The sequence below is a fragment of the Lutra lutra genome, chromosome 7, assembly GCF_902655055.1.
Source record: "Lutra lutra chromosome 7, mLutLut1.2, whole genome shotgun sequence".
NCBI lineage: Eukaryota > Metazoa > Chordata > Mammalia > Carnivora > Mustelidae > Lutra > Lutra lutra.
Window position 1 is genome coordinate 1,153,213 of NC_062284.1, and position 65,659 is coordinate 1,218,871.

At 54.7% G+C, this 65,659-nt stretch overlaps 1 protein-coding gene across 4 annotated transcripts; it reads right to left on the reverse strand.

The window, feature by feature from the left end:
* Positions 1 to 21,008: 21,008 nt before the first annotated feature.
* On the reverse strand, positions 21,009 to 56,178 carry MTHFS (methenyltetrahydrofolate synthetase). Of its 4 annotated transcripts, none has more exons than XM_047739313.1 (4): positions 55,954 to 56,178; positions 50,904 to 51,165; positions 21,141 to 21,403; positions 21,009 to 21,103 (listed from the first exon to the last, which is right to left on the reverse strand). In XM_047739313.1, exons 1-3 carry the CDS (start codon positions 56,071 to 56,073, stop codon positions 21,168 to 21,170), a joined length of 618 nt encoding a protein of 205 aa, XP_047595269.1. In that variant the 5' UTR covers positions 56,074 to 56,178; the 3' UTR covers positions 21,009 to 21,103; positions 21,141 to 21,167. The 4 variants fall into 4 exon arrangements, with proteins under 4 accessions (XP_047595269.1, XP_047595268.1, XP_047595271.1 ...); XM_047739315.1 differs by lacking the exons at positions 21,009 to 21,103; positions 21,141 to 21,403; positions 55,954 to 56,178 and adding exons at positions 47,146 to 47,830; positions 51,681 to 51,885; positions 55,636 to 55,720; XM_047739312.1 differs by having other exon boundaries at positions 21,009 to 21,403; positions 55,954 to 56,177.
* Positions 56,179 to 65,659: the final 9,481 nt, after the last annotated feature.

The following is a 65,659-nucleotide window of genomic DNA, read 5'->3' on the forward strand; positions in this document are numbered from 1 at the left end:
GCGACAGCAGAAGGCAGATGGCAGAAGGCAGAGGCAGCCGTGGGATGGACAAACGGACTGCGGCCGCACATCTGGTGGGACACGGCCGAGCCCTAAGAAGGAAGGCCAGGCTGGCACCTGCCACCTCACGGGAGAACCTGAAGACGCTGTCACGTCCAGTGAACCTCGGCAGTCACGGCGAAGACAGCAGCGTGGGGTTCCTGCACAGGAGCCGCCAAGTTCAAGGGGGCAGAAAGCGGGACGGCGACGCCAGAGCCCGGGGCTGAGGGTGTCACGGGACTGAGCTCAGTTCAGCAGGAGGAACAGAGTGTGGGAGCTGGCGGGAGGCGGGGGGTGCACAGCCACGGGCCCATCTTCATGCCGCCACACGGTGCGCTGAGCCACAGGGAAGGCGGTCGGTTTGTGTTACGTGTGTATTGTTTTTTAGAAGTTTTTTTAAAAGACTCTATTTATTCATTTGACACAGAGAGAGAGAGAACAAGCAGAGGGAGCAGCAGAGGGAGAAGCAGGCTCCCCGGAGAGCAGGGAGCCTGATGCGGGGCTCGATCCCAGGACCTGGAGACCATGACCTGAGCCGAAGGCAGACACTTCGCCAACTGAGCCCCCGGATGCCCCATCACATGACATTGTGAAAACTGAAGAGGCAGAATGAGAAGCTGGAGACGGGGTAACAGAGGCCTAGATCTGGAGCAGGGGAGGGTGTGCAGGGTCCTCCGGGAAGAAATGACATCGTGGCTCTCACAGTGGAGGAGGGACAACAGGCTTGGCCCAGAGAGGCACGTCCCAGAAGGCAAGGGGTGGGAGAGGCTGTGTTCAGGTGGGAAGGAGCTGGTATTTTGGGGGGCTGAGAGGTCACAGAGCTCAAGGCAGAAAGCAGCTGGCAGGGTGGGGGGTCAGAGGGTACCCCCCACCCCGACAGGAGGCTGCCATGGGCTCCCTAGGGCTGGCATGCCCCCAGCGTGACACAACAAAGAGAACCCCGGTGGACACCAGGCTCAGCACCCGCACCTGCTGGGGCACCTTCCCAGGGTGGGCTCTCATTTAATAGACATGCCCCCCCTGCTGCCCGGAGCATAGGGCAGCCTTCATCCACTCTCTTGGTGGTAAAATCTCCATCCCTTTGCACCCAAATAGGACCTTAGTCCCAAGAGGCTGCTCTAGGATCTCCCTGGGGAAACCCAGCAAATCCTCAGGGCAGCGGGGTTCCAGGAGCCTTTGTGCACAGAGGGAAAGCTCCCCACCCACCCCCCGGCCGGGCACTCAGCCTGCCCACTTACCAGTACCAGGCGCGCTCCGTGTCACAACGGGGTCCTCATCACTCGGTCCTCCACTCCCTCTCCCTCCACCCGTTCTTGGAGTCCTGGCCCCTGAGCCCGCAGCTACTGCGTTCCAGAAATCAGGGGCCACGCGGCAGCCTCAAGTCCCCCAGCTTCTTCAAATCTATGTCTTCTCTCTCTCTCTCTCTCTGCTTTGCGTCTTCTGGGTAATTAAATCAAAAGAGCCTAGAAAAACCCCTTCTAATCAATAATTCAAAGTGTTGGTCTCCTGTGACTTTTTTTTTTTTTTTCATTACAATTCTCTGGGTCAGGCATTCATGAATTCTACAAGATGGAACTCCCTGCCGGGACACAAAAGTAGAATTAATGTTGTCTTTAGGTAATTATGTATTTTAAAATTATCCTTTTTTTTCCCTCTAAGCAGCCAGAAAGACTTGTTTATGAATAAAGGGAAATGCTACGGTCTCATGAGTTGAGCACTTGTAAAGAAAGAGACACTGGAGTATTTGCTGAGGCAAGAAAGAGGTGAAAATAGCTCAAGCCCCGTTTAAAAAATTCTGACGTGACATTTCGGCTTTGTAACAAGCACCACTGGGTGTCCTTTCCCCTCTGCTCACCCCACCCACCACCTCTCTCTTCCCGGCTGTGGGGACCATGCCAACACTCGTTCTCTCCTTCCTTCAATGTTCTATTTCACTAATGGGAGGCTGATTTTGTGCAGCGTGGCAAGGTGTACAATTTAAAATACCTCCCAACTCTACCACAGCTAGACGTGACCAGGTGAATGTGTCTGGCCAGCAAGACACAAACCGGAGTCTACTGTGTGAGATCTCGGGGAAGACGAAGCCAACTCGGCTGGCATAGGCCCATGCCTTGCCTTTCCTCCTGCCTGGAATGTCAAAGTGATGGCTGGAGGAAGAGCAGCCACTTTGTAACCATGAGGATAAAACCCACATGTGAAGAATGGCACAGCAGAGCGCTAAAAAACAAACCCAAACCCTAGCCCCAGCTGCACGGGTCCTGAACAGACTTCTCTGGGAGTCTTGTGATGTATGAGAAAGTAATTCCTGTGTGTTGAAGCCACTGTTAGCTCACTTTTCTGTTGCACAGCCAGTGCAAGCCCCAAATGACACACATTTCTAGATAAGAGGACACGCACAGAGCCAACCAGACCATCACAACTGCAGGAGCTCTCCCCGGCTGGACCTGGGATTTTGCTGACCCTGTGCCCGGAGGAGACGTGGCCATCGTCCGAGGTCATCCTCCACACTCCTGAACGGCTTCGCTGACCCGCAGGCTGGGAATGCAGAACCGAGTAACACAGTCTCTGAGGTCCACTACCTCCGGAGCCACAGTGAGCCCCTGCCACGGGGGTTTGAGCCCCACAACGACCCTGCTGGAGCCCAGGCTCCTCAAGCCCCCCACAGTGGCAAGCTCCCTGGTGCCCCCTGCTGCCACCTGAGGTCACTGGCCTCACAGCCAGTCTGACATGGCACCACCTCCCTCTCCGGCCCGTGGCACCCTCTCCCCTGCCTTGCCTCTTCTGCTCTTTGCTTCCTCCCCGGGGACCACTGTTTCCTCCCCCTCCTTGCTCCCTTGTGTTTGGTGGATTTCCATGAGACCCACCCCGGTCTCCTTCCTCCTCGGACCTTCCCCAGGCCAGGCCATATGATTCCGGGTGCCAGGATTTGACCCCTTCTCTCTTCCGTGCTGCAGCCCCCATGACCTGCCGCACCTGACCGTGCCCCGCGAGGGCTCCGACGACGCTGACGCCTCAGGGTCCACACGTGAGGGCTCATCCACGTAAATCAAAGCCACCAAGAGGAGCACTTCACACCCATGAGGACGATGGTTATTTATTTATTTATTTATTTAGGCAAACTGGGAACAACCCACCTTGGCAAGGGCGTGAAGAAACTGTTGGCAGGAGTGTTAACTGGTGCAGCAGCTGCGGGAAATAGCAGGACGGCCCTTCAGAAATTAAGTACAGAATCTGCGTACCACCCAGCGGCTCTGCTCCTGGGCAGAGCCCAGGGGAAGGGGGAAGGCGGGGTCTCCGACAGGTCCGTGTCCGCCCACGTTCAGGGCAGCAGCGCTCACAGGAGTTGAAACGTGGACGTGACCCAGGAGTCCACGCACAGATGAGGGGGGAGGAGAAGGCAGCCCTGCATGGTGCAGGACTGCTCAGCCCCGAAGAGGAAGGCCAGGCTGTGCCTGCCCACATGGGAGAACCCCGAAGACCTCACAGTACGGGAGGGACGGCAGTCACGGGGAACGGAGTAGACGGCGGGGGCCAGGGTCCGGCGCCGAGCAGGAGGGGCTCATGCTGGATGGGGACCGAGTTCCAGTGCGGGACGATGAGGATGTTCTGGAGACGGATGGTGGGGGCTTCCCGCCCCCGGACGGCACACTCACTCAGGCACCGTGAAGAAAATACATTTTACGTCAAATGTATCTTACTACAATTTGTTCATTGTCTGTTTTACTCTCCGTCTTCCATCAACCTTCCCCGTGTGTGTGCGTTGCTGACGCGCTCACCTCCCCCAACTAGGGAGTCGTCCTTCACCCCCACCCCACTGCCCACAGGCCATCAGCAAGCGCCGTCCACACCTCCTGCGACTACCACCCAGTGTCAACCCGCCGCTCTTCACCGCCGCCACGGCGATCCAGCACGTCCTTGTGTCTATGTGGGCCCGTCTGGGGCCCCGCCTGCCCTCGTGGAGCCTTCCCGCCAGCGCAGGCCACCTCCCTGCCTCGCACCCATCCATAGCTGCGGAACGCACCTGCAACCACGGCCAAGCCGCTCGGCGCACAGCCTCGCCCAATCCGTTCCCGACTCACTCTCCGCCCTCCCCTCCCACACCCCATTCCCCATGGGCACAGCCCTCCAGCTACCCCACCGAGCACACCAGGGCCCTTGCTGCGGTGCTCCCCTGCCCGGGCTGTGCTGAGCATCCTTCGGGTGCCTCCCGGGAAGCCGCCTCCTCAGACAGGCGTCCCCTGACCCCCAACCGAAGGAGCCCCTCTGCTGTTCTCAGTCACAACATCCACTTGCAATTCTGTGTCTGTGGACTTGTTTGACGTGCCTCCATGACCGGACTGGGAGCTCCTAGAGGACATGATGGTCTCTGCCTGTCTGGCACATAGCAGGTGCTCAATAAATGCTTGCTGACTGAATGAAGACGTGGGTACGCGGAGCTCTCCCGATCCGGCCAGGGACCGGCAGCTCCGTCTGGGGCTGTGATTTCCCCAGAGAGAGTGGCTCACCCATTGACCGTAGTCACGCACTGGGACCTGCGTTTTAGTGGCACTCGTTCCAAAGGGAAGAATGCTTCTGCCAGAGGGGACAACCGTGACTTGGCTGACCTAGAAGATGACTCCGTCATCAGCCACACTGGGCTCCTCTTGCCACTGAATCAGCAGGCCCGGGGCTTCCTGTGCTGGCTGGAATGACTGGTACCAACTGTCAAGGTTAAAACGGGTTGGTTCTGTGGCACGAAGGAAGGAGGAGTGCGGTCCAATGCAGGATGTTCTCTGGGGTGCCTCTTGGGTCTCCCAGGTCCTGTGACCAAAGTCAACTGGAAAACAAGACCAACCCAATTCTAACGGGCACAGCCAGTGGTCAGCCAACTACAGCCCACAGGCCAACTGTGGCCCCCCACCTATTTCTGTCAATAAAGTTTTATTGGAACATGGCCGTAGCCACTGGTGTGTGTCGTCTTTGGCTGCTTATGCCGTGTATGGCCCTCAAAGCCCGAATGTTTGCTTATCTGACCCTTTACAAAACAGGTGTGCCAAATCCTGGCCTCGGCGCACCGCCCGGGGAGCCCACCCAAGACAAAGGGAATGTGGAGCCAGTAGTGGATTCAGTGGCAGGTAATGACAGACTGGCCACGACCAGTGGCCACTTGTAGAAATGAGGCCACAGTACTATGGCTGTTCCTTCCCATTTTGATATAAAAGCTTGTATAGACAAACCAAATGTATTTGATTTTCTCCCTCCATCAACCCTCCATCGTCTACATACGATCCACTCGCAGCAGTGAACCTTACATCTCGTGTGTACACAAGTCATACGTATGTCAGAGGGAAGGTTTCAATCAGCCAAGAGAAGACAAAACATTACACCAAGACAAAGAGCGACGTCACGTCCTCCTCTGGGGGTGGCTGGCGTCTGTCTGGAGGCACACGGGTTTGTCCGTCTTGCGTTGTGTGAAGCGTGAGCTTTTACGCCTGCGTGTGGAGACAGAGTGTGTTCTAACGACATGGGGACCGCAGTGAGGACATTTCCTGGAGGCTGGGTCAGGCGGGTGGGGTCGGTGCGGGGGCTGGGGAGCCGGAGGAAGCAGCAGCCGATCTGCTCAGGTGCACAGTCGCTGACCTGCGGGCCCAGCTGGCTGGTGTGACATGGCAGTGGGCCCCAGCCACCCTGTCGTCCCCAAGTCCTTCTTCAGCTTCCCCCGCTCCTGGCCCGGGCGTGTAGAGTCAGCCCCCGACAGAGGGCCCAGCTCTGCAGAGCGCCTGCCCCGTAGGTCGGAGGCCAGGAACAGACCCAGCCCCGGCCCATCCTCACGACTCCAGCTTGTACGGGGGTGTGGGCTGTCCTGTCCTCCCCACGGCCACCCTGTGGGTGCCACCCGGGACCAACACCCACACTCCTAGAACTAGGCCTAGGACAGAAACAGATCCCCGTGTGGGCAGCCTCGCGGGGCGCTGTCTTCCTGAGCAAGCGGGCCTCGGCGGGGAGCGCCTCCACATAGCCTTTTCCTATCCTGTGTAGAAAGGGTTGATGCATTTTGGTGAGACGGAGTACGAAAAGGTCATTCTGCAAATATTCGAAAGCAATTTCATGAAACAGTGAGCTCTCATCCATCTGCTGTACCAGCCTGGCGGGCGCCGTGGAGCCCAGAGCCCGCGCGCCCGGTGACATGATGACTCCCACCGGGGAGGTCGCGTTGTCTCTTCCGGGGCTGAAATGAAAAGGTATACAGTCCACGGTACACGTAGGCCCGCGATGCCGGGGAGACTGCGGGAGCCGGCGCTGCTGTTTACGGAAGATCCGCGATAAATCAAGCCGTATAATTGCAGCCGACGGTTTCATTTGTTCTTTAATGTTCCTCTGATCTTCTGGAAATGAAGGAATTTCACATAAAACAAGGAGTCTGATGAACTTTCTTCTCACCCACAATTGGATCGTAAAGTCGGGTACGTGCAGTAATTAAAAGGACGGAGACAAAGGAGTCGGCGTCGGGCCTCTGCCAGGACCAAGGGGCTTGGCTCAGGGCACGTGGCGCCAGAAAGGCCCCATGCAGGAAGGCTTTGTGGGCATTTGTTTGCTGGACCGAGGGAACTGTGTGCGAGGACCAGAGCCCGCACACAGCAATGGCCTTGAGTGGACGTCACTGATAAAGGTCAGGCTTCGAGCAGGGAGAGGAAGTGCCTGATTTTTACTTGAGTGAGTTCAGGCTTGCGCGCCGTCTGCACGGGGGCACGTCCGGTTCCCTCTCCACTGCTCCTCTGCACCAACGCAGCCTTGCAGCTGGCCCACGAGTCCCCCATGTCCCGTTTCTGGGCTCCCTGCTCATGCCTGCCAGGCCCCTCCCAGCCCCAGCATCTGGCCACCAGGACTCCATGCGGAACCTGTAGTGGCCTGGGGGGCCCCTGAACGCAAGCAGCTCAGTCACGGCCCCTTGGTGGCTTCTCCAGCAGCTGTCCATGCTCCGCCCTGCTCAGGACCACAACTGACCTCTGACCCTCACCTGGTAATGACCCGGTCCCACTGGTGGACCCTCTGTGTCCAGATCCCAGCCAGCTTACCGCAGCTGGTCACGCCAGGTCCCTCCAGCCCCTGCCCTCTGTGGCCCATGGGAAGCTTCTCTGCAGCTCAGCAGGGAAACCGGGATGGGTTCCCGGACACGCGCTGACAACAGAGGAACCAGGATGGGTTCCCGGACACGGGCTGACGACGGAGGAACTGGGACAGGTTCCCAGACGTGAGCTGATGACAGAGTAACCAGGACTGGTTCCCGGACACGGGCTGACGACGGAGCTGCCGACGGCCTCTGGAAGGCTGGTCTCCTTTGAAAAGGGCTGCAGTGTGGTTGTGAGGACAAGAGACAACAACGGACTGAGGAGGGTCCATCCCCAGCAAGGCCCCGAGCGCACCTGACCACACCTGCCTGGGGCAGATCCACATGCTCGGAGGTGGGGACCCTGCTGCTCACCGGACCCTGGGCCGACCTCGGGCTGGGGACACGGGCAGCCCCCTCACGCCAGCAACCAGACCACCTGCGCTTCATCTCGCTTCGAAAATCCGGTCTCTCAGATCTTTGCGCACGATGAAGCAGAGATACGGCCGTGCCAACGGTATCGTTCACATTCTTCCATTAATGGTTTTTACAAAACGCAACTGCCAGGATCTTTTCCCACAAAATGTAATTATATTGTGACATACTGCTTTGTAAACAGTTTTTTTTCTTTTTAATTTCAGAACTTGAACATTCCTCATCTTTCAATATTTGTCAACAATACTTTTAGCCTCCTGGCGTCCACTGGCACAAATGAGCAGCCTGTCACGGCCACAGGGCTGAATTCCACGAGCTCACACCACTCACCCCTGCGAAAGCAGCTCCAGGCTGAACGCCCTTGTACGTGATGCTTAGCAAACAGCTCATATGATTTCAGGGAAAATGAGAATGCAGGGTCAAATATCATGGCAAATTATAAGATTTTTGCTACATTTTGCCAAAATGCCTCCCAGAAAGACTGAAGAGCTCATACCCGCGGAGCAGTACATGAGAGTCCATCTCCCCACACCGCTGCGCCCGTTAGCTTGTACCTCTCACATGGTCTCATCTGTGCTTTTGGTGGTTTTCATGCAATCGAACATTTGTCTCTTCTTTTATGAATTACCTTTGTGTGTCTGTTTCCACCAGGCAGAGCTCACAGTTTTCTTCCCAATCTGGGGAGCACTTGCTGGGCAGCCCGTGGAGTGGGACAAGGAGAGCCCGGAGTCCTGCTGGGTGGGCCAAGGGACCCCCGCCTCCTGGCTGAGCAACAACATGGCTGGGAGGTGGCTGGAGAGAATGTGTGGCTGGTGTGACACAGGGAGGGAAGGGGAGAGGGTACCAGAGGCCCCGTTCCAATTCCAGAACAGGAAGAGGGGAGAAAGGGAGGCGGGGGGAAGGGGAGGGGGAGGGGAAGGGGGGAAGAGCAGGGAGAGAAAAGGTGAGGCGGTCTCAGGAAAGAGAAGTCTCCGCAGGATGGGAGGGAGTCCATGGACTAGAAAGGGCGTCTGCGGAGAGGCTCAGAGCCACACCCCAGTCCTAGGACGGTCGTCTGCAGACTGTTAAGCAGGACAACGGAGCTTACACCAGTGGTGGGAGGATGGGAGGTGGTGAGGGACCCCTATAATTCCTGGACCACCACGTACCCTGGACATGGCCCTGACGCCCAGGATCCGGGCCCTGCTCCTCTGTCACACTATGCTTTTTCACCAAAGCCGCTGGAATCCCTGTAGCTCCGAGGCGCGCATCATCTCCTCTCAGACCGAAATGCTAGTGAAAGGCCAATCATTTTTCATTTCTGATTAAAATGTCACAGATGAAATAATTCATGAAATAATGAAAGGAATAATTCAGCAAAGGAAGCTCCCACTCCTGTTGGTGCGGGAGGCAGACTAGCTTTGGGGCGGGGGGGGGGGCAAGAAGCCACACCCTCCCTCTCCACCCAGCAGCACCGCTGGGCTCCCTCCCCCAACACGGAGGGGTCGCTGCATGCGTGGGCTCCTGGGGGCAACCAGAGCACGACATTCCCGCTCAGGGCTCTCAAGAGCCCCCTGCTCAGCTTTTTCCAAGAATGCTCTGTTCGAGGTGCGTGGGACCACAGGCGCTTCTCCGCGGATTCTGACTCGGCATGCCTGGAGCAGGACCAGGAAAGCAGCATTTTAAAACAAGGGCCTTAGGTGTTTCTTACGATCAAGCAAAGAGCTGATTTTTGTCCAGCACTTCTCACATTACAATTTAAAATTAAAGGGAGATTTATTTTATCTTTTTAAAGACTTTATTTATTTATTTGAGAGAGAGCACAAGCAGGGGGAGCAGCAGAGGGAGAGGGAGAAGCAGGATCCCCTCTGCCTGCTTGTGATCTCTCTCTCTGTCAAATAAACAAATAAAACTCTTTTTAAAAATAAAAATAAAAATATCCTAGAGCAATAAAACACAGGAGGTCTTCAGGCGGCTCAGAGATCTCAGAAGGAAATCACAAAGGGGACCTGATACTCAGCACAGCTATCCGCCTTGAAGCATCTGCTGATTCCTGGGAAAAATCTAAAAGCTGAGAAGCTGTGCTTTGTAGGAGCTGGTCAGTGCCGACGCCGAGGGAAGGAAGGACGAAATAGAACCAGCACCAAGGCGCTGTGAGGCCAAGCACAGCCCTTAGAGTCTGACCCCTGGGAGGGCAAGAATGGGGCTCAGGGTGAGCAGGGGAGGCTGGCATGCACCCCAAGCTTTCAGATGGGATCAAAGCCCAGCAGAAACAGACCGGCTTGCACGAGGACTAAGGCCTGGCTTCCAGTCTGCTCCATCCCAGGCTCGGTTAGGACCTCGGCCCCTCCCTCACTTCCGAAAGTACAAGCACACCCTCTCAGGAAGCAGATGGAGTCACCCAGACCCTCGAGTCACTTCACAGTTTTCACACATCATATCCAACGTCTAGGAGCAAATCACACAATGGGAGAAGCAGAAGGCTCAGAACCAACAGAAGAAACAGACATAGAAATAGACCCAGAGAGACTCAATTTGGGAATTACCAGACAGACACTTTCAAAATAGCTGTGACAAAGATGTCCGAGAAAACGAAGAACCAGATGGAGAATGTTAGCAAAGAAAATTTTAAAAAGTCCCAACACAAGGACGCCTGGGGGCTCAGTCGGCTGACTGCATTTGGCACAGGTCATGATCTCAGGGTCCTGGGATCGAGCCCCACATCAGGCTCCCTGCTCCATGGGGAGTCTGCTTCTCCCTCTGCCTGCTGCTCCTGCTACTTGTAGGCTCTTTCTCTCTCTTTCCCTTTGACAAATAAATAAATAAAATTTTGAAAAAATAAAATGAAAGATCAAACACAAAGTCTAGAAGTGCAGGATCCAATCACCAGGACGGAGAACTCTGTGGGTATGTTTGGTTGCAAATCAGGCACAGCTGGAGAGAGGACCAGTGACTGCGAAGACAGGTGGGAAGCGAATACCGGGTTGGAAGAGCAGAGAGAAGAAACAACAGACGGGAAATCCTGGAGGGAGGCAGAGTGCACAGGACAGGACGGGGCGTGGAGAGGGCCTGGAGAGGAAAGAGCAAACAGGACATGCAGAATCTGCACAGAGATAATGTCAGAATCCCCGAACTGACCGAAGACATCAAACCATGCATGAGGGAAGGGCTACGAATCCCGAACAGGATACATACGAGGAAAACTGCGTCTAGGCACATCGAGCAAAACTGCTAAGAACCAAAAACAAACATAAAGCTCTATTTTTTTAAAAAAGGTTAAAACTTAAATTTTATTAATTTGTTATTTGCTTGTATTATTTATTAACAACCAGAGACCTCAGCGTCTCTGAGAATTGGGCCAGGACACGGGTGGGGGGTGGTGCTTTTTACAAATGCAGGTTCTAGGGCCCCTCCACTGGGAGAGACTGATTTGGTCAACTCGGGGCAAGGCTTGTGAATCAGCATTTCCACACGCCGCAGAGGTGATCTCGCTGCAGAGGGTCATGGAGCAGCTCGCCCTCACCCCTCAAGCCACAGGTCCAGGGCACCCCGTGAGCAGGTGGCGGCCTCGGGCAGTCTGGGAAGCCGCTCTTCAGACCCCGCACCCAGGGGACCCAGGGACGCCACAGGGAAGATGGGCACTCCCGAGTCGTAGAGGAAACCCCAGCCGGCCCGCCCAGCCCTACATGGAAGGAGCCACCCTCACTTGGCCCAGAATGTACCGCAGAGGCCCGTGACCTCTCTCCAGCCTCTCTGGCCAGGGCCTGAGGAAGGGCGCTCTCTCTCCAGCATTTCCACCTTAGCCCGGTGACTGACCGCCCCTTTTGCCCAACTGTGGGCCTGGGCACAGTGCCAAGCTCAAGCAGCCAAGCCCCCATGGAGCCCAGGCTCCAGACCCCAGAAGAACTCGCTGGGAGGGTGGGGGGTGCAGGAAGGGGTCGGGGGGGTGGGGTGCGGGCAGTGAGAGGGACATGGGCTCGCTTCCAGTCTGCAGCCACCAGGTACTTGGAATATGGCCCTGGCCTCGGTTTCCCCGACTATGGAACAGGCGTGTGGCACCTGAGAGCGCTGTGACACAGAATGCCACACCTAATGCTACAGGGAACTATGTGGGAAGCAGCTGTTGGGCTTCGTGAGCTCTGGGAGGAGGACCACTGCCCTCTCCCTGCTCCCGCCGGCCACCTGAGTTTCACACAAGGGACGGAGTGCGTTGGGTTCAGCCTTTCCCAGTTCCTGCCTTTGGGATCTGACTTCCCCACAGAAAAGAGTGCTCCCTGCCCCAGGCTAGGCTCTGGCTACCACCGGGGGTGGGGGGTCAGAGGGGGCTGTGGGCGTCTGGCCAGTAGTACTCATGGTGGCAGGCAGGTGAGGGTGTCCAACGCGGGGACCTAGTGTGGGGTACACCCTCCCACCCATCCCTCCTACCCATGACTTCCCTGGCGGCCACTGCCCCTGGCCTCCCTCTGAGTCCCTGCCTGGCTCTCAGCTCTACCTAAACTCAGAGGAAGAAGAGAGCCCCGGTTGGTGGTCCAGGGACATGGAAGGCACTCCCTGAAAGCCTGCTGCGTCCGCAGCTCCCAGGGGCAGGGCCCTCCCACCCAATCTGGCGGAGCTCCTGGTCGGTGATGCACCTGCTAGGCCTCGGGGAAGACGTCCAGGTTGTAGGTCCCCCTGCCTCCCATCAGGGCTCTGAGCCACAGCACCCTATGCTTAGCCGCAGCTGACACATCCAAGCTCTTCCTCCAAGAAAAACCGGATACTGTGACCCAAAAGGCACCTGCAGGTCCCCGGGGCTGGGACAGGAGCCCAGAATGTGGCAGGGAACACGGTTTTCTGGAGGAGGAGGGGGGATCAGACCCAAAGCAAGGGGGTGAACCAGGCACGGCGCACAGCCCGCCCCCAAGCAAGGGCCGTAACCTTGGGAGAGAGCACTGTTCAGCCAAGGGCAGTTCCAGGGGAGGGTCTCAGCTCGGGGCCAGCAGCTACCGCAGCCCTGCGAGAGGACAGGCAGCGCGTGTCAGCACCCGGCCGCTTCCAACAGAGCTCGTTTCTCAAGTTCACTGTTGGCCTGAAGCAAATCCCCAGCTGTCCTGTTCAGACATGACATGGTCCCAGACAACAGCGTCTAATTTACTTTCTGCTCCTGGAGAACGCTCTCCAACAGCACACAGAACCAGGTTCACCCATCTGCCACACATCACCGCCATCCGGAAACCGGGGGAGCGCGACCCCGTCTCAGGACCCAGCCGCGGGGCTCGGCTTTAGCAGCAGGTCCATACCTGCCTGCTTTCCGTGTGCAGTGACCACGGGAGAGGGCATCGGGCGGGACTTCTTCCAGCTGGAGTTCCTGCAGGTTCCACAGCAGGGACGATGGGTGACAGACAGCCACACACTCTAAGAGAAGGGACAGGACTGTCTGTTTTAGCCTGGGTCCTGGAAACACAGGGCCTGGGACAAGGAGTGCACGTGGAACGTGCCAGGGCACTGGAGGGAGGCCCGAGAACAGGGAAGTAGGGGGGCAGCTCACCCCAGGGGGAGGTGTCAAGCTGATCATGACCACGGCAGAGGTCTGGCTCTGCCTGCCTGGCCACCCCCCGAGGAGCAATGCAGAATGTGCCTCGTAACTGTTTGCCCCGAGGTTGGGAGCGGAGAGACGTTATCCCCTGCCTCCCACCCTGTACTGGTCACCAGCTGCCCCCTGCTGTGTGAATGTCACCATACATCCAGGTTTGTACATGCACCAGAGTGACAGGATTTTGCAAGGAGGAGGAGGAGGAGGGAAGGGAAGAGGAAGAGAATGGGGAGGAGGAAGATGGGGAGGGGGAGGAGGAGCAGGAGGAGGAGAGAAAGGAGGGGTAGCAGAGAAAAGAGGAAAAGAGGGGAAGAAGAGGAGGGAAGGGAGTAGTAGTGGGGGGAGAGGAGGACCAGTAGTGGAGGAGGAGGAGAGAGGAGGATGGGGAGGAGGAGGAGGGGAAGCAGAGGAGGGGAAGGGGAACAAGAAGGGGAGGAGGGAAAGGAGGAGTAGCAGGGGAAGAAGAGGAGGGAGAGGAGGGGAGGAGGAGGGGGAAGAGGAAATAAGGAGGAAAGGGAGGAAGAGGAGGAGGGAAAGGAGCAGCAGGCAGAAGAAGGGGAGCAGGGGAGGGAGATGGGGAGGGAGACGGCGGGGGGCGGGGGACAGGAGGAGGAGAAGACAGCCGTGAAGAAGTCCCGAGTGCACTTGCCAGCTTGAGAGTCGTCCCTGAAGCCGACTGCAGCCCCCAGTTCTGGGCAGATGTGGGCGCCTGGTAGACCAGAAGGCAGAGGGGACCAGAGCGCACCGCACTCCGGGCCCCGCGGCACACCTGACGGCACTTCTGGCTCCAGCGACGGCACGTAGCTCTGGTGTCAGTGGTCAGTCGGCTCCAGCAGGTGACTCCGCCTGCTTTCAGACAACCGCGCCGACTGCCGCGGCTGGCCAGGAGGACGCTCCCATCTCAGCTGAGCCACCTGTCGTCTGTGACAGCTGCCTAGTCCCACGTTCTCTTTATCTCTGGGCCCCAGATATTAGACCCCTGGACTCTCAGCCTGTCTAAGAACCTCCTGCAGAACTCGTCTTACACACTAATCCCAGCGCCCTGCCCCCAGAGCTCTGACTGAGGAGGGCCCTGCTCTAGCAGGTGACGGAGCAGGCAGACCTCGCACTCCCACGGAACGTCCATGGAGGCGGGAGTGTTTAACCCCTGCGCGACTTGGGATGGCAGGCACACGGACTGTCGCTAGGATGTCTAAGGAAGTGATTTTCAAATTTCCTTTAATTTTTTTTTTAAATTTTAGAAGCCATCTGTGACTGGGGCTACCACGGGGACAGCACAGCTCGGACCCTGCCGCTCAGCAGGCGCAGCCCAGCAGCAGCCACGGCACAGCCGGGAAAGGTCAGAAACGCAGAGTTCTGGGTGCACCTGACACCTGCTGAACGTGAGCCTGTACCCAGACCCCCGGGGTGATCTGTCTGTTGACAGACTTTCCGGAACACGCCGGTGCCGGACATGGCCACTGCCCAACCACCCGCTGCTCACTCGCCCCTCCCGTGACTCACCGACTCCAATTCCCGGCTGTGTGACCCAGCTCCCGCCCTTAGCACTGGGGCCTGGCCTAACGAGCACTATGGGTCTGAGAGGAAAAGAGGCACGCGTGTGTGTCTGTGACGGGAGAGAGGAAGAGACATCCAGGCCGAGTCGGAAAGGCTTCTGCGTGCATGCCAAAGGCTCACACCTCCCTCACTGAGCCACAGAAAACCATCTGGCATCGCGAAGCAGGCAAGTGACACAGGTCATGTTTTATGACAATCACGTGGGATGACATGGTGGATGGGGAGGAGCTGAGCACACTGATCTCCACCGTGTGCCTGTTCTTGTGCTCCGTATCACTTCAGAGAGTAACCCTTGCTGTCTTACCGCACTGCTGGACCTGAGTAACAGCAAAAATTCAGGACTTCCAGCAATGAATCTCTTCTACCGTGTATCTCTTCTACGGTGTATCTCTTCTACTCTATCTACTCCTAGAGTCTCCCAACCCAGATCTCCAGAGTAACACAGTACTCGTTGTTGCTAAGCTTGGGAGGAGATAAACCCTTTTGCATTTGAGTCCCAAAGAGATTATTTCTCAGTGATAAACCAAATAAACACTCACCATTTACAGTCAAGCAAACTCTTTGGGGTCTGATTCACCATTGAAACGACGTTTGCTTCAAAAGCACACTTTGTAAATGTACCATGCTTAAGATCAAAAGTATAAACAAGATATTCACAGGATACATTATAGCCCAAACCATGAAACAGGATGGATTTTCCTGCAGACACCTTGTCGATTGGTTTTCACATGGTCTGTTGTCCGAATCAACCACAAATACTAACATTAACCACAAATAATAAATCTTACGATGGAAAACAGCTGCTATGGCAGTGGGAAGAGGGAGGAAATGAAAAGAGAAGTGGGGGACTGAGACGGTGTTTCTAGTCTTTTGTCTCGTCCTAGAAATCCCTCGCTGCCCCCAGAGGGCAGGTACTGGTCAGCGGAGGCATGTGACGGGGAAGAGCCAAGAGAGGGGTCTGCTGCTGCCCAGGTGACAGCGTTCTGGGACACGCTCTGTTTTCAGAGACCTGACCGACGTCGTTCCTTCTATTCAAGTACTGTGAGCAGGAGAACAGCCCCCGGCAGAGCACCTGGACGAAGATGGGGAGACGGGTGCCGGGACACGGGCCAGAGACGCCAAGGTCACAGAGGGGCCGACACCAGCAGGAGACAAGACACAGGCCCTAGGTCAGGAAGGGCCAGGGGAGAGCGGGGGCCATCAAGTCACAAGCCCCCTTTGTGGACTGAGCCGCGAGACCAGCCCTCAAACCCACCCGGCTGTGTGCACGGGCCTCACAGCAATGGTGTCTCCACGTGAGGGACACACCCCAGGAGCCAGCTGGGGTCCACTGGGGTTTGGGAAGAAGAAACTAGAATCTCTCTTTGTACTTACTTTTTTATCTTTGCAAGACAAGAAGTTTTGCTACAAGTTCCAATACAGACTGACATCGGCCCCTTGTCGCACCTGCTGTCGGAAGTCCCAAGTCAGGTTGGTCTGCAAGCTGTGCTGGGGGAACAGGAGGGGAACGTGGGACATGGGTGGGGGGAGGGGGCTCGCTGTCGGCCTAGTGGGGCGTCCTGTGCTGCCCCAGGTACGAGGATGTACCCATGTGGCTCTCACTGAGCAACCCTCTTAAAGTGCGTGAGCGGCTCTAGGAGACTCCGGCAGAGGAACAGCCGGCCAGAGACAGTTCTCCGGAGGCTGCGGGAGCGAGCAGCAGCAGCTGGCGTCTCCGCTCCCGACGAAAGCTACTCGTCAGCCCTACGACAAGGAAAAGCGGTAATGTCTGCCCAGAAGGGAGTCCCCAAAGCTGAAATTTTCACCAGGACCCTCCAGCAGGAATCTGTGCTCATCGCAGCTAACAATGAGCCCCTTCCTATACGACCACGGTCGCCGGAGGTTACAGACCCAGAAGACGAAGACGGACACCCACGATGCTTTTAGTAAGAGCCACTATCTCAGAAAATACTAACTCTAACCCGTCTTCAGCAGTGTTCACTGCAAGGAATCAGAAATGTTTGTAAGCCTTTAAAGAAGAACGCACAGACAGGAGCACGCCATCCACGAAAGACTCGTTCCTCCCGCCACGGAACTATGGGGAAACTCAGGAAACAGTCGAGGGGGACAAACCCTGAAAAGTAACATCTTCTACTAGATGACAGGGGAAAACACGGCGGACCATCCAAAGACGTAAGTTCTGGAATAAATTTTTCAGGGTGGGAGAGGCTGGATAAAAGGACAGAAGCTTCCAGCATGTCCCCGCTTATGGTCTCATCGTGAGAAGAACGAATGAAAAGCTGAGATGTTAAAGACGTCAAAGTCATGAGGAGGACAGGAGCCTAGAATCAGCTGACGTGTTCACCAAGACCGTGTTTTAGGACAAACGACGTAAGCGAGGCCGGGACGGGACGCCTCTGGCTGGCATCTGCCTGTGCTAGGGAGCGTGGTGGACCCCCATGAAGGCTCAGCCGCAGCCTCACCCCATCATTCAGGAACAGGAAGCGCACCACGTGACTGACGGCACCATGATTCTGTGCCACGGAGGATTCTACCGCACAGCAGACAACACTGATGATATTTTAGGCTAGGAGAGACCCAGGAGAAATATTCTGGTTCACCTACATTTCTCTGGCAATCCCAGGATAAAATACTTTTTTTTAAAAAAGATTTTATTTATTTATTTGTCAGAGAGATAGAGAGAGTACAGGCAGGCAGAGTGGTAGGTAGAGGCAGAGGGAGAAGCAGGCTCCCTGCTGAGCAGGGAGCCCAATGTGGGACTCGATCCCAGGACCCTGAGATCATGACCTGAGCCGAAGGCAGAGGCTTAACCAACTGAGCCACCCAGGCATCCCAGGATAAAATACTTTTAAAAAGAGCTGTGAAGCTTCAAGATAAATTTACATGTACCTTTTTTTAAATTTTTATTTATTTGTTTGGCAGAGAGAAAGAGCCAGAGAGCAAAAGTAGAGGCAGCGGCAAAGGCAGAAGGAGAAGCAGCTCTCCCCACTGAGCAGGCAGCCTGGCGTGGGGCTTGATCCCAGGACCCCAGGATCATGATGTGAGCTGAAGGCAGACTCTTAGCTGACTGAGCCCCTCAGGCACCCCTGTGTGGACTTTAAACAGAGGTGAGTGCTCCACATTTTCTGACTTTTCTGTGGTACAAATGGCCACCAGTGGCCCATTCCCTAAGCATACAGTGCCACAGAACATATAGCTGATCTTGTGGGGAGAAGTCACGTTCCACTGAAGAGACAGAAGGGAAGGTCTGTGACACACGGCACGTGCTGGAAATGGTGATTTGGAAAATTCTCACCATTCCATGATCGTGCTGCCACAGACCACGTGTGGCACCTGTAAACACGTCCACGTCTGCACAACCAAAGCACCAGGGAGCAAGGCTGCTCTGACTCGATTCAGAGTCTTTCAAGTTTCATTAAGTTTCAAAGCCACGTGCTGACCGAGGGAAGGTGCCACGTCTTCTGAGTAACACACAGCAACGAGCGCGTCAGGACCATGGGTGTTCACGAGCCCAATCTCAATTTAAAAAGAAAAAAAGAGGGGCGCCTGGGTGGCTCAGTGGGTTAAAGCCTCTGCCTTCGGCTCAGGTCATGATCTCAGGGTCCTGGGATAGAGCCCCGCATCAGGCTCTCTGCGCAGTGGGGAGCCTGCTTCCCCCCACCCCACTGTCTGCCCCTCTGCTACTTGTGATCTCTGTCTGTCACATAAATAAATTTAAAAAAAAAAAAGAAAAGAAAAAAAAAGACCTCCGCAAACTTGGTAGACAGCAGGGCCAGTTTCAGCAAGTGTTGCAGGGCTTGTGTATGGGTACGTGCATCTCTGGAAGGTTTTGTTTTCAGCTATAAAGCCCTTCAAACCCAACACTGAGAGAAATGAAATTAGAACCAGGCATTTCAGTCATTCCAGGGAGATTAAAATAAGGTTTTCAAAAACAGTAAATTTCAAAAAATTTTCCATCACGGCTTTCCCTTTTGGAAATTCAGTGCATCACAGATTACAGATAACCGACGGCTTCTAGGGTCTCGTCTGTTTTATTTGTGCTTGTTTCCTGTTGTGCCTGGTGTTATCTGGAAAGAAATCTGTTGTTCATTTTTAAGCATATAAAACCTGCATTTGGGGAGGGGGTGCCCAGGCAGGAGAGAGCATCCCTACAAGGGAGAGCAGGAGGTCGCGAGGGACGATGACCATGAGAGGTGAATGGGGCCGAGCAGCACAGACCACGGGACACGCACGGACCGGTCCAGAAGGGCCACACAGCCAGCATAACAGAAACTGTTCTAGAAGAATCCAACTGGGAGACGAGGCTGAAGGACGGAATCTGGCAGCAGGTGGAGGCCAACGCGCAAAGCAGCCAGCGCACAACCCAGACCAGGCCGCCGCATGCTGTCCCCTCCTTCCTCGAGAATCTACTCATTATTATTTTGTGCCGGGGACTGGGGTGAGTCCCAGACCCCCATGACCTTGCCCGTGAGGAGGTCAAGGGCTCATGCAGGAGGTAAGTGCGCAAACACATGATGAAAATACTGTGTGACCGGTTGGATTTCAACGATCTCTGAAGGAGAGAAAAGGAGAATGGGGCCCAGGACCCGGGCTTCTGCAGGGAGCCGTCCACACCTAGAGTCTGCACGCATCGCTCCTGGGTTAGTGGGACCTGGTGACTGGACATTCCTAGTTACGTGTGCCGGCGGCTCCCCTCTCCAGTTTACCTTCTTGGTAAGTCACACCCGGGTCTACGCAGGGCAGCATTGAGGACAGACGCTGGAGCTCTGCTACAGCCCCGATGGCCATTCGTCTCCGCCTGGCCCATCCCCTCACCCATGGCCGGATCACGCCGGCTCACTCCCTGGGCTCAAGTTCTTGTGCTCAGCCTCTGCTTATGCCCTAATGGGCACTACCTGTACTGTGGAGGTTTTCCCCTTCCCGATACGCTCTGCATGAAGACTACCACCCAGTCCTGGCCACCAGGGTCACCGCTTCTGGGCAGGAGACCCGCAGCCCCCCCGGCCTTCCAGAATCTCATGAATCTCACAATTTTAAAACATTTTTTACTTCCATGCATAAATCACCAAATCAAATGCTATTATCCAAAGAACACGGATCCGTGGTATAAACACATTCCCTCATTCCCACGCTCTCCAACACCAACTGCGCACGCAGGCATCCACCACGTACGGGAAACGGCCAGCACTGTCCCTTCTCTTCGGAGCTCACGGTCTGGGGAAGAAGCAGATGTGACAGCCAACAGTCAATGCGCAGGACAGTGCGACAAGGAGGACATGACCGGGGCTGTTTACACGGGTGGAGGGACACTAACTCTGCCTGGGGCCACGGAAGAAGATGCCACACAAGATGAGATGCTCGAGCTGAGTCGTGAAGGGTAGATGGGAGCATCCAGGTGAGCAAAAGGAGAGAGGGCATCGCGGCCCACAGGGCAAGCATGCGACCTGCTGCGAAAGGCAAGCGATACCCATGCCACTCGGGGAGGGGCACAGACGCGTGCGTCCGCAGAGGGGGCCTCCTGCAGGAGAAGGCAGCCGGCTGCTCCCTGTTACCTGTAGGCCCTGAACGGCCAGACTCCCAGATTCACGCTTTGTAAGGTCACTTGGACTGGAGTTTGGGAAACAGAGGACGGCGCCAGACTGTGGGCAAAAGAGGCAAGAAGGGGGGTCTCCTGCAAATGCTGTGAGCCTGGACCCCAGGAGCGAGGGGTTGGGGATGGGAGAGGGGAGGGGACAGGTGACAGCGGCACTCCGGAGGTGAACACCACGGGCCCCGGCACAGGCAGGGCGCGGGGATGAGAGCAGCATCTAGGAAGATGCCCGGTTTCCGGTCACAAGCAAACCTCCTGAGCAGAATCCCGGCTCCCACGCTGGGAGGCCATCTGCCAGCCCACAGCCCACGGCGCGTTTCATTTCCAAAGCAGACACCACAAGCAAACAAGGTATTTCTAACCCACAGGACATTAGACCTTAAATCCTAAGTGACCAACACACAGAGACATGGAGATGGCACTAAAGCATTTAAATCCTAAAAGGTCTCGGTCTAGACTGTCAAGAGCTACAAAGTATCAGACATGGAATCGCAGGGGGAGCAAATGAAGTCACGATGAAGTGCTAGAACATTCCGGGGAAACTGCGCACACACGGACAGATCAGTGAACAGTTGCTGAGTCTGCCCAGCCTGCCCAAGAGTGGGCAGGCCCAGGACAGGACACGCTGAGACCGTGTCCCCACGGGGCGAGATCCCCAGCCCTCACCCTCAGTTGGGACCACACCACCTCCCCAAAAGCTGCAGAGACTTCCTGACACGTCGCCAACCAGCAAGACAGGCTGCAGATCACACCGTCATCGCCTGCGTTTTTATTCACGTCCTGCCCGGTTTGGGAAGGTGGTTTAGCATCAGCTGTTGTGCAATTACACTGGAAGGCAGGTGGCCTGCATGCACGCGGCAGCGGACAGGCTCCGCTTTCCCCTGGGACACGGCCCATGGCCACGGGCGTCAGGGTTTAGGGGGACGGCTCTCGTACAGGACTTCGTCCACCTTCACGTCGTTCTCGTCCACGGGGACCTGCAGGCAGATCTGCTCTCGGAAGGCCAAGGCCATGGTGTAGGGCCCCACGTCCTGCTCCCGCAGACAGCGCTTCAGGTACGCGTCATAGTAGCCCCTGCCTCTCCCCAGGCGGTTCCCATGCTTGTCGAAGCCGAGACCTGGCACGAAGATGAGATCGAGGCCCCCTGCGGGAGAGAGGAGCACAGGTGAGAGGGTGAACAGTTTCTGGAAGAGACGGACCCCTCAGGAGTCTGTGTTCCACTGTGGAATGACATCTATCCTCTCCTCAACTGATGAAGAAACACACGACCGCTCTAGAAAATCCAGTGAGCACAGGTCAGAGAATCCGGGTCAGACACTCAGCGGCTCTGGGAGCCCATCCCCATGTCTCCAGACGTTCTCCTGTGTACAGCTCGGATGACATGGGTTTGTACCATGGAAGCCCATGGTGACGTGGATTTGTTTTACAATAGGGGATAGTGCTGTAAATGCACTTCCTCGTCCCTACAATTTTCTTGACAATGTTTGCCTTCCTCTGGCTTAGTGCCTTGCGAGATACAGCACAGCACACAGAGAGTGCGCAAAAGACATGATCGCCAACTGTGTGTGTCAACGGCAAGTCTTCCGGCCAACAGGCCACTACTAGCAGGTATGCTCTGGAGGAGAAGAGAGTCACATGTGGATTTGTGGCCACATGGGGGGTGGCACCCCCAACCCCCGAGTAGTTCAAAGGTCAACCATATGTTAAAAAATGCCAGATTCCCAGACCCCATCCACACCTACAGAGAATTTCCTTGGATAGCGACTAAGAACATTTTTTCTTTCTTTTTTTAAGCATCTCTGCGATCCCACACACCGACCAGGTTGGGGAGCCAGTGTCCCAGCACCGTGACAACTGGAGGGGCGAGAGAGGGTCAGAGAGAAGCTGGAATGGAGGGAGCTGTCCTCCAAGTCAGCGATCAGGCAGATGAGGTCAGCTGTGGGGGGCGCCAAGGCCTGCCCGGCTGTCAGCTTCCCCAGACTCACGGGAGAGCAGGCTTCAGCCCAGACAGGGACATTTTAAAGGTACAAAAGGGGGACCCAACTGTCCTCTGGCTGGAACCCTGACAGGGAACACGGGGACCAGGAGTGGACACACATTATCGAAACAGAACAGGTTGCCGGGGCTCGGGGTGCAAGGCAGGGTCTTGGAGGCAACAAAACGCTGGCGACTATGAGGGGCGTGGGGAGGTCCGTGAAGGAGGCAGGACAGACGATGTGGAGAGCTGCTTGGATTTGGTCAGTCCCGCTGGAGGGCCCTGCTAGCGTCCAGCAGCAAGTATGTGGGACCAGCACAAATCAAGAGCCACCGCACATGCCCAACTCGGGGCTGGGCCCAGCAGCCTCCCCTGCTGGCTGCCTGAAGGCTGTGTGGGAGCCTCTGGCGACCTCGAGCTTGGCACGGACACACTCCCCACGCAGCCCGCTGCCAAGAACGTCCCAGCTTGGAAGCTGTGACTCCTCGGGAACAGGGTGTTCGGGGAGAGGTGCTCAGACTGCCGGCCAGGCTGGCCCCCCGCGGGCCGCAGCTGCTCTAACTACGCGCAGACATGCGGCGTGAGCCCAGCGCACACCTGCCAAGCCGCGCCTGCCAGAAGCCCACGGAGCCCGCCTCCCACAGCCGTCGTGAACTTCCGTGTAAACCGGCTTGTCTTTTCTGGCCAAACCTGCTCGCGGCCCTGGTCTCCGACTTTCCCTTTCCTCCCTAACCCTGGCCTGCTCCTCCTCCTCCCATGGGATGAACGGGGGTGCGTGCACAGAGACCGGGCTCGCTCTGGGTCCTCCCGTGTCACCAGAGCACGCTGGGGCTGAAAGCTCGGCTCTGTCATCTACACACGCACACACACGCATACACACACACGCACACACATGCACACACATCGCTTCCCAGGCTCCTGCCGGAGATGGAGCTCAGCCAGAATAAAACGAGCGAGTGTGTGACCCCCATCCCCGTGGAAGCTCTGCCGACCGCCTGAAAGCAACAGGGACAGGGCACCCCCGAGGCCTCGCCAGAGGGACAGGCCGTCTGCCGGCTGGTTGGGGAAGGACACGTGGGAACCTTGGCGGGACCTGGGTTTTTAAGGATGTGGCAGAACTGGGTTCGGGTACGTTTCAGAAAGTAAGGGGAGATCGCAGGAGCAGAGAGACGGGGGCGAGGGGGCACAGATAGGGCAGAAGGACCCCACTGAAGAGCAGGGGGCACAAGAGAGGAGTTTGCCAGGTTGGGGTACGAAGGTTCAGGAGGGAGAGGCAAAGTGACCCCCTCAGGTCGGCAGAAAAACAACAAACAACCCGACCCCCCCACGGACAGAGGACCTGAGCAGACGGTTCTCCAGAGAAGACCAGAAAGGGCCGACAGACACGTGATTTCCGTACATTAATTTTGTATCTGGGACCTTACTGTAACCCTTTATCAACCCTAGCAGTTTTCGGCTGGAGTCTCTCAGATTTTTATATGTGGTACCATGTCGTCTGCAGATAGTGGAGGCTTTACTTCTTCCACACCCATCTGGATGCCTTTTCTTTCTTTTTCTTGTTGAACTGCTGTGGTTAAAACACTCGGTACTACGTTGAATAACGCTGGTAAGAAGGGACATCCTCATCTTGTCCCTGATCTTGGGGGACAAGTTCTCCGTTCCTCCCCATGGACTGACGTTGGCTGCGGGTTTCTCCTCCACGGCCTTCACTGTGTGGAGGTTTGCGCCCGCAGATCCACTTTGTTTAGAGCCGTCATCAGGAATAGGTGCTGAATTTTGTCGGAGGCTTTTTCTGCAGTTGTCGGGGTGACCACGATTTGTATTCTTCATTTTGCTCATGTGAGGACCGTGTGGGCTGACCGTTGAGTACAGAGCCGTCCTCGATACGCCCCGGGATAAATCCCACTTGATCACTGGGAGTGATGCTGTTACTGTGTCGCTGAATGTGGTTCGCCAGTGTTTTGTTGAGGACTTTGGTGTCTGTGTTCATCAGGGATATCTTCTGTGTCTATAGTGTCTTCATCTGGGTTTGGTAGGAGGGTAATGCTGGCCTCACAGAACGAATCTGGAAGCATTTCTTCCTCTTTTTTGGAATATTCGAGGACAGTAAGTAGTAACTCATCCTTAAATGTTTGGTAGATTTTCTTGTAACTCATCTGTCCCTGGACTCTTGTTTATTGGGAGTTTTTTGTTTTTTCTTTTTGTTTTTGTTTCTGAAGTAGGTTCTATGCCTAGAGTGGAGCCCAACACCGGGCCTGAACTCATGACCTGAACATGACCTGAGCTGAGATCATGAGTCGGACGCTCAACCGACGGGGCCACCCAGGGGCCCCGGGGCAGCTTCTTGTTTACCAACTCAATTTCGTTACTAGTAACTGCGCTGTTGAGACTTCCTGTGTCTCCCTGATTCAGTTTTGGAGCTAAGAGGCACAGAAGGAGACGTTCGACGTCACTCGTCACCAGGGAAAAGCACATCAATACCTCAGTGACACGTCACCGTGCCCTTGTTGGGATGGCCGTTTAAAACGCCGCATATAATGAATGTTGCTGAGGCCCTGGGGAGACCGGAACTCCGTGCATCGTTGCGGGGAGCACAAGAAGGTGCAGCTCCTACGGTCAACAGTGCAAACCTTCCTTACAAAACTAGAAGTGGAACTAGGCATACTAGCCACAGAGCGCCCCTGGAACGCGGGTCTTGAAGAGGGCTTTGGGCACCCCTGTTCAGAGCAGCCTCCCTCACAACAGTCCAGAGGCAGAAACGCCCAAACATCCACTGACAGCTGCGTGGACAAGCACAGGGAGGCTCGCGCACGGGGTGCTACTCAGCCGTGGAAGGAAGGAGCCCGGACCTGCTATGGATGCGGAAGACACCAGGTTAACGAAATAAACCAGGTGCAGAAGGACAAGTACCACACGAGTCCCGCGCAGGGAGTGCCTGGAGCAGCCGAACTCGGACGTGCTGTGGGGTCGCGGGAGCCGGGGAGGAGAAGACACGGGGGGGCTGCCCTGGCTGCCGGCCTCACCAGGGAGGACGAGAAGACACGGCAGATGCCTGCTGTCCCGCACTGTGCCCAGAGCCAACGTGGACGCCACTCTGAAAATTTTGTTAAGAGAGTGGCTCTCGGGGTGCCTGGGTGGCTCAGTGGGTTAAGCCTCTGCCTTCAGCTCAGGTCACAGTCTCAGGGTCCTGGGATGGAGCCCCGCATTAGGCTCTCTGCTCTGCGGGGAGCCTGCTTCCCTTCCTCTCTCTGCCTGCCTCTCTGCCTATCTGATCTCTGTCAAATTAAAAAAAAAAGAGAGAGAGAGAGAATGGCTCTCACATTATGTGTTACTTACCACATTTTTTTAATGCAAAGATACCAAAAGGAAAGCCAGGAGGAAATCAAGATTTCCACCCGTCGATACGTGAGGAAGGGAAGCCAGAATTTCAGAGCACGCACCTCCAGGCCACTAGAAGAAGAGAAGGAAGAAAGGAGGCAGAGAGACAAGAAAATACCTTTCTCAAGTCCCTTGCAGTCCAGGTGGTCTCGCTCCCCCCCGTGTCACAGGCCCCGCGTGCACTATAGCCCTCACGGTGCTCCCCTAGGTCTGGATGGAGGAGGCAACACCTAGAGATGGGAAGACGGCGAGTGTTACCTCGCACGGTCGCTAGAAGCAAGCTCTACAATGAGTAAGCACAGAGAATGGCTCTGGGACTCTCAGGTGACAAGAGGCCGTGAGAGGGCCCTTCTCGGGTAGGAGTCCCAACAATCTGTTTGGGGTATTGCTGCTGGATCCGTGGCCAACAGGATAGGTAGTATGACTCCCTTCAACCATGGGGTCACCTGCGGTCCCGGCTCCAGGTCCTCAGAAGCCCGCTCTGGCCTGCGTCTACATGACGAATCCAAGTGTCTTCCTGAAACGCAGAGTTTCCTTGCTTGACTTCATCTGTCTGCTGTCGCTACAAGTTCCTCCTGTGTCCTCCCCATCGTCCCATGTGTGCCCCCTCCTCCCCCACGCACACCCCGGGCCGCGTCACACCATCCCAGCATGGTCCTGGATACTTTCCCTCCCCAGAGGCAAGGCCCCGACGAGGCCTGAAGGTCACACGCAGGCTTAACAAGCTCCCCTTGCACCCACCGGTCCGACCCTGGGCCGTCCCCACTAATGGGGAACCCCAGACCCTACTGAACGCCCTGCAAGGTCAAAACCTGACAGAGACAGCAGGAAAAACGCTTGGTCTGTGCACATGTCCTCCAAGTGCCTCTGGTGGCTCCGTTTTCACCGTGGGCTCCATGCGAGAGGGCAGTGACGTAGGGCTCCACACGCACGGAGACCCCACCTGATTCTGCTCAGTCGTGCGTGCCTCACAGACAGCTCCGCCGCACCAGACTGCACCCACCGCTCAGAGCGCGCGCCCTGTAAGGCCCGAGACTGCCCCACGCAGTCATGAAGGTGGTTCTGCGCTCCAGGGCCAAGGCTAAGCTTCAGACCCACATCCTGCATCTGCTCAGACCCGGGCTGCCCTCCGTCTGGGCGGGCTCTGGACTGCCAGTGCCCCCTGGAGGCAGCCCCTGGCGGCGGCGCTCTGCCCTGAGGCTCCTTCTCCACTGCTCTGCCTCTGGGAGGCTTTCCTGCTTCAGTCCCCTGAGCGAGGAGAGGCGGCTGGAAACAGTGCCCGCCGCAGAAGGCTGGCCGTGACCGTGAGACTAGGTGATGCCTGTAAATGCCTCCGCCCAGGGCCAGGCCAGGCTGCGTCTGATGAGAAGCTGTTGCCAAGCGCGCTCCCTTTCTCTTTAAGAAATGTCAGACATTGTTGCTCGAGCCCGGTAGCTGGGGAAGTGGTGGGGGTCTGCAGTCTTCCAGAAGATCCTCCAGCCGGAGCCTTCCCACATCCCCTTGGAAGGGGCTGGCACCCGCGCTCTCAGCTCCGGGCGTGGAAGGAGGCGGGGGAGGGCTCTGTGCAGAACATTCCTCATACAGTCAGAGAATAAACAATCCAGGCTCATGGCCACAGGGTCCTTACAACCACTTAACTCAGCCCCATGGTCCAAAAGCAACCACTAATGCATGTGGCTGTGCTCCAGGAAGGCTTATTCGAGGCCAGTGGCGGGTCCGCTGTGGCCCGTGGGCTGCTGGCTGCTGAGCCCGCCCTAGAACATAAGGGAGGAGTTTCAGGGAGAAGGGACCAGAACGCTGGCAGAAAGGATGAGTATAGTCAGGACAGGAAAATACGCAGTAGATTCGGCCATGAGGAAACCACAGGGGCGAGGGTGCACCCAGCAGGGACACGAGGACAGACACAGGGACACGAGGACAGACACGGGGACACAAGGACAGACACGGAGCCGCAGACCTTTATGCACCAAAACAGAAAGAACAGGAACTAGGCCCAGAAAGAAAACGAAGACAGAGGGTTTCCTCGGTGCCTAGACGGGGCCGGGAAGCACTGCGCTGGGTGCTGAGGACAGTCCGCCGGCGCACGGCGTCCTCGTTCTCCCCAGCCACGGAGGGGGCAGCTGGCCGTGGACCCTCTTCGGGCGCCCTGACCTCTGACTCCTGCCCTGGGTGGCCTGTCCTTGCCCTAATCCTGCAGAGAAGGCTGGAAATGAGGAATGTCAGAGCCCGGGAGCCCCGCAGCGCTGTTTCCTGCCCCTCCTCTCATTAGCACAGGGCCGGGGCCGAATCTGTGGGCCACCCCCTCCAGGTGCCACTGCACCGCCACAGGGCGCCCGCCTGCACCAGTCTGCCCGAGCGTGCGTCCCTCCTGCAAGTCCAGCGGGCACCCGCCTCCAGGCCCTGCCTGTCTGGATCCCCTCAAACTCAGCCTTCGTCCTGACTCCCCCTGCTCAAAGCCTTGAGTTAATCAGAGTCTCTTAAAGACAACATCCAAGTTCACTGACTGGGTCGGGGGAAGGACCCACACACCTCAGCCCCATCACGGCTCCAGCATGGTCTGTCCTGAAACATGGGCAGTCCCGTTCCACCAAGGGGCCCACCGCCCCACAGCCCGGCCCCATGAGGTCCTGAGGGCCAGTCTCGGCTCCTGCTATGCTGTTCTCCACGCCGGCAAGGTCCTCTAATCGCTGTGTTGACCTGTCTGGTCGTGACAGTCCCGACATGCACAAACGTCAGTTAAACGTCCACGCAACACCCCCTGCCCATGAACTGCGGTGTGGCCTGCCCTTATCTGACACGGCGAGGAGGGGGAGGAGTCCCTTCCTCGCCTTCTGGGGACAGTTGTCTCCTTTTCCCAGAATGATGCCAAGTCCGGTTCTATTTCCTAGGAGAGAAAGCCAGAGTGAGGACAGAGCGACGTCTGACTAGATCCAAGTTGTCTCTGTTCGCGCCTCCCGTGCACGGACTCTTCCCCACAGTCTAGCTTCTAGAAGGGAAGAGAGGGAGCAGCGGCTCCATGTCTCACGCGCCCACAACAGGGCAAGTGCTGTGCTACATGCCGGGGAGGGAGGGGTGACTAGATCGGTGGCTCAGCACATCCACTGGGCGAGGCAGGAGGACGGGGCTCACACACCCGGTTCACGGACAGAGACCCGAGCTCCGCGCTCAGAGAACCCGAACGCCGCCTTACGGGCGCTCAGCTCCGAAGAGAAACAGCTGAAGGCTGCCTCCCAGGGGGCGTCGCTCCTGCCGCCAAGGGCGCCCGCGGGGCCAGGCACAGGACGGAGGAAGCACCGGGAGGGCTGGTGTGCAGGCTTCTGGGGGCTGCGGGGCCTGGGTCCCAGCGCCAGCTTGTAGTAGCCGGGAGACGTCCGTCAAACTGCGTCGACCTGCAATCCGAGGTGGACAGCATGTGGGGACGTAAAGAGTTTCTCAGCCATTCAAGCCACGTGTCAACTTAACCGGTGGCTGTGACCAGACTCCCCGGCCCGCCGCTCTTGACAGACGCACCCTGGGGGCACAAGGAGCCGAAATCCTGAAATAAAATCCAGAACCAGAAAGTCAGGAGGGCTCTTGCCGCAGAAGTCGCTGCCAGATGCGTTGGGCTCATCGGGGTGCCTCTGAAAAAACAGAGGGATGCAGGACCTCTCCCCCGGGTCCCCCGTCCTGGTGAACGGGGTCCCACAGTCACGGGATCGCAGTACAAATACGCACGACGTCCGACGGGTATGACCACGACGGTTCCGAGCGTTCACCTCCCTGCAAACGCAGGCTGCCCTGGGAGCGGGACGCTGAGGCGACCACCTCGGGCAGAGAGCTGGCTGTGCTCTTCCATTACACGGTAAACGCAGCGCCACTCACCCGCCCTGCTGCATCATGGGCCATTCTGGCCCTTTGGGACCCTACATGCAGAATCAAATACACTGTAGTAAAAGCCATCTTTTTTTTTAAAGATATTTCTTTACTGGGGCACCTGGGTGGCTCAGGAGGTTAAGTCTGAGGGAGAAGCTCAGGTCATGATCTCAGGGTCATGGGATCGAGCCCCGCATGGGGCTCTCTGCTCGGTGGGGAGCCTGATTCTCCCTCTACCACTTCCCCTAATTATGCTCTCTCTCCTCCTCTCTCTTTCTGTCAAATAAATAAATAAAATCTTTAAAAAAAAAAAAGATTTATTTATTCAGAGAGAGTCACGAGCAGAGGGAGGGGCAGAGAGAGAAACCCGAAGCTGACTTCCTGGTGAGTGAAAAGTGCAACACGGGACTCGCTCTCATGCTTCTGAAGTCGTGACCTGAGCCAAAATCAGGACTCAGATGCTCAACTGACTGAGCCCTCCCCAAAAATCATCTTTGAAAGACAATCATCTGTGATTGATCATTTCTGTGTTGTTACTCTAAAATCTACTCTTTGAACACAGGGCCTAACACTTATGTCAAAATACAGGGACTGTACTTGTCACGGGAGCATGGGAGCCCACACCGGCCATGGGAGCCATTCCCTCCGTGCCCCCAGGCAGGCCACCACTCATCCGCTAACGAGGTCTTCAGGATGTGAGACGGTCTCTGCATGCCTTCGAGTTAAGCCTAAGTGTTGATGAGTTCCACGCTTTCATTCAACCCTGTGAACACAGACTACATGTCCAAATGAACAAAGTGGAGATGACGGGAATCAGACTCTTCTAGAAGGGCCGAAAGCCAAGACAGAAGCAGCGTGGGTGGTATTTGGTGACTTAGCTGCTGAGAGTGTCACCAACGACACCCCCCTCCCAACCAACCCAGGGAGCCTAGAAAACCTCGGGGACAACAGCACGGAAGCTGAGCTAAGGTGAACTATGAAGGCCATTCAGCCCCTAGAATATGGCTGAGCCTCTTCAGGACAGCTCGGGAAGGGTCCAAAGAAAACCGGCAACAGGGACCAGCTCTGGAGAAGCAAACTGGGGGAGAAGAGGACCTCCCTCACCTCAGTCCGTCCTTCTGCTGTTTGGATTTTTTACCACATTCATAGATAACCCAAAATTTTTAAAAGACTTATTTGAGGGAGCCAGCGACAGAAAGCATGAGTGAGGAGAGGGACAGAGGAGAGGGAGAGAGAGAATCTAACGCAGGCGCCCCACTGAGCGCAGAGCCTGACCTGGGGCTCGATCCCAGGACTCCAAGATCACAACCTGAGCTGAAATCAAGAGTGAGATGCTTAACTGACTGAGCCACCCAAAAACCCTCCCCCCAGATATTTTTAAAACCCTTTGGAAGTATCGACCCTCGAGAATTTCCTGGGAGGCCATTTGATGCGGCAGGTGAGCGTGCTTCCGGAGAGAATGCTGCGTGGGGACCCTGACCTACCAGTGACTCGCCAAGGAAAATATTCCTCAAATTGCCTGTCTCCCCCTAAAACTCGGTGTCCTCTCCCTAAGATGGAAACCATACCACCACCCGCAGCAGGGGCGACCAAAGGAGCAAAGGCGGCACGTGAAGGCGCTAGCAGGTACTCAGCAAACACACGGTTGGTAAACTCTGGGCACGAGTAACCTGTTCTCTTCACAGTGACTCCGAAAGTCACTTCTTCTCCAGGAATGCAAACACATGTAACAGGAATGCTGGGCCAGGGGAGGGTGACTCTCTAGAGCCACCTGCTGTCACAGTGAGAACCCTGCAGGCCAGAGATGCTCCAGGTCAGCCGGCACAGAGCAGGGAGCCAGGGCGACTCGCAAACACACTGTCCCCGAAACAGGTGTCACAGGAATCATTTTCCCCATTCCACCGGTCTCTCTCTTTGCCCAAGCCCCTAGAGGAGAATCTGCTTACAAATCCAGGAAATTAGAGTCACTCTTTGACAACCCCATTTAAAAACTACGTAAGTGCCAGACGCTGTGCCAGAACATGACTGGCCAGATGACCTCCCAGTGTCTCCCCAACAGCCCCGCGAGGGTGGGAATTACTATCCCGGCTCTTCAAATAGGAAAACCAAGGCTCAAAGAGAACACGCATCTGCTCAAGGCCGTACAGGCGGGAAATGCGAGAGGCGGAGTGTGGGCGCTGATTTCCCAGGGCTTGCAAGGTGTGGAGGCGCTTTGGTCCCTGCCTGGAGGGATAAAGCAGACAAGGGACATGCTCCTTACCAGCCCTGGTTGGGGGGGGGGGGGGCTCAGTCAAGCGGATACAACCATGTGTCAGTCAGGTTAAGGTCATGGTGAGAGGCAGACAGCACAGTAGAACTGGGGAAATCCGAGCAGTGAGTACGGGAGGGAGAGGTCAGAGGGCAGGCAGGGCTGAGAGGCAGCAGACAGCGGGCACGTTCCCCCACAGGGAGCCTTGGCCACCTCCAGGCCCGCAGGTGGAGAGATGGGAGCAGGGAGGGCAAGGCTCTAGGTACTGAGAGCTGTAGCCAGAAGGGCCGCTGGCCAGGATGGGGGTCTAGGCAGGGGAAGCACCGAGGGCAGGGGCAGGAGGGAGCAAACACCGAGCTCTCCCTCCCACACCCTCTGTTTTCTGTCAGGGCCTCCCGCTGGCTGAAGACCCAGAAGCCAGGACCAGGTGCCTGTGACATGGTCCACTCAAGGGGACTTCCCCGGCACCAAGCAAGTGACAGAGACAGACAGCTGCTGGGGGGGAGGATGTGCAAAGGGACCCAACAATTTATACCTGCCTGTGATCCGTGCTTACTTCCGGGTTTGGGGAACTGGGTGTATTTATTATTTCTTTACATTCCTAAGTCTCATCTTTATCGTCAGAACAAAGCTCTCTTCTTTTAGAACAAGAAATCCTTTCAGAGCCCTCAGAAAACCTCTGCGTCTCCCTCTGAAGATGCGCTTCAAACACGTTTGCTTTTTTAGGTATATCCTTTACTGTATCGTAAAGCTGGCTAGCACGGCATACAAAAGTAAGCCCAAAACTTAATAAATGACTAAAAGTCCTTAGGAAATGATCATTTCATTTGCATTTCTTAAATCATCAACAGGACCAACAGCAAGCGAGGCACTAAGGACCCGAGAGGTAGCAGTGAGGTCCCCCCACCAGAGGATGGGGCTCAGCCAACCACAGCGAGGGTCAGATCTGGCCCATCGCCTGCTTTTGTAAACCAAGTTTCTTTCTTTCTTTTTTATTTTATTTTATTTTATTTATTTATTTGAGAGAGAGAGTGAGAGAGACTAAGAGAGAGAAGCAGACTCCCCACTGAGCAGGGAGCCTGATACAGGCTCGATCCTAGGACCCTGAGATTGTGACCTGAGCAGAAGGCAGAGGCCTTAGCGACGGAGCCCCCCAGGTGCCTTGTAAATCAAGTTTCAATGGAACACAGCCACGCTCCGTGTCCACACAGAAACAGCAAGCTGCATGGCTACAGCAGATAACGGAGGGCGCACAGAGCCCTTTACAGAAACCGTCTGCCATGCCTGCCCAGCTTTAGAACATCCCTGGTAGGTTACAAATGAAAAATGGTAGCAATGTACCGCTATGAAGGAGAAACGGCAACAATGTACCCTTACAAAGAAGAACCCATAAGGGGGTACTGTTAGAAAGGAGAAACGGCAACAATGTACCCCTACAAAGGAGAAACAGTAGCCCTGGGGCTGCTACAAAGTTGCAACAGTAACAGCACAGCCTGGCTCCTCTGCACCCAGCAGACGCAGACCACAATTAGTCCTACCAGAGAAAGAGAATTAAACTGAACCCCAGACGTGCAGAAGGCCGTGCAGGAAACGGACCCGCGGCAGCAGCCTCATCCAAATGGCTCTCAGGGTCACATTCATTCTGGCTCCGAGCCTGCGACACTGTCCCTGCTGCTGGTCACCACGGGGCCCCTCGGAAGTTCTCTCCCACTGAGAAGATGCTGCGGGACGTCCTGCAATCCCCGCTAACTTCCGGCAGCCTCTGGCCGTGCGCGTCCCCTCGCCCACCTGCAACACCAGTGGACAGAACGATTCCATTTCTCAGCTCGGTTTATGAGCAAAGCTTTGAGGTTTGGAGTACTTTAAGGACAATTCCTCATCCATCCATGTGACACAATCAAGAAATAAAGGAGGCCAACAATGGAAAAGCAAATGCCATATGACTGCACAGAAACGGCATCTCTGAAATAGCTGATTTACCGAGACGGGGAGCAGGAGGCTGTCTGCCAGGGCCTGGGGCTGTGGAGCTCGGGCAGAGGCTCCGACGGGCAAGAGGGAAGGTAGCCGAGGTCCGTTCTGCAAGGCCATTGCACACGTGGAATGTTCCCGAGCTCCACAGGGAGAGGTGGCTGCTCAGGAAAATTCAGGCGCGTGGGGCAGGCAGTTTGTCCCAGGCATGGGCCCTGTGAAGCCGGGCTCCGGGGACAGGAGGACCCTGGTGCACGGGAGAGCCATGAAGAACGGTCCCTCCCGCCAGGCAAATCCACAGGGGTTTCCAGAGCTGCCTGCTGTTCTCACTTTTCTGGAGATCAGCCCTCGAAGTCATCAGCCTGAATAACGACGGCATCGTCCCTCCACCTCACGAGCTTATTAGCAAGATGGAAGCTTCTCCTGGTTTCCACCATTTCTTTCGCCAGCACGTGAATGAGCACTTCGAAGTCCTGCAAACTCTCTGGCTCTGTACATTTTGCTAAAATAAACCACCCAGGGCACGGTATCTCTTTGCGACCTGGGAGGACTCGTGGCCTGGCTCCCATGAGCCGTGGATCGCATGCGACAGATTCTGCTACTGCAGGCCCAAGATAAGGTAACCGGGGACTTGGAAACAACAGTCGCTGGTATTCACAGACGCCGTCTTCTGACGGGTCCCAAGTGCCGTTCTCACTCCAGCCACCCCTGTGACCTGCTTCTGGAAGCCTTCTGGTTGGGGAGAAACCTGCCCTCGGAGCCTTTCACGTTCCCCAACACCTGCTAGAGTGGCTGGATGGGAACGAGGAGAAAGGGCTCGCGGCAGCTCACCGAATGGACACACGTAACTCTCCGGATTCCGGGATCCGACACACCCGACACACGGTGTGCACGCGGACGAGTGCGCACGTCTCACATCCCCACGCTGGGGTGACGTAAGTGACGAGGGAAGAAGTGCAGGGGTGGGAGGAAGGCCGGCGTCCGCGGAGAAGGGGGTTCGCCCAGGCAAACCGGCGCGTGGAGGGGCGCTGGCCCGACCAGCCGTGGAAGGTGGAGGAGGAGCCCGGCGCGTCAGGATGGAGAGGCCGGGACAGAGGACCAGGAACGCACGGACTGCGGCAGAATCCGAACTCGCGGGGCATGTCGGGGAGTCACAGAGGGAGAGGACAGCATCCTCGAGACCTCAGGAAAGAACCTGACTTTCCTGCCATCCTAAACAAATTCTACATGGAATACCCCTAGTGAAGGACGCTGGGCGGCTCCGTGGGCTGAGCGTCCGAGTCCTGATCTCAAGGTCATGAGATCGAGCCTTGCATCGGGCTCTGTACTGGGTGTGGAGTCTGCTTTAAAAAAAAATAAAAAATGTTCCTAGTTAAGCGATTTCATTCCTTGTTAAGATTTGTCACAAACCCGCCAGCTCCTCCCTTGTGCCAGCAGCACTGTCTCAGCGGCGCTCCTGGGGGCAGCCTCGGCGGCCAGGCCTCCAGACTACAAACCCATCCCTGGACTCCTTAGCCAACAGGAAAACTGGATATCCCCCAGAGCTCCCTGAAACCTTTACTAGGAGGGACACGCCTGCATTTGGGTAGTGACTGCACAAATCTGCACGTGTGACAGAACCACACAGAAGCGCGTGTACGTGTCCTGCACACCGTGGCGTGCGCATGTATACAGGTGACACGGAGTTAGCTGCAGTGGGACCCGTGTCCCGTGGTCACCACTCCACCACAGATCTGGGAGATGCCACTGCGGAGGCAGGCTGGGGGAATAGAACCCAGCACCCCCCCACCAGCTGTTTCTGTAATTTATTATTTCAAAATAACAAGTTTCAAAAACGTTCAGAAAAGGCATCTCCTGCTGTGACCTCCAACTCCAAGAATCTCGAACCAAACCAGCTCCCATCTACCCTGGATCTCGCCTTCCTCTGACAGACCTCAAGCTCGAAGCACAACAGAGCATCCCCCCTTGGCTGGGGTCTCCGTGTGTGGCCGACCTTGGGCTGTGAGCAGGTGACTCTCCCCGTAACACAGCCCCGGCCGGCCCGTCAGTCAGTGGGTCGCAGCCCTCCCCTCACTCAGCTCCTCCTGCGGGCTGGGATGAGCTCACAGCAGTGGCTGAGTGTGGGACAACAGGTGTTCTGAGAGCAAGAGCGACAGCGCCCAGGCAACCTTCATCACAGTATCATTCTAACTGTGCCGTTTCATTATGAGTGTCTGTCATTCGCCTCCTATGGGGTCTTGTTTATTAACTCGACTTCACCTTAAGTACGTACAGACTGGAAAAAACATCGAGTACTTCGGGTCCCGGGCCTCCGTGGTTTCAGGCATCCTCTGGGGGGCGGGAACACAGCCCCTCACCTAAGGGAGAGTGGTTATAACGTATTCACTACTTGCCTGGACCCACGCGCTCTCCAGCCTGCCACATGCGTGTCCTGCCTGCCAAGTGTCTGTACTCAGGTGACTCCTAACTTTCCTTCAAGGCTCAACCCACCATGACTTCCTTCAGCTGCACCCAATGCACGGGGCTCTCATGGCCCCCGAGCCCAGGGAGTGCTGGGGCTCACCACAGGCGCCCGCTGGAGTCCTGCCTCTGCCCTACAGATGAACCCCCCCCGCCATGCTTCCCACAAGCAGACATGGACAAGGTGGTTGGCGGAGTAAAGGGAGGAGGTCTTTCTGAAACTCGGCATCACCCACTTTCTCACTTTGTCTAATGTGGCCTGTAAGTGCGCCTCTCACTTCCTGCCCCGATTTCTCACGATGCAGAACAAAAAACCTTTTTTCTCCTGCTTGGTGTCTTTGCTGGAAAAGATCACGGACTCCTGATGGCATGTGGAACCGAGTGGTTTCTAGGACATCCCCCCGACCTCACAAGCCAGGCCGTGCGGAGAGGGCGTACAGTTATCCCACTGCCCACACACAACTGCTAGTGTTCTATCCACAGCGGGACGAAGAAGGGACACCAGAACAAGGGTCATCCTCGCACCCAGTAATGCTACATTCGGGCAACAAAAGTTAGCTGTTTTCAGTTTGTTTCACCCAATTATTATAACCCAAGAACCTAACATCATCAAGAGTCTCTATAGAGCTACCCAGACAAATCAAACAGCATTCTTCCATTCCCCCAAAATGTAACTTCTAGGTGGGGCCTACACACTTTTCTTCTCTGTGACTTTGGTGGCTGACTTTTACCGTCATCTGGGTTTTACAAGAACATCTGGGTTTTGGCCTCGCCCCATGTGCCTGTGTGACCTCGGATGGGTCGTTTCCTGTCTAGGTCTGTGCCTCCAGCTGTAGGACGGAAGAAGTGAGTCAGAGGATCTCCGAAATCCCCTCCTGCCCAACAGTGTGTGCTAGTTAAGTGAATAAAGAGGTGAGATGTGGGATACCGCAGAAAAAACCATCTCGGACCCATGCTGACATCTGCTGGAAACTGGGGAACCCTCAGCACCCACAAGTTCAACAGCCCTTAAGGACCCAGCCTGGGACACCTCACTTTGAACACATGACATCAGCGATGCAAGCTTCTCATTGCATTAAGTTTTCTGGGCGCATGGGGGGCTCAGTAATTAAGCATCTGCCTTCAGCTCAGGTCATGATCCTGGAGTCCTGGGACTGAGTCCCGCATCAGGCTCCCTGCTCAGCAGAGTCTGCTTCTTCCTCTGCTGCTCTCCCTGCTTGTGCTCTTTCTCTCTCTCTCAAATAAATGACATTTTAGAAAAAAATAAAGTTTTTTAATATTCGGTTTTCTAGGACTTAAGAAAACATTGAAGAAAATAACTTTAACGTTGCTTCCAAGACTTCTGGTCCCATCTGGAAATCTGAGCCCACGCTCCTCAGCTTTCCTGCACAACAAGAACTTGACAACACATGGAAAAATATTCTACTCACAGTAACAAAAAATACTAATTGACTAGGAATGCACTTCACAAGCAACAATCAGCAACAGTATGACTCAAACCAAACACGTCTACAGAGGAACCTGGAACAGGCCTGGGACAACGGGGGAGACCGCACTCCTACAGACACTTGAATGATGTAAAAAAATGTATTTCCCACAAACTAGCCTCGAACTTTAACACAGTTCCAACCAAGATCTCTAGAGGATGTGGGGAAGAAACTGACAAGATAATTTTAAAGTTAATCTCAAAAATGAAGGGTTCACAATAGTCTGCTAAATTTTTTAAACTAAGAATTGTGGGGGCTGGACTCCATCTAGCAGCATCACCGTGCACTGAGGGGTCACACCTGGCCACACCGATCGTACGTCAGGGTTGGGACACACCTGTGGAGGAGACCAACACATCCAGGAACAGACCCAAAACACACAAGAATGTAGTCCCTGAAAACGGTGGCATTTCAAAGGAGTGGGGAGAGGGCACATTATTTATGAAATGTTGTTGGGACATCTGACTATTTTTTTTAAGTAAAAAATTAGGTTCCTCTCCTATACATGAACACATGTTCAAAAAGAATTAATAATTTATTTTTTTATGATTTTATTTATTTATTTGACAGACAGAGATCACAAGGAGGCAGAGAGGCAGGCAGAGAACGGGGGGAAGCAGGCTCCCTGCTGAGCAGAGAGTCCAATGCAGGGCTTGATCCCAGGACCCCCGGATCATGACCTGAGCTGAAGGCAGAGGCTTAACCCACTGAGCCACCCAGGTGTCCCCCAAATTAATATTTTAACTTGAAAAAATAAAGGACTAGGATAAAATAAAAATTTTTATATTCTCTAGAATGTAGAAAGACTCTCTAAAAATGAAGCCAAAGGCAGAAATTGTAAAGGAAAAGACTGATCTCACTAATAAGGATTTAATCCATCTGTACCCCTCAAAACAGAAACACACACAAAGTTAGAAAGAAAACGATAAAAACATTTACAGCATATACATGGCTGACTCGTGGCTAAATTTAATAAAGAATTGTTACCAGCTGGAAAGGAAATGATGAACACAAAAAATATATTTACTCCCCAACATAAATGGGGCAAAGAATAGCACTTTACAAAAGACAAATTAGGTTAAAAAACACAAAGCTTAGCACAGATTTTGACATTTGCCATAACGAACATGTTAACCACTGCAGCTCTTCAAAGAAGGAAGAAGGAGATTAGAACGAGATTGAGGAATTCCTCTTGGTTAATTCTACAAAACAAAACCAGAAGCACTGGTGAGTCCACACCGTTACTTCTAGGGCTGAGAATCCACGCAGCACGGGTGGTGAGATGCCCCAGGCGGGTTTCTCCGGAGTCTGCGGCCCACCTTCTTCAACGTGTGTCCGGGTTACTGCCGTGGCGCCCCGTCTCCTCCCGACAGCGCCCCCCGGGGAACCAACCCCGGCCTCACGCTGAAGGCCTGGCTCAGCCACGTCCTCCCAGACTCATCAAACCGAGAGCGCCTCCACCCTGGACCCCTGGGTGCTCCGGGCACACCCCCGTGGCGCCCCCGTCGCCAGGCCTGCGGCCACCACCCCACAAATGATGGGCATCACCGCCATCGACAGTGCCTGCTACGTCACGAGCAGGGTAGAAGCCTCACCCAGAGTTTCTCATGCAGCCCTCGTGACGCCTCAGCGACACAGGCCTCGCTGTCTGCATCCCCAAATGAGGGGCCGAGACTCAGAGGGATGACGAGGTCTCCCACGTCCCCTCGGCCAGTCCATGATGGAGCCAGGGACCAAACCCACTGCTCCCCTTGCCCTCCACATAGCGGGCTCCGTCCTCCGCAGTCTGCACCCCGGGTGCCCTGGACCCTGGACCTCGTGCGGCTTTTCCTTACAAGGCGTCGCCCACGACCGGTATACGGTAAGGGCTCATGAGCGCGTGGACGTTCATCATTGCCGCGTTCGTCCATCTGTCCCGGGAAAGGAAACGGCCCTGTTCCGCACCGGAGGTGGGTGTGCAAAGCAGCCGGATGTGGGTGTGCAAAACGCCAGAGGTGGGTGTGCGAAGCTGCTCGGACATGGGTGTGTAATGCCGCCAGAGGTGGGTGTGAGAAGCCGCCGGACATGGTGTGCGAAGCCGCCAGAGGTGGGTGTGCGAAGCCGCTAGGACATGAGTGTGCGAAGCCCTAGGACGTGGGTGTGCGAAGCCAGCAGAGGTGGGTGTGCGAAGCCGCCGGATGTGGGTGTGTGAAGCTGCCGGACTTCGGTGTGCGAAGCCGCCGGACTTCGGTGTGCGAAGCCGCCAGGAGTGGGTGTGCGAAGCCGCTCGGACGTAGGTGTGCAAAGCCGGCAGAGGTGGGTGTGCAAAGCCGGCAGAGGTGGGTGTGCAAAGCCACCGGACATGGGTGTGTGAAACCGCCAGAGGTGGGTGTGCAAAGCTGACGGATATGGTTGTGCAAAGCCGCACGGCCTCTCCTGGGAAGCACAAGGGATGCACCCACGGGACTTCCGCCCCCGTCCCCACTGCAAGGCTAAGCGGCCTGACAGAGCGACTTGCGAGAATACACGGACACGTGTTGCGGTGCTCTCTAGGCCACTGCTTGTAACTTAGAAAAGGGAAGCAGCCTGATGTCCATCAGCACAGGACCGCTGCGGACAGAGCACGTCGACACTTCGCGACCCCTGACAACACGGAGTTGATCGCTGTGTGCGGCCGTGCAAGTCATTCTAAGTTTTCTTAACAAGTGAAAAAGCGAAACGCAGAGCAGAAAGCAGAGCATCACACTGTCTGCACCGAGTTTAAGAAGAGCGCACACAGGGGCGCCTGGGTGGCTCAGTGGGTTAAGCCGCTGCCTTCGGCTAGGGTCGTGATCTCAGGGTTCTGGGATCGAGCCCCGAATTGGGCTCTCTGCTCAGCAGGGAGTCTGCTTCCTCCTCTCTCTCTGCCTGCCTCTCTGCCTGCTTGTGATCTCTGTCAAATAAATAAATAAAATCTTTAAAAAAAAAAAAAAAAAGAAGAGCACACACAGACGACGGAGGGGAACCCTGCAGCGTTTGCCGCGCTCAGGTCTGGGGAATGAATGGGGCAACTCTGACTGGTCATCGTGTCCCTCACTCGACCTCCGAAATCACGGCCCCGCGCGCGTGATCGTTTCCATGAAGAGCGAAGGAGCTGCTGCCCGTGGGCTCGTCTTCTGCATCCGTCCTGCACTCACGGAAACACCGCGCGGCGTGGACGGGCCCAGCCGCCGGCAGCCTGACGCCCCGGGCCTTCCCGCTCTCCCACTCGCAAACTGTATCCTCACTGTGAGGCTGTGGCGGCTTCCACGCGGCCGGGCCTCCTCCCGCCCACGGACAGAACAGTGTATGTAGGTCATGCCTGCCTTCAGCACTTTTCGCTTTACTGCCAAGCCCATGGAGGGTGCCCGAGAGGCCAGTCCTGCCGCGTGCGGCTCTTCCTTACGGCTTAGCGCTAGCGGATCGTGGAGCCACAAACACGAAGTTCACGATCGCCCCTGAAGGGCGAGAAGGCCCAGGCTGCTGGGCGAGCGCAGGCTGCGGTCGTATTTCTAATTTCCCACTTCCCTCGATCATATAAGCCCCGAGAAAAGAGTGTCTCGCTGCAAAACACAGCCTCCCTTTCATCTTTTTTTTCTACGGCAAAAGCTGACGGACGGAGAACGACCTGACCCGCGGCCTCTGGAGTCAAGCACAAGACGGACGCCCATTTCTGTGGACTTAGAGGCTGTTTTCTCCTTCTAGCTGACCCTTTCCAAATTTATACTTACATTTTCTCCCTACTTTTTGCAAACGATACTGATCTAAGAAATAATTTCAAGAACCCATGACCTAAAAAAACCTCTTATAGATGAGGGAATGACCACCACTCTGGCCCATGTCTGTCACAGTCTCATGGTCCACCCATTGGCTCCTGCTTATAAAATTGGGGTTCACCCCATCAGTGCAGAGTCCTACCCCCACGACTCCCGAATCCACGTCACTGTTTCCTGACCTCTGGATCTTTGCACCCCACTAGCTACCTACAGCCGCCCCTGGGGGCCCCAGAGCCCCCTCAATCAGGTTCACTCCTGCTCCCCACCCCTCCCACGCCCCCAGCTCGGTGAACAGCACCACACCCCAAAGCCGGGCTGTGCTCCAGTGGCCTGACGTGGCCTGTCACCAAGACAAACCCTGCCTGTGTCAGGGCCCATGTGTCTTCTCTGTCCGTTGAGTGGCGGCCACTTACCCTCCTATTCCAGCACATTCCCTGCTGACACCGCTCCGCGTCTCGGTGGGCTTTGTCTCCCCAGCCCGCCCCCTCCTAGGGCTAGCAGCACGGTCTTTCCAAAACAGAGACTGTCCCCGTCACTCCCCTGATTACAGTATTTCGGGGGAGCACCTGCAGGATGAAAGTCAAGCTCAGATGCAGGACGGGTATGGTCCTGCACGAGTCGGGGCTGCGGGTGTCCACTGTGGAGGCAGCCCGAGGCCACAGCCAGTCGGGCGGAGCGTGGCAGAGGCCGCTGCTTGTCCATCTGCACCCCTATTCCCCTCTCACACCCACCTGCCCTCTCTCCCTCGTCGCGGAACCAGCCCCTCACTCAGGAGCCCACGAACCCCACATGGCAAGACTCCTGCCAAGCCTCTCGTGTTTACCACATGGCCCCTGACAGAGAATGTGTGTGGACAGGGACAATCGCAGGTTCGTGCCCATGGCTGAAAACACAGCGTGGACGCGGGGACCATCGCCAGGAGAGTGAAGCCAGTCCTCTATGCTCTTATCATCATCACCACCATCATAAAGATGGGGGAGGGAACTTCCGGGGTGACGGCTTCCAGCACAGGATTTTCAAAAGCAAAACTATGCTGCACTCGCGGTAAGGGCGTACAATGCCATTACCCAACATGCAGAGCACTTATGGCGGGGGGGGGAGGTGGGTGGGCAAGGAGCTTACAGCAGCTGAGTTGCTGTATTTGGGGGGGTTAACATTTAAGCTGGGCCTTGAAAAGGATGATTCCGATCCCAGCACGCTGACAAAGATGAGGGGCATTTCAGGCTAAAGGCACAGAGGCCTTCTCAGAAAGAGGAAACACGTGGGCACCCACACACTCACACCTCTCCGCTCGGTATTGCTACGGAGGCGGGACTTCTGTTCCAGGCGCGGCTGGAGTCCAAGCCAGGTGAGTTTTCGGGTCCCTCTGGCAGCAGTGGGAGGTGAGGATGGCAAGTGTCGGCAGGACGGCCGGGTGACAGGTCCCGCCACACCCTGGAGCGGAGAACTCAGCCCAGCACTAACCAGGCTCCACGGGCAAAGGGGAGATTTTCTCTCATCTACCGACTCGGCGTCCCTGAGGTCACCTCTTACCTTTGTGTTTCTACGCGGAAAATTCTCTAACCGTTTTTCTAGAAAGAACATGTCATAATGCATCATAAAGGAACATCCCAGTCTTGTGGCCTTTCAAAATGCCATAATGAAGAATTGTAAAGGGTGTTTCGCTGCTGAAGGCATTCGAACAGACGCTCCTGGCTCTTGCCACACAACAGAGGAACAAGATGGAGGGCTCCAGGGTCCCTGGGTCTGCCCAAGACTGTTTGTTAATCCTTAGGAGAGGGCTCTGGGGGGACGGAGGGACAGACGGACAGAGAATGAGGGACCCCTTGCTGGGCAAGACGAGGCACTGTCTCTGAGGCCACAGGAAGCCGTGGTGGGGCTTGTCCGCACACAGCTCTCACCGTAAAGATCACAATTTACTTTGTTCTAATTCAAACTCCTCCTAAAAATTCTGCCTCTTCTCTGCATTGAATATAGACAAAAATGTACATAAGCCTAATGGACATTTTAATGTTTCTATCAGAGGTTAAAAAAATAAAAATTGAACAAGAAAAACCGTTTAAAACTTGAGGTTCTGTATGTGGGGAGTTAAGTCACCCGGCTTAGTCCCTTGAATGACCCGTCCGTGGGCACCGGGACCCTCGATGAATCGTTACCCCGGGCCAGAGCACGGAGCCAGTTTGCCCATCTTGGCTGGCGTGACAGGCCCTAACCTCCAAGGAAGAATCTCTTCATCTTACTGGGCTGGGAAGGAACAAAAAGTGAATCACACTCCGTGATACAAGCACATACTCCAAAGCTGCTCCCACAAAAGATGAAACAGAACATTTTGGAACAGCCCCAGGAAGCCCGTCCTGAGGGCGCTCATCATTCCAGCAAAGGCCCGGGGTGTCCCTCCTGAGCGTTTACTGGAATATAAAGTGGGAAAATGAGAATCTTGACATCAAGACCGGTGTGCTTTCAGACACGGGGACTCAGTGCGCTCTTCCCTGGGAAACCAGGACAACGTTCCCGCAAACTCGATCACGCAGGGTACCATTCCCAGGAATCACGCTCATGCTGAAGGCAGTCGGGACAGAGAAGCACGGACCAGGGAGACCGCGGTCCTCATGAGGGAGGCTCTGGGAAGGGAAATGGCCCCCCCACGGCCGCCGGAGGGGAGGCAGGAGAACAGGGGGACCCGCATCCCTAACCTCCCATGAGTCCTTGGGCAGTCACTTGACCTCCCATCTGACAACCAGGCAGACGCAGTGAGGACTGCAGGGCCTGTCCCACCTCCCATTAGCGCCTACGTCCGGGGGCAGCCCTCCACTGTGCAGAGGTCCCCCGAAACTCCTGCACAGGCCCAGGGGACACGCTCCAAAGTTATAGGTGCTTTATTTTTAGTCGTGTTGATTTATTCTGAAAGTTCGTGTAAAATTAGTGGAGGGGATTTTTGTGAAGCAAAAGAGACACATGAAAGGTCTGGAAACATCACTTCCAGTAAGAACACGAGCTGTCACTATAAATCCCCCCGAAGCATCCAACCACGGAAAACATTAGGGCTGCTTATGTCTTGGCTTAGGAAATTCAGCGAAGAATGCCCGTGCACACTGGGACAGTCGTCCGTGGCAGCGTGGGAGTCCCTATGGGCCCGGCCGGGGAGGGCCGGTAGATGGGATTCTGCTCGATGCTCTGACCCGGGAGACGCAAGCCCCTCTCTGTCTGGTATCACCACCGGCACACAGCGTTCCAGAGCAGCCCCATCCACAGCTCCTTTCTCCCCGTCGCACACCCAGAGCGCATCAAGAGCTGTGTGCTGACCTCCACACCTCCCACGTCCCACCCATCTTTCGCACGAACTGAGACACACAAACCCAAGGCCTGCACCCAAGGCCTCGCGTGGCTATGGCGGCCGCAGCAGACAGCTGGGGAGCGCATGGCACCTCAACTTGAACTCGCAGTGTCCCCAAGCCAGTGGGGGGACAAGGGCAAGTCCCAGGTTATTCCCTCCCAGGACTGGTGTCAGTCAACCCTTTACTCACAAACACCAAATAAAAATATCACAGCATCTTATGAAACAAAGATTTCTATTGTTTTTTTTTTTTAAGATTTTATTCATTCATTTGACAGACAGATCACAAGGAGGCAGAGAGGCAGGCAGAGAGAGAGGGAGAAGCAGGCTTCCTGCTGAGCAGAGAGCCTGATGTGGGGCTCGATCCCAGGACCCTGAGATCATGACCCAAGCCAAAGGCAGAGACTTTAACCCACTGAGCCACCCAGGCGCCCTGATTTCTATTGTTTTAACAAAGATTTTTATTTACTTATTTGAGAGGAAGCAGGAGCAGGGAGGAGAGGCAGAAGCAGACTTCTAGCTGAGCAAGGAGCTTGATACAGAACTCGAACCCAGGACCCCAGATCCTGACCTGAGCTGAAGGCAGATGCTCAACCGACTGAGCCCCCCAGGTGCCCCACCTTTATCACTAAGGAAATTACAAGGGCGTTAGGAGCTCTGTGCCAGAAACCAGCACCAAAGACCGAATACATGTATTTTGTATAAATCACAGTTCCATGAAGTCTATCAATAATAAAGGAAATGCAGCCCCAAGGAGAAATAAAACGGGGGCTGCCCATGAGAAGCCAGGTGAGTGGGAATTACAGAAGGAAGGAGTGAGGTTTGGGGGGAAGTTAGGGAAGGTCTGGAAAAGGCAGCTGAGCTCGGGAGTAGCAACCACCGTTTACCGAGTGCCAAGTCCGTGAGGGGCCACTCGAGGCACATCGCACACATCTGAGCCCGTCCATCTTCTCAACACAGGCAGTGGAGACCGAGCTCATCTGCAGTTGTCACATGAGAAACACGTGTACTTTGAGGCAGTAACTAACTTGCCCGAATGGTAAGACCTAGACTAGAACTCAGTCAGCCTGACTCAAGGGTGCTAGACCACAAGACACTGCCTGCGAGGGACACATGCGACCTCCCAGCCCCCGAGAAACGGGGGAGCAGAGTTCATGGTGGCGCCCACAGGATGCTCTGGGAAGACAGCTCAACGGCAGCATGCGTGACGCAGCCCAGCCAGGACACTGAGCACCAGCGGAGCAGTGACCGTGCCCTGAGCATGCGGCCCTACGGCCATCCGCGGGGGAGGGGACTGAGGCTCAGAGGCTGTAAGTGACCACCCCTATCACACAGCAGAAAGGGGTCAAATGAGGTTTATTTGATTCCCATCTATGTTCTTGATGGCTGGGAACCTGTCGTCTGGCTGAAGCAGGAGTTGAGGAGGAAGGACAGGGAGGGCCCAGAGGGTGGCCTGGACGTTTCAGGGTTAGCCGGTGTCCCTTCTTCTGGCAAGAATGAGCCAGCAGACACCAGGGTCTGCCTGGGGATACAGATCTAGCCAGGGCCCAGGGAAAGGCTTCAACAGCAGAGGTGACCTACGCCAGAAGGTATTTTAGGATCGTCAGTATGTCCAGGAAGCCAGTCCGAAGTTTATTCCAATGGAACAGATCTGAAGAATGAAGACTGTAGACAAGATTTCCCCAAGGCTAGAATGAGAGGCGGGTGGTAAAGACAGTACAAAGAAAAATCTGGCGATATTGGAAAGCCGGATGGGTGGAAAGGAGACAAGGACGATCCTATGTTCCAAACCGTCGATGCACAGGAATGGGGGAAACACACAGAGAGTGATAAGGATGAACTCTGAGTTCCTTGGGGACCGTGGGATGCCTAAGTGTCAATGAAGTGCTGAACGGGGCAGCACGGAGCCCTGGGACAGGCTCGCACAGACCTGTCTCGGCGAGTACCGCCAGCTCGTCCGCTCTGCGGCGATGGGACCCATCCAGCCTGCTCCCCGCCCCGACCCATCACAGCTCACACACACCGGGCGCTCGATAAATACTTTCTGAATGAATGTTATGATCCGATCGAATTTTATTTGGCTCATCCTCAAGGATATCATGACTCTGTCCAACACCTCGATGAAATTCACACCCACTCTCTTTATTCTATTCTTTCCGAGGAAATGCAATCCTATTAGAGGAAGGAATGAGGTCCGTTTAATGGGAATTACTTTCAGTGAACCGAGGCTCACCCTCCCAGCAGCACGGACGGCGAACAGCGAGGAGGACGCCGCACCGGTTACACTCGTCATGAACGTCCCGCTCGATTACTCTAAAGGTTGAGGACGAGAAAGTCTCCCTTGTGATTGTTCATTCAAGTTACATCTCAGGGGCCCACATAGGTATGACTCCCCAAAGAGCCTCCGGAAAGAGAAATAAAATAGCAGCACAGACAAAGTGACGGCAAACAGCCTGCGATATTCGACAGAATTTCAGAAAGGGGGCGCCTGGGGGGCTCAGCGGCTTGAGCATCTGACTCTCGGTTTTGGCTCAGGTCTCGATCTCAGGGTGATGGAATCCAGCCCCACATTGGGCTCCACACTCAGCGGGGGGGGTCTGCCTGAGACTCTCTCTCTCCCTCTGCTCCTCACTGCCCCCCTAAAACAATAAATAAATCTTAAACAAAAAAAAGAATTTCAGAAATGTCTGAAATGAGCAGAAGCTGGTCATGACAGTACAGGCGAGTGCAAACTTGGGACTGTCCAGTGTCCATTCCACACGTTCCAACGCAGAGCCTATTTCTCCCGTGAGAAGTCACCACCGGACTCCAGGACCAGTGGTTGGAGCAGCGCAGCAGGTGCGAACATGCAACCCTCCTTGCTCCCAGTGAGCAGCCCAGGAGCTGGCCTCATCCACATGCCGGGCTGCAGGGACTGATTTGGGGGATGGCCACTTGACCCGATTTGGGTCAGTGAGAAGAGTGGGATTTTACCCGTAGACTTGCTCCCTTCTGCCAGGAACGTGAACCGCAAGGCTGCTGTGGAACCAGAAGCCGCCACGGGCTGCCACGGGCCGCCACGGGCCGCCACGGGGCACCACGAGGCACCACGGGCACCTGGAACATAAGCCAACCCAGATGAAGGCAGAGTCGGAGCGGATCCTGAGAGCCCTGACTGAGCCGTATCAAAGCTAGCCCTTTGGGGGATTTTTCAGTCTCTGAACCAAAAAAATCCCATTTTCAATTATGTCAGATTGAATCAGATGATGCACTTTCCCTGGAAAGACTCGTGGCTCACCTCATTGCCCGAGCAGCTCTCCCTCTGAGCACAAGTTCGGGAAGGAGATGGCCCCTCCCTTCCACTTGGCGATCACTTTGTGTTGCTGGACACACAATGCAAGCAAACCCCATGGGACATTTTTAAGAACTTACGAGGGCAACGACAGACACCACAGCTCAGTCTTTCCAAGCCGTGATAACATGGGCAAACCAGAAGGAAACAGGCCACAAAAGCCACGCCAGGACAGGATGGTCTGCACACTAGTCAGCTCGTCCCAGACACCGTGAAGCGAGATTCGCAGCTCGGCCCCAAAGCTGCCTCACGCTAAGCCGCTGATGCTGAGGAAACCCACGCACCTGCTCAAACATTTCTACTAACAGCAGCAAAGAACCTCACCCCTCAGACTGGAAGGGCATGAAACCAGATCGCAGCCCCTCTGCTTTTGCAACCCAGAGCACAAGTGTCCACCAAGAAGAACACACGGGGAAGCAACCGGTCCCGTAACTACGGCATGGATAAGCATGGCGGAGGAGGGCAGGAAACAAACCGCCTCCCGGGGGGATGTCTGTCTGCTCCGGGCCAAGCCCTGAACTTCCATATTCTCAGCGCTCTCTCCCGTTTCATGTGGCGCCTGCATCTGACAGACACTGCAGGCTGGGATCCTTCTCCGTTCGCGTATGTCTCCCCAGTTAGAGGGTGACCCCCTGGAGCCCAGGACCTCATCCTTCCACACCTAACAGTGTCTCACACGAAGAAGATCCTCCGGAAATGTCCCTTGGAAATTCACAAAATGTAACGCCCTTGGCTAGCAAGGAACTGATAGTACAACGAGTAAGTCTGTCTTCCTCACTCACAATTAAGAGCAGTTACTATCCGGGATGCCCCGGTGGCTCGGTCAGGAAAGCCTCTGCCTTTGGCTCCGGTCGTGATCTCCTGGGATCGAGTCCCGCGTCGGGCTCTGCACTCAGCACGGAGCTGTTCGAGATTCTCTCTCGCTCTCTCTTCCCCCTCCACCCCACCGCCACGCTGTGCACTTGTGCTCTCTCTTTCAAATTAAAAAAAAAAAAAAAAAAAAAAGTTAACTATTTACCAAATAGCTCCTCTGTGCCAAGTCACGTGCTCAAAACCACACGTAAATGATTTAGTCGTTGACTTGGACTGAGTTCATCGTAATGGGATATGCAACTAGATTGAGAGGGAAGATCATGTCTCCTCCTAACTCTTTCCACTGCTGAATCTGAACAGAAACAGAACAACGGCGTACAGGTTCATGGGGACACGCCTGGACTCAACCTAGGGAGGGCGCTCCAGAGTGAGCCAAGGGCTGGGCCCCGGGCAGACCCAGCGAAAGGCGTTTCAGCAGGGACACCTCCAAGAGGTGGTCTGAGCACGGGAGGGGCGGCCAACATGGAGTCAGACAGAGCTGGACGTCCTGGGTCCCCCATAAGCCTGCGAGCCCACAGCAGCAGCTGCACTCAGTCTGAGTGATGTCCCAGCCTCAGCTACGAGCCTGGCTCATTACCAGCCCCTTATTGTCTCCTTGTCCTCCAGTGCCTGCGGCCTCCCCCCGCGCAAACACATGGCCTTTCCACGATGTCGGGGTTCCTCTGGCCTACCGAAGCAGATGGCAGGGCTGGGTGATAGAGGGGGAGCTAAGGTCGCCAAGCAGATGACACCCCCACCACGATGAGCCCTGGCTCAATGCCCTCCCATCCCATCCTGTTGCTTTGGTGGGTCACGGTGTTAGCTGGAAGGGAGCAGAACTAGGGAGGCGACCACACAACGCTGGCTGCCCTGCGGTTCCTTGCAGCCATGTAAGTCTTAGTCAAACACACACTTTCAAGAAGGTCTGAGCCAGTGTCTGACAAGCTAGTACTCCCGGCTTGTTTTGCTTTCAGCTCTCAAACAGCTTGTTAGCCATTAAATCTCCCATGTGGCTGTTGGCGAGGGGAGAGCATGTGCAAAGGTCCAGCGGTAAGGAAAGCCGGCAGGGCTGGGAGACAGACTAAGAGTGGCCGGAACCTGGGTTACACAGAGCGGGGCTGGAAACAGGTGAAAATGGACAGACGCACAGCGGCAAGTTGGGAAGAGCCTCATAAGGAGGGTCCGTTCCAACCCCCACCGCCCCGGGACAACAGGAGGTCGCTGAGACGCTTGAAACAGGGCGGAGAGGCAATCAGATGTGTGTCTCGGAAATCTCGTCTCCTGTACTGTGTGGAGAGCGGACCGACAGGGAGGAGCGGTACGAGAAGGGACAGGAGCAGCCGCGAGGAGGCTGTGTGGACAGCGCTGGTAGCTCAGACTGCCATCCCAAGGAGCGGACACCCTCAACAAACACTCAGTAGGGACACCAGGAGGACTTGGCCACAGATCGCGTGAGGGACGTGAGAGAGGAAGGAGGGACGGGGGAGTCAAGGACGATCCTGAGACTCCTGGCACGGCCAGGCACGGGGCTGACGGCACCAGGCACTAAGAGGGACACGCGACGGGCCAAGGGGGACAGGATTCAGCCTGGAGCAGCCTAAAGCCAGGTGACAACCAAGAGGAGATGTCGTCCAGAAGGCAACCGGTTGGTCTGAAGTTTCATCAGAAAAGCTCATTAGCATTAATGTTAATGTGCTCGTTAGTATACAGAACATAAGGGAGGTCATGGGAAGTGATGACATTCTCCAGGGAAAATGTCCAGTCTGAACCCGGGTACGGGCTAGAGTGGGTACATAGGCACCCGAACCCAGATGCCTTCCTCTCAGCTTACCTCTCGCCCTAAGCCGCGTGATCAGGGCATCTCGGAAGGGAAGTGCCACACCGTCCGTCCCCATAGGGAAAGCGGCCCCTACAACCCGCACATCACCATCGGGTCACCGTCTGCCAGCACCCTGGGATGCCGGTTCCAATACCGCAAGCACTCACCTGTCGACAAGGCTTCCTCCCGAACCTCGTCTTCTCTTGGCTGATGAATGTTCCAGGACGTTTTAGGAAGCGCAGAGATTTCCTCGGGCGAGGCCAACCTCACCATATCCATGTGATTGCTCTGGAACTGGTACCGCGGGATGAAGCAGGCTTTGCCTTGCCGGAAAATGTCCTTGATGATCTCCTCTGTCTCGATCTCGTCTGGCATGCTCAGGAAGATGGAAATTCTTTTGGACTTTTGATACTGACTGTGGGCCATCACCTAAATGGGAAATGGCAGTCACGTTGATTCCCCAAGGTGACACTTTCAAACACCAGTGGCTACCCCTTTGCAGTTTTTACCCTTTCTCCCTTCTCCCTCCGCCTTCTCCAGCTTCTTGAAATACAAGTCACCAACGGAGAGCAGAGCGGCCGAGGGAGCCGGGCGGGCCTGCGTCCTGAAGCCCAGGGCTTGGTTCTGAACCCAGTAATGACCTCTCTGACCCTTGCCATCTTTCTCACATGCCTGCTCCAGCAGGAGTGACAACTCATTAAAAAGTCACTGTCGCCTTGCAGAATCCCAAGCCTGCTGTCCAGCCACCTCCGGTCACCCCACACACCGCCCTGAGCGCTCCCGCCTGGCTTCCACTCTGAACCTCGGCTCCCATGCGCTTCCTCACTCCCTGGATCGTCAGGCTCGCCTCCCCTTAAATTCTGCCCATTTTAGCCAACTCAGGCGCTCACTTCTCCTGACTTCTGCAGCATACTTACGACACTTAAAATGCACGGAACACTTACTCATGTATTATCAGGCTGATCACTAATTGTCTCACGAGTCCCAATGGCAGTATTGTGACCAGGCGGTAAGCTCCCGGGAGCAGGGGACAAGCCTGTTCTTCTTCAGCTCTGACGACCTCTGTCCCCACCTCCTACAACTCTCCTGTCCAGATGTTAAAGAGTTTGCAGAGATGGGAGGAGGGGCTCTTGGAGAGGTGCAGTCCTTCTAGAAACAAGTACCAGGTTGCGAGAAGGCCCCCAGGTGGGGAAACGCCATCATGCTCAGTTTCGTCAGGCCTCAGAGCAGCTAATCTCCGAACTGCCCCAGACTCACAAGTCAGCTCTCAGCTCCCCTTCTTTTCCTGTTCCTCTGAGCTAAGAAGACAAATACAAATACGGCGACCCTGGCCGATAAACAGGTCTGGCAGAAAGAGACCGACACAGAGAGCCAGGTCAGTCCTAATGGAAAGGAGCACGTAGCGTTCAGCAGACGGAGCGCACCAGACTGGGGCCAAGGAAGCGAGCGAGCTCCATCCTCCTGGGAAGCCACAACACTGTTACGAGTCCTGATATAAGGCGAAATGAAAAGAAATGCAACCCCCAGACCCTGGGAAGACCTGCGGCTCCTGGCACCCAGGAGCTTTTTGAGAAAGTTACGTGTCTTTCGTGTCTGTTCTCTTTAAAGAGAATATGAAACACCAAGAGCTGAATAAGCAGAAACAGAAATCAGTTAAATTCAGGGCGAGACCGTGAATACGCATTTATCATCCTTGTTCCTGACATCTCATTTATGTGACAATAATGAAGCACAAAAACAGAAAACCATTATGGCACCGAGAACAGGAGAACAGACACTTGACTAATTTCTGTGAGACAGAGAGGAGATGGGACGGTATTTCCAGACAAACAGCAGCAGACACAAAGCTCAGACAACATGGCTGTGGGGCTGGCAGAACCCCTCCCCCCACAGTGACGGCAAAAGGCAAAGGAGATCCCGGGAGCTGTCACACCTTCATTCATAAACACAAGTCCACAATAAAGGTTCAGCAAACATTTTAGAACGTCAAAACACAAAAGAGAAGGAATAAAAGGGGGAAGGGTGATCCAGTGGGAAACCGAGATAATTCAGAGAATGGGAAATTTTTAAATTCTAATTAGTTTTCTCAGACAAATTCAAGATAATTGCATCTATAAGGTAACAACATGCTATGGAAAGAAAGCAATCCGAAAACTGAGAAATGATCATTGAAAATTAAAATTAAGGATACCAAAATTTAGAAGTTCAGGGGAAAGCCTTAAAGTAGGAAAAAAAAAGAAAAAAGAAAAAAGAAATGGGGAAAGTTAAAAAAAGAAAGAAAGAAAGAAAGATTCTTCAAAGATGCAGAAAGTCAGTGTAGGATTTTCACTAGCTGATTCATAGGAATTGCAGAAAGGCACAAAGGAAAAGAAGTAACTGAAGATATAACAGAAAAAGATACCAGTCTTCAGACTGAATGGAGGTCATGGGTGCTGAGGAGAATAAGGAATATATTTTTAAACTTGAAATTCAAACTAGCAGTGAAATATGAGGGTAAAGACTTTTTCTAATGTATAAAGTCTTAAAAACTTTACCCCCATAGATATTTCTAAAAAGAAAAAAATTACTTGAGAATATACTCTAGTAAGATGGACAGAAAGAAATCCAACCAAGAAGACACTGGGTTTGCAGCAGCCCAACTGAGAAGCAGGGTGGGAGGAAGTCCAGGCTGTGCACTGGGCTACGGCAGAGGGAGCAGGGGACTGGAGTGCTCTCAGGAAGAAAACTGATTTATTTAAACAAACAAAATGAAAAAGAATCTGCTGGTAAGATAAAGGCATATTCTTGTTTTGCCAAAAAGGAAAAACAAAGGCGATCAGAAACTCCTTGAAAAACACAGAGCTAAATTAGAAACGTAGACTCCAAATAGGAGCAGACTAAAGCCTGTCACGATTTTGAGCAATTCTAGAGTATAACGAAGGAGAGAGTTCTCAGCAGTGACATTGGAAACATTCTCTGCCTAGCCACACACATCCAGCGACAGAGAATCAGACATCCTTTTCTGATAACCACACAACTTGGTTCTACAATGAATACTATCTATGTAATCAATACACTGTAAATACTATTCCCTAAAATTCCAAATTTGGAAATCAGCCACTGAAAATGCTCCATACACTCATTCTAATTATAAAACAATACGAATATTAGAAAACTTGATAATTTAAGTATGATGATATAGGGGTCAGAAACTGGCAGATGGAAGAGAAGACAGGTATAGGGCACTAATGTCCTTATTTATTTGGGGAGTCAAGATGTAACACAAAGTTGAATTTCTTCATCGTACATTGCTTTTCTGATAAACTTCTAAATTATAAAAAAAAAGGTGTTGTGTCATTAAGAATAAATGTGCCTTGTAAAATACGTTATTGCAAGAATGGCATCACTTAACACCTTTGTTGACTGTGCACTATGGCAAAATACTGCTCTAATCCCAGCACCTGGAGGTCTCCAGCCATGACCCCCTGGTTGGTCATGAAATCAAGAGCAGGTTACAAGCAGCTTTTTAAATAAAACAGAACATATTGAAATTCACTGTATAAAGTAAGAATTGTGAAACCCTGGGCTGTGAAACATTTCTTCTGTATGTGTATCTGTAGGGGGTACAATGTACCGAGGACGGAGGGTCCTGGGTCTGCTTTTCAACGTTTCTCTACTCTGATGTCAGCTCTGACTTGTCACCCTGTTCTGTCACTGGTTCAGCGTCTGTACAGCTACTACTTCCACACGGAATTTACAAACTCTCATCTTCTGCAGACAGAGAAACAACTCATCTTCGTCTTCCCTGTGCCTTTCCCAAGTCTGCTCCAGGCCTTGTGCGCCTCTGCCTAGTGAGGTCAAACCCCCATTCTGCAAGCACGAGGACTGCTCTCCTTTCCGGGACCCCCTGAGCTCCATCCCACCCGTTGCCAGGTTGCACGGGTTCTCAACTGCGCAGACTCCCGTTTCCCAAAATGCTCCCATCTGCTTCTCCTAAAGGCTACATGGAAAGGGCGTGCAGGGGTGCCCTACTGGCTCAGTCCGTGAAGCACCTGACTCCTGATCTCCGGGTTGTGAATTCAAGTCCCACATTGGGTGTAGAGATTAATTAAAAACAAAAGCTTAAAAAAAAAAATGTGGGGATGCCTGGGTGGCTCAGTGTGTTAAAGCCTCTGCCTTCGGCTCAGGTCATGATCTCAGGGTCCTGGGATCGAGCCCCGCTTCTGGCTCACTGCTCAGCGGGGAGCCTGCTTCCCCCTCTCTCTGCCTGCCTCTCTGCCTACTTGTGATCTCTGTCTGTCAATTAAATAAATAAAATCTTTAAAAGTAAATAAATAAAATCAAATGCGTCGGAGCCAGGTTAGACGGGGACCTGTGGATCTGCGGAGGCTGTGTCCCCTCCACCTGGGCTAGACGATCCTGCCCGGGCTGGCCCACGCTCCGCCCTCACCGACAGAACCCATCGTCCACTACAGGTGCGCGGCCCGCGTCTCCCTGGGGTGCTCCCTCGCTCGGGGCTCATCACACGGGTGACACCGCGGTCCCCTGTTCGGCGCGGTGACCCGCGGGGACCTCGCCCCCCGGGAACGGGTCGGGGACTGGGCGGGAAGGCCGAGATCGGGTGCAGGCAGTGGCTCATGCAGGAACCGCGGGGAAGTCCAAGCCACTCTGCAGACTGGGGGCCGTAGCCCCGCCCCCGGCCCCGCCCCGCCCCCGCGGGCTCCCCTCCCGGCGGCGCGCGAGCGCACAGGTGCACGCGCGCGCACGGCACCCCCGGGCCGGCCGCGCGCTTCTCCGCTCGCGTCCCGGAGGCGACTGGACTCTGCGCCGCGCGTCCCGCTGCCAGGGACTCGGGGGCCCCTCGGGCCTCAGGGCCCGCGCTCAGCGCGCCGGAGCTTCCTGCCCCCACCCCGCTCTCACCTCGGCCGGCTGTCATCCGCCTCCACCCTCCTCAGCCCTCCTCAGCCCTCCTCAGCCTCGGACCCCCTCGCCGCACGCTCCCCCGGCGGAAGGACGTGCGCGCCCCCGAACCGCCTGCGGAGAAACGTGCGCGCGCCCGGAGGGTCCTTCCCGCGTCTGCAGAGGGACGTGCGCGCCCCCGGAGGGGGTCCTCCTGCGCCTGCGGAGGGACGTGCGCGCGCCGGCCAGCTGCGCCTGTGCAGGCCGCCGACCCAGAGCCGCCAGGCAGTCCGGCGAGCGTAGCGGTTCGCTGCGGTGGCCGCCCTCGCGGTCTCGTACCTCCTGGGCCAGGAGGCGGGACTGGCGCAGCCGCTCCTCGGCGCTCATCGCCCGCAGACGCTGCTTCAGCTCGGCCCGCAGGCTCCGCTTGGCGCTGCTCACGGCCGCCGCCGCCGCCATCTCCGGGGCGCCCCGTGTTCGTCCCCGCTTCCGGGTCGCGGGCGCCCGCCCCCAGCACGCCTCCCGCCGGGGACTCCGCGCGGCCAGGGCAGGGTCTGAGGTCGGCCGGGTCCGGGGGAGGGTCCGGGAGAGGGGCGGCCCGGGGGAGGGGGAGGGTCCGGGCCCAGTGCGGCCCAGGGGAAGGGTCCGAGGTGGGCGGGGGACCCCAGGGGTCGGGTCCTGGGGAGGGGCGGCTCCGGGGGAGGGCCCGAGGCCGCCCCGGGGAGGTTCTGGGCTCCGTGCGTCCCCAAGGAAGAGGGAGGGTCGGTGGAGGGGGGTTGTGTCCTGCGGGGCAGAGAGCGAGTGACCGCCTGACCCCAGCTTCCCGGCCCGCTGTGTCCCGTCCTGAGTTCGGGAGGGGGCGCGGCCGGCCCGGGCGCTGGCCTAGGTTGCTGTGAGTGAGCCTTGGGGCCTGAGCGGCCGGGTGGCCCTGACCAGCGCGCAGGGGCCGCGAAGAGAAATACACAGGGTGCCCAGACCTGCTGGTTAAAGGGAACATGATTGTTGTTGGGTTTTGGTTTTTTGGGAAAAACACTTTTCTCTCTTTTTCTTTCCCAGTGGGTGGGAGGGAGCCGGTTTGTAACTGAGCGACAGGACAGACCGTTGAAGCAGCGGGTGCCTTTAGTGCTCACCTCTGGAGAATTCAGGACTTGGAGTAAGTGCCCAGTGCGAGACAAGGGTCAAGGTCCGGCGTGTGCTCACAGTTCGGTGCCTGGCCCTGGGGTCTCCGGAGCAATGAGCAGATGGAGACCCCAAGTTCCCTCCGTGTGCAGGTGTTTACCTGGACTGGGAGGAAGGAAGACTGCAATCCCAGGGACTCCGTTGGGGAAAGGCTCTTACACTCTAGATTGACCCCTCGCGCGTTGACAGCAGTGAGCTGATGAAAAGGTGAGGGGTTTGTCATTTAGTAGATGAGGAGACTGAACTGTACAATAATTAGAAGTTGAGAAAATTTAGTGAGTTTTATGTTAATCAGTTTTACCATTTACTGAAGTTCCTGTGGGAAAACGAGCATCCAAGCATAGCCAGCGAAACAGAAGATGAAAGGCCACCTGGGAACTGGCCCTTCCAGACCTTGAAACATACCGTAAAACCCACCTAACTGCAACGGTTCGGGATTGCCACCCAGTAGAACAATGGAATAGACCAGAAGCTCAGAAATAGACCTGAAGCCGTATGGCAGTGTGGTATATGACAAAGATGGCATCTCAGGTCACGGGGCCAGCACCATCTGTGTAACAAATGGTCCTAGGAGAGCTGGACAGCCATTTCTTAAAAGGTAAAATTATGTCCATATCTCCCACCATATATAAGAAAAAACTCCAAACGGATGAAGGATGTAGTGTACAACCTAAGACTGTGGGAGAGAGGGCGGTTCCCCCACAACGGCAGTGTGGGAAAGGCGGTGAGAAAGAAGACTGGTAAGTTCGACTGCAGACGAGTGTCTTGTAACTTTGCATGGCACCTAACACAAAAGACCACTGACAAACGAGAGGAGATACGTGCAGCCTAAACCGCAGACACGGGGTTAATTTCTTTTAATAAAGAACTCTTTAAACGTTGGGTTCCAGGGCAGTTAGGCCAGAAAAATAATAACGGGCAGCCAGCCTGAAAAGAAGTAAACCTTCTCTGCAGACGGCATGAGCACGTGTACAGAGAACCCTGAGGAACCCATGAGAAAGCTGTGAGGACTAGTACACTGGGGCTCGGCGAGGGCGCCGGATAGGAGACCGGCCTCCCAGCCTGGCACTGTTCCCACGGGATGCGTTGCTGGTTCTTCTGGTCCTACAGCAGCTCCTGGCCTTTGGATTCAAATCAGGACCACGGCTCTGGAGATGTTGCTGGCTCCAACATCACATGCACCCGTCCTTTGTAAGTGCGGAACCAGCCCTACTGGTTCCTTCGAGCTACACACACAGCTGACCCTCAGACAACATGGGCATTCGGAGCACTGACCCCTACACAGTCACCTCTCCAAAAACTCCAAAAACTTAACTACGAATACCCCACCAGTGAGGGAAGCCTTGCAGACCACATGCACAGTTGATGAACACCTAGTTTGTGTATGTGTTGCAGACTGTGCTGACGATATAGCGAGCCAGGGAAGTCATGACAGAAAATACATTTATAGTACTGGACCATATCAGAGAAAAATCTTATGTGTAAGTGAGCCCACACAGTCCTGCCTTTGTTGGTTATTGATCAACTATATACTTATATATAAAACAGGAGAAAATGTAAGTAGGAGATTTATATGTATATCTCATATGTCATTAAATGCCTACAATAATAGGTGTATATAACAAGATGTAAGTTATACATAAAAAGACTGTATGTATAAATCTCCAATTGATTCTCTTTCTCCAGAGAAGCCCAATACAGATTTTTGTAGTAATCCAGAGGGTCTCAAATTTGAAAAACAATTCCACTTGCAATTGCATAAAAAAAAAAAAACTTAGAAATAAGTTTAGCAAGTGTTAGAGTTCTGGAAGCTACATGGCATTGTTGAGAGAAAGAAGACCTGTATAAATTCAAGGACAACCCATATTCATAGGTTGGAAGACTTACTATTACGATAGCCCTGCTCCTTAAACTGATCTGTAGAGTCAACGCAATACCTATGAAATTTGGCTTTTTTGCAAAAATCGACAAACTTACTGTAAAATTCTCATGGTAAAACAGGAAACCCAGAATAACCAAAACAGTCTTGAGAAAAGAGAACAAAGTTGGAAAACTCACAGAACTGAAGTCGAGAAGTTAATACAAAGCTACAGTAATCGAGGCAGTGTGGTCCTGGTATAAGGAAGAGAGGGATAGGTAAATGGCGTAGAATCGAGAGCCCAGAAATAAACATTCACATTCACGGTCACTTGATTTTCCTGAGAAAGAGAGCCAAGATGATTCTATTGGGAAAGAATGGTTTTCTCCAACAAACAGTGATGGGATATGGAAAACAAGGAAGTGGGATCCTTACCTAACACCATATTCACAATTTAACTCAAAGTAGATCAAAGGCCTAAAGGTAAGTGCTGAAACAAAACTCTTAGAAGAAAACGTAGGCGTAAATGTTTATTACCGTGGATTAGGTAGTGGTTCCTTAGTTACAGCACCAGACACAAGCAACAAAAGAAAAATAATTCAGACTTCATCAAAATTAAGCATGTTAGTACGTTAAAGGACACCATCGCATATACAAGGGAATTAAATCCAGACTATGTAAAGAACCCTTACAACTCAGCAGTAAAAGAAAGTCATCTAAACAGGCCAGAGACTTCAGTACAGAGAAGTCTCCGCCTAAGATGGCTACAAAGCACGGAGAAAGATAGCAGCATCCTTTGTCCTTAGAGAACTGCAAACCCAAACCAGAAAGGGACACTGTGCGCGCGCGCGTGCGCGGACACACACACACACACACACACACACACACGGCTATAATCAGAAACACAGAGAGTGTCGGCGAGGGTGTAAAGACAAGAGCCTGCCTGCTCCTGGGAACCTGGGACGCTACAGCAGGGATGGGCCCAGTGACAGAGGCCACATACTGTACGGTCTGTTTGTATGAAATACCCAGGACAGGCAAATCCACATAGACAGCAGGTAAGGGAGTGGTCGCCCGGGGCTGAGGCAGGAGTACGGGGCTTCTGTTTGGGGTGATGATAATGTTCTAAAGTTACACGGAGAGGCTAGTTGCGAAGCACTGTGCATAAACTAAAAACTGCTGAATTGTGCATTTTAAAAGGGTGATTTTAATGTCCATTACATCGCCATGAAATAAAGAACAGCAGAAAAGAAAATCTACACATATCTGCTCATTTCTGAAAGAAAAAAATGCAGTAAACATAAACTGGAAACAAACGATGGGTCTCCCATAGGGCACGGGTGAGGGTTAGGGTGGGGCGGTGGTAAGGGAGTAGCCCGGTGACGGGGACAATGACATTTCTTCGATGACACTGGTCTGGGTAGCTCTGATCCTCAGAACCACGCCAACGTCTGCATGCACATGTCCGCACAGCCAGGAACAGAGCAAGTGGGACGAAACGGACGTGCGCTGTGCTGGTTGACCTACCACAAGTGGAGGGGGAGGAAAGAACCAACTTAAGTAACTTCCGGAGGCAGCATTCTGACTGTCCCCGTAAAAGTGGGGGCCGAGGCAGCTGTACCCTGACAGCGCACTCCAGTTAAGACATTCATTTCTCATCGGGTTACAAATCAGTAATTGTGAAACTACTTTATCTTGTTCCAGAACTGAGCAAATAAGGAAATACATCATAGATAATGAGAGCGCCAGTGTCTCCCCATCAGAAAATACAAGTACAAATAAGGAAGGAGTAAAGGTTGGAATGAGCCCTGTTATGTTGCCTTGGAATGGGAAGTGTTGGTATAAATTTGTGATTTTCAATAGATACACAAATGGACAGAGAAAGAGAGATGTACATTTGATGCACGGACTTACGTTCCCTAGTTCTGTCCGTGCGAGCACGCAGAAGCAGTGACCCTCCAGAGCAATGAAATCTAGCATCCAGATCTTGGTTTCTGAGTGTCGTTCTACAACAAGGAATAGGGCTTCCAGCATTGAGGCAGGAGCAAGATGGGCCTGGAACAGCTCATGGCGCCACATGGTAAGGAAGTGATCCCAGCAGAAGGGAGCGCATCAGAAGGGAGCCGGGACCCAAACTGGAGTTCCCAGCAGTCTAAGCTGGGACAATCTGAGCAACAAAATAGTAATTTTACTCTGTAACCCATGAAATAAAATAAATATCCATGGTCCATAGTGATTGATAAATGGATAATGATAAATAAAATAACAAGTAGACATAGCTCCTTGTCCTATAATTCTAGTTAATAAATGTCGAAGGAATGGTGGAAATTGAGAATCACATTAGGCAAAATTTGCACTTACAATCAATCAGTGCAGGCAAGAGCCATTGATACGGGCTAAAATCAGCGGGCAAAAGAAAAAAACAAAAAGATCGTTTTTGTGGTCTCGAAGTATTGCCACGTAAGATACTTAATGGATGTTAACATGTGATAAGACATATGTGCCCCCTAATATGGCCCACTGAAAAGGATACAAATTCGTTTATGTGGTATTCCTTCCTGCCAGAAAAATCAGGAAAACCTCAATCATGAAAAAACATCAAACCCAAATTGAGAGACATTCTCTAAACACCTGACCAGCACTCTTTAGAAATCTCAAGGTCATGAAAGGCCAAGAAACTTAGGGACCAGAGATGAAGGAGATGGGACAGTTAAGGACATTGAGCCGTCCTTGGGCTTCTGGACCAGAGAAAGGGCATTGGTGGGAAGCCAGTGGGATTCAGGTAAGGTTTGCATGTGGTTTGTACATTACGCAATGTTGTGGTATCGACATTAGTTTCTTTGGAAAGAAAGCCGTACCGTGATTACGACGGATACTATTAGAAGTTAGATGAAGGGTATACAGGAAGTCTGTTTTTGCAAATTTTTCTGTAAGATTAAAATTAGTTCAAAAAACCTTCTAAGTAAATAAACTTGGTGGAAGCATGGGATGGGAGAGATGATCCTGTGAAAAAACTAGAAGTTTTCGCTGACCCAAGTGTACGTCAACACACGTTTCCTAACCACCTGTTACAGCAGCTCCTAACTCCTCTCCCAGCGACCAAAGTCTCCTATAATCCGGTTCCCGCACTTCCCTTCTTAGGAAGAAAACACTCTCGTCCTATCACTGTCTCTAGAACCTTCCTCTGGTGAAAGCCTGTCATCATTGGACCCTGCTCCCCTCAGTGACCCATGTGGTCCTGTTGCCGTCTGCTCCCTGGCGCAGTGCGCTGTGCTGCCCGAGGCCCTCCCAGGCATGGCTGACCACAGAGCTGTCCCAGTGCACTGAGGGAGAACGTTTATTCACCAGAAGTCCTCCTGGGAAAGCACCATGTATATGACCTTTCTTACTTTTTCTTTTTTTTTTAAGATTGATTGATTGATTGATTGATTGGACAGACAGAGATCACAAGTAGGCAGAGAGGCAGGCGGAGAGAGAGGGGGAAGCAGACGCCCGACTGAGCAGAGGGCCCGATGCGGGGCTTGATCCCAGGACCCTGGGATCATGACATGAGCGGAAGGCAGAGGCTTAATCCAGTGAGCCACCCAGGCGCCCCTATGACCTTTTTTTTTTTTTAAAGATTTTATTTATTTATTTGACAGAGAGAGATCACAAGTAGACGGAGAGGAAGGCAGAGAGAGAGAGAGGGAAGCTGGCTTCTTGCTGAGCAGAGAGCCCGATGTGGGACTCTATCCCAGCACCCTGAGATCATGACCTGAGCCGAAGGCAGCGGCTTAACCCAGTGAGCCACCCAGGCGCCCCTGACCTTTCTTTAAGAAGAAATACTTTGACTTGGGCACTTGGGTCATGGACCGAAAGCCACAATCACAGAAAGATGGTCCCTAACCTGTGGTGTGTAAGACGGGCAGAGGCGCATCCGTTGGTTCCCAGGGGGAAGGGGGGAGTCAAACAGAGCCCGTGGTGGAGCTAACATGGTGGGTTCCCGTGCACTTGAGGGAAGAGAAAGGGAGAAAAGTCCCTGGAGGCACCCGCCAGGGAGAGGAGCTCTGGAAACGTCCAGGAGGGACTTCCTCACTTGTGCGCTCTCTGGTGCTTGACGTGAAACCTCCCGCCGACTCCCTGGCAGCATCGCCCATGGTCCTTGCAGCAGGGCTGTGTGAGAAGACTGTCGGGGTGCACGGTAGCCTGCCCAGTCCGGGGCAGAGGCAAGCGGCCGTCGGAGCGAGAGGAGCACGTTGGCGACGGCCGGGGGGTACAGAGGCTGCTCTGCTTCCTCCTGCGCAGAGTCCTGGGCCTAGAGACTGTGACATTGGTGTTACTGTGATGTTTTCATGGAAAGGAAATAGGTTTGGACATGCCACGTGGCTCGCCCAGGCTCACTACGTGGGGGGCTGCTATGTGAAAGAAATCGGGACCTCCAAAACCCATGCTAACCCACCTCCTCTGTCCCAGCCGTGTCCCAGCCGCCGGGGACTGCTAGCCTGGGGCCGTGGGTAGCAGTGGCTTGTATCCTTGGTGCTCAGCCTTGGGCCTGGGATGGCGTGGGTGCTGGGGGATGCTGGGTCAGAGCAAACTCAGTGGGGGAGCAGCCAGCTGAATCTGGGAAAACCTCAAGCTCTGCTGGAAGTCGGGGTCCGGAGGAAAGAGCCCACATGCTCTGCACCGGTCAGACCTCAGCTGAGTGCCGAGCGACTGGACACACTAGGGAATATTCAGAAAAGGGTGGCCCCCTCAGTTCTACGTGGCAGGTAGCCATTCCAGAAATCTAACAAGAAAACTCATAATGTCACCAAGAAAACCCACTGATTTGCGTCCCTGACACCGAGCTGGTTGCACATGTTCCATCTGACAGGTTGTGTGGAAACTTGCAAGTGGGTGAGGACGGGCAGGTGCGAAGGAGGAGGAGCGGAAATGAATAGTTTCCACTGTCAGGAAGGAAGCACACACTGAATTCACTTACATACATGGCCTCATTCTTACGTGTATAGACCCAAGACGATTTCCATCAGCACACCAAAACGCTGTGCATCTACCCATGCCTGCTACTTCGAGCACGGTCTGTGAGCCAGCAACATCGGCACCACTGGGAACCTCGTCTGGCACGTAGGGTCTTGGGCCTGAATCTGTATTTTAATCTTAACAGATCCCCAAGTGATTTGTACTCATATTAAAGTTCAGGACACACTGCCACAGCCTAGTGTCTAAACCAAGTGGCAGTTTGCAGGAAGAACTAGAACGACCCAGCAGACTGTTAGTACAGTCAGCCTGCACACATCATTCCCTCCGTCTAGACAGCTCGGGGTCTGATGGCCGCGGGTCCTCCCCCATCACAAGCTCTGCCCCCCCCCCCCCCCGCCCCGCACAAGGAAGTGGCCTCCCTGCTGACATCCTGAGGTTGAGTAAGCACTAACCCCACAGCGGGGAGGTGAGAGAGTTTTCTAAGAAGAAACAATTACGGGCAAAGGCCCTAGAGGAAACAACTGTGGGGCGTTCCAGAGGAACCGAGAGATGACTGGAGAGCCTCATGGGCAGAGAGTGGCAGGAGATAAGGCTGAGGTGCTGGGTCCAGAGGACGGGGGTGGTTTTCATTTGTCTCTGCATTTTGTGTTTTTTTTTTAAGATTTTATTTATTTATTTGACAGATCACAAGCAGGCAGAGAGGCAGGCAGGGGCGGGGAGGCAAGCTCCCCGCTGAGCAGAGAGCCCGATGCGGGGCTGGATCCCAGAACCCTGAGATCATGACCTGAGCGGAAGGCAGAGGCTTAACCCACTGAGCCACCCAGGTGCCCCTTATCCATGATTTCAATGCTGGTGGGACATGTTTACCGCACCCTGGAGGCATGGTTCTCCTGGGCGTCCGTGGCTACTCCGGATGGCTCTGTGTGCTGCGCAGACGCTGTAACAAGAGAAGAGCCTCGTCTCCTTCAGTCCTGCATTGCCTGTCTTGGGGAAGAGCGCCTTCCTCGTTTGGTCCCAGTCTTTGAGAACCAGTAACAGTGGGGCAGGCATACACTGCCTCTCGCTCAAGGACTGTGCTTCTGGAAGCCCGAGCACCGTCGCGCACACCTGCGGCAGTGGTGGCCGCGGCTTAGATCTCTGAATCCCCAGAGAACTGTGGGCAGGGGATGGGGCCTCATGATCGCGTCACCGCCATCCGTGTCCCCACGAGTGTGTTATCCTCGGAAGCCGTGCGTCATCCCCGGCAGAAGTCGGGAGACGGGGAGGAACACAGAGTGCACCGGGCACGGCGGGGAGGAGCTCGGGTTCACAGGGGAACTGGGCCAGGGAAAACCTTGTAAGAACAGCAGAACAAGAATCCTGCGCGGATGCGCGACATCTGGCTGTTCCGTGGAGTGAAGAAAAGCCCCTGCCGTTCTGGGGAGGGAGGTACCATACAGTGTCTTACGTTTGTTTCTTTTTCCTTTCATTGGAGCCTGGCTGACGCACGGTGTCGTGTCAGTCTTGGGGGCACAGTGTAGTGACTCACCTGCTCTCTGCGTTGCCCTGCGCTCCTCGTGGGCGTGGCTCCCATCTGTCACCTCACTGTCACGCTGTCACAGTGCCATGGACTATATTCTCTCCGCTGCTCCTCTCATCCCCCAGACGTCCTCATGCACGTTTTCTCGCCTGTTAAAGGCTCCCGCTCGCGGCTCGTCAGGCGCACACTGTGAGGGGCAGAAGCGAGGCCATCGAGGGGCTTCCTGCAAAACCCAGGCAGGAGATGGTCGGCGGTGCGGCCAGGGTAGCGGTGCTGAGGGTGGGGACTGCCGACCCCTGGGTGGCTCGTGGTGACGGAACCAGTTGCACGTCCCGCTGGGCTGCATTCGGGGTGTGAGAGGAGAGGGTTGAAGAGTCTGAAGGATTTGCCTGAGCGGACGGAGAGGGCAAAGGATTCGGGGTGCCGGGCTCGGGGAGCGGGACAGGCATTGGGATTTCCCATGACGGGGTCCGACAGGTTTGTGGAATACCCCGTAGGAAGATGTCAGGTCAGCACTTGAACGTTTGCGT

Bases quoted from the DNA above. Each gene is read 5' to 3' on its own strand.
- MTHFS (XM_047739313.1), bottom strand. From the start codon at position 56,073: ATGGCGGCGGCGGCGGCCGTGAGCAGCGCCAAGCGGAGCCTGCGGGCC. The intron at 51,166-55,953 runs GTACGAGACCGC...TTTCCCATTTAG, and splicing joins CCCGCCTCCTGGCCCAGGAG to GTGATGGCCCACAGTCAGTA. The intron at 21,404-50,903 runs GTGAGTGCTTGC...TCTCTCCCGCAG, and splicing joins GGAGGAAGCCTTGTCGACAG to GGGGCCTCGATCTCATCTTC.